General features: G+C 46.3%; 1 protein-coding gene across 1 annotated transcript; it reads left to right on the forward strand.

Moving 5' to 3' along the window:
* Positions 1 to 19,156: 19,156 nt before the first annotated feature.
* On the forward strand, positions 19,157 to 50,260 carry LOC111254700 (protein tiptop-like). Its single transcript, XM_022815820.2, has 2 exons — positions 19,157 to 19,562; positions 47,005 to 50,260. The coding sequence occupies exons 1-2, from the start codon at positions 19,157 to 19,159 to the stop codon at positions 49,680 to 49,682; spliced, it is 3,084 nt and encodes a 1,027-aa protein (XP_022671555.1). The 3' UTR covers positions 49,683 to 50,260.
* The last annotated feature ends 21,829 nt before the right edge of the window (positions 50,261 to 72,089 follow it).

Genomic DNA, 72,089 nt, shown 5'->3' on the forward strand with positions numbered 1-72,089 from the left:
TTAGAAGATCATTTTCGATCTCCTCAACGATACGTTGTTAGCCGAAATTTGGCCAGTAAATACTCCAGTCCTTCTAAAAAACTTCCAGGTAAAAACTGGTTGAGCTATCTCTAGGAGAAATGAGTTCAGAAGACAAAACATTTTTAAGTCTCAAAAATCAACGCTCAATGGTCAAGTTTTTATTTTCCGAAAGTCACAGCCCTGCAGGAAGTCATTGAAGATTAGTGAAGATATTACGCAAGGAGGCCTTAACCGAAAGCACAGTACATGAATGGTGCTAACGTTTCAAGATCGGGAACTGGAGTGAAGGCCAGCGAGGAGACGACCAGATGTGGGAGCCCGAAGGACAAAAACGCATTGCCGCAATCGAAAAAGGTTTTCACGAAAGCAGAGCTTCGAGTGTAACAACTCTGTCGACCAAAACATAGCATTTTACATGTAAGGTGTTACAGAATTATAAACCAAGTACTAAAAATTCGTACACTGAATAAAAAATCGGTCCCCTGTGAATAAACTCCAGACTAGCTGGAACGCGTGTGCTGTATTCCATGTAATCTGCTAAACTTCAATTAACAAAAACCCTTTGGAGCATACGGTCGCCATAGAAGAGGCCTGGTTCAATTTCTACCGCCAGCCAGAGAAGAACTAGGCGAGAGAATGGCGTCACCTTGGAGAGCAATCGAATTCGGTAACAGTGGCCAGTGAGTTCGAGCGCAAGGTGATGGCAGGACTTGCAATGGATATCAGAGGTATCTGCTATTATTAGATACTCATTGAAAATGGTATAGTGAACACAGTTCGCCGTCTCGAGTTTCTCTAGAGACTCATGGACCGTTGCTACGGTAATCGAAAGCACGCAGTCTAATTATTTGATGACAACATCAGATTTTATTGCCATGCCTCAATTACTTACTGGATTGAGCAAAGCAGTATCTACCGCTGGCTACAACCCGCTCGTTCTTCCAATTCAAATCTATACGATTGGGGAGCTTCTCAAGGGCAACTGGCCAACATGCATGTTCTACTATAGATTTGCTTCGAGAAGCAATAGATAGAGAGATTACGTATGGGAAAGCGAATGGTAGGTATATGGCTGTCTAGAAGCTCCAGGGCGCTAGAACAAGGGTTTAAAAAACTAAGGAGGGTATTTGCTACGCATATAAAAAAATGATCACTCTAGCCGACCTAGCTCAGAAGTTCATTCAATTTTAAAGTTCACCGGATTCGCTTCCAACAGCATAGTATATATATATATACACTATGCTGTATGCTATATATATATTATGGGGTTAGATATGTTTTAGATAGAAGTAGGCAGTCTACTCAATAGCAAAGCTAAAAATATCATACCATCTAAGTATACGGTAAAGGAAAGTAGCATAACATTGTTAGGTAAGTTCAATCAGCATCTAAATATCTTATTAAAGTGCTTAAGCTTGATTATAGAACAAGAGGTAATATAGCCAGATACTGCCATAAGCAACACGATGCTGCCGGTTTTGTTACATTCGACTTTTACCTATTAATGTATGTAGTATCAACACGAAGCGGCATTGACGGTCCTAATTTATACTGTTCCTGTCTGGACATCACGTAGACTTACTTCACTGTGAATACTTCACTATGCAATCGCTAGTAGCAGCAGAAGCTCCACTATTTGCATCAATGTCACCTCATGGCCATTGGCCCACTCTAACTAAATGGCTTACTTAAAATAGGAGCTTGAAGCGGGCCCAAAACAGTAGCAAAGCAGTGCATACTGATGCAAAAGAAAACCGCAAAGTAGCTTCTGAGAAGCAAAATGGAGCGGGTAGACGCGAAAGGGTTAAATAGACTCATGGGCCCATTCAGTGGCATCCGGCACTCACTGACTGATGGCAAAAACCAAACTGTACGCGGCGGACTTGAAGTTTTCAAGACTAGAGGAAGTCTTTTCACCCAGCATTTCGACGCGAGGACCTCGCGCGGACGGATCTCTAGGCGCCGTCAGTACGGAGGACACGATGAGGGGAATAGATTCCTGCAGAGGGGGGAGGGGTAGGCCGATGTTGCGAGGAGCCGAACACGAGGGGGAGAGGAAGAATACTGACTGACTACCTCACTTAGGCGTTTGACTGGCCACATGTCGAAATGCAGTCGCTAAAAAATGCGGCAAATACTGCTCCCACCGTCGATCGCTGCTTAGCTTCGTTTCGCAGCTGAATCTCAGATCTGATTTATGGGGCACGGTTAGCTCATTGTGGCTCACACACTCACTCCAATACAGACAGGCCGACTGATCGTTCGTCCACCCAGCGTTTGAGAGTGACAGGCTTCGATCCTCGTTCACTGGCAGGCCGATACTCGGCGCACACTCCACATTATGCCCCCGCTATAGGCTCGGAATAAGAAAGCTTTTAGCGGGAGAACCAGCGAGAGTCAGACCAGACCACGCCAGCGAGAGACGGAGTCAAAGGGTTGATAGGTTTCGGCGGCTTTCCGTGAAGTGCCTCAAAAAAACCACAACCAGCAACTTTACCGCAGACTCGAACAGAAACGTTTTAGTTCGTGTTCGTTTGACTCGCGATACAGCAGTAGAAGAGATTCTCCTGCTGCCCAATCAAAACTGGAAACAGCGGCTATATTTTTTGTTGAAAAGCACGAATGAAAACATGGCGCGCTAGCTAGGGCCTGCACCTGATGATAATAGGCGGCTAAGCTGAGAAGCATATCATTGCAACCTCCGTGATTCCGCATCGTATGCATCTTCAATTTCCATATGGGCACGGTACAGCCGGTGACTGTAAATGTACAGTTTATAAAAATGACAGCTAATAGTATCAACACGGATGGTCTGTTTCCGCTGGAACTGCTTCCCTGTATACGGCAGACAGTAACACATAGGTCATTTAGTGATGTTCCCAAACGAATTTGCTAATCGAGCTAGTAATCTTATTTGCGCAAGAAGCGGTTACGCAAACAGGGAACAACTGCAAGGTACCCCATTATAATGTAATTTGTACATTGTAATGGGGTGTTTCATTAAACGATCAAGAAATCATTTAATATATGGGGGTTGAATTATTGGCTAATGCAGATTTCACAGTCGACTAAAATAGCACGGTCTAGCGCCAAATTCTGAGAGAAATTTTCTTCAATATAGGAGTTCCATTATTCCGTGCCAGCTAGGAGTAGTCGACGTTGACCCTTACACGTGACAGAGATTATGGCGTGTTCTGAATAGGTATATATATACATAACTTTTTATATATGATTTATCAGCGTTGTATGAATCGGCCAAAACTATTTTCTACTAATATCTGTTGCTGGTTATGATATGAAATTGTTACAATTAATTCATTATGAAGTAGACTATTGGCGCGTACTGTATAAAGTTGCTAACCTTTGCAGGCTAGGAGCCTCGATCCGGCCAGAACCAGACCAGAAACGGCCGATATCTGTGATTGATAGTAGGGAATTCGCTGGCACAAATCTGACATATCTATCAGATTAAATGGAGGCACATTGTGGATACAATCCTCTGTGAATATTTCTATGTAATTTATGTTCCGAATGTTTTTCCGAACAATTTATATGTCGACAAATGTATATAGAATCGACCAGTCAAAAAATGGCGACGCTCATTTCCCTCACAGGTCGCGCTAGAATACGTAGGATTTAACAACGCCGTGCTGAGTATCTTCGTATCGAAAAATATGAGAAAGGCATCGATGTTTGTAGCTACAGAGCATGGGCATTTATGCGTTGCGACATCAAGAAAGAAAGGTATAAATGCAGAAATTAAAAAGTACCTACTGCGTTACGTAACCTGCCGCTTCTCTACAAGCGTATGCTGGCCACGATTCATCATTGATGAGAGTCTTGTATGGTCGCAAGACAACAGAAAGAAGAACGCGTGTAAGCGATTAAAGTAACAATATATCTTGGAAGAATTATAGTATCTTCAATACCGGTAGTATGATCGAGTATGACGATTTAACCGTCTGGCAACAACCTATTAAGTCTTAATTCTAGCTAATTTTCTGTATCATTTTCCGTTGATGAATATCATTGTTAGGCTGAAGAATACTTACACTAAATATGATCGTACACTGGGCTATAGAGAACTGTGAGAGTTCAACGGATCGCTGCGGAAGTCTGTGTCCATAACTTACATTTTTATTTCTTAGTTTATATCTTCATCCGAGGAATCTTCACTTGCGACGAGCAGTTGAATCATAATAAGAGAGAATTTTGCCAACAATGCTAATGAATTGATGTGTACGAATGCAATACTAGAAATTTCGGTTCGAGATTTGTTTATAATTGCTACCTAGGTCGATAAGCGAAAAGCGAAGGTAATAAAATGTCCAATGCTATTCCTGTTAGGGATTAGTAATCAAATGCTGGGAATATCATTATCGATCTTAAACAACTTTAATCTAACTATTATATCTATGGCACTATCTATTGATTGTAGCGTTTGTTAAACGCAATATGTACGCTTTTTTATTTAACAGACAAATTATTTTACGATAAAAGAGTGAATCTTGGTGTAAGCACAAACATTTTACTGTCCTAACTTAAGGTAGGTGACTTAACAGATCGAGAAACTTCAATAGATAAATGTTTTAATACATAACCTTAATGTGTCCAACCGCACATACAATCGTATATTTCTCTCCGTATATGGTTGCTGGTGGCTCGATGAGCAGCTTCCAAACAACTGCGGCCTGGGATAGATATCAAAGAAAAAAGTGAGTTTCCTATAAGCTAAATTACTACACCTCACTCGCTTTGCCAAGAAAGCAAAAAAATATTTTTCGCACGAAAATGTTATCCGTTTTTCTGGACTTTTTTTTGGCTCTAACCGCAGAAGCTGACTAATAATAGAACGAGCCGCGAAACAAATTACTCAGGGTTTAAGTTACTTCTAAAAAAAAGAATACTCTATTTTGAGCTTCTAAAAAATGGGTAGATGCGCATCAACTAAGTGAAATAAACAATTCGATTGTAAGTTGTTTACTGGCCGAACAAACTGTTAACTGCTGCATGAGTAATTAAAGTTAACATGAAAAATTAACAGCTCAAGGTGACCTGTTACCCAAAGCTAAAGGGTAGTCATGATATATCCAAGCTTTACTAAATGATTAAAGTTTCCGTTAAAATTCTACTGGTTTCTGCTATTATCTTCTAGCAAGATGTCGATAATAACTATTTCAAACACATTACATTCGGACCTTTTTAATAATACAACGAATATATGCGAAGAAAGGTCATAACGTTACATGGGCCATCTTCAACACGCTATGAAGGTCAGTATTTAAACTGAACCATCCCGCATGAGGGCCGCAAAGCGACTATACGTAAAATACAAATAAGCTGTTCGGTATTAGTGAGTTTGATTACCCCCTTTATTCGTAGCGGAAAATGTTAGAGACGATGGCAACCCACTTGTGCAAACGAACACCCAGTAAGCTTTGTTATAGAACTAGAGTGGCTAACTCCACCCTCAGTATAACCGACTGCATGAACTTAGTATATAGCTTGACTCGGAGCTTCCTATTCTCAACGAAAAGCTGAATACGACATACGAGACGCAGGAAAGTCGATCTGGATACTCAGAACTAACTGAGTAATTCCTGTTCCCTTCGTAGACGCATCAACATCTACTAACTTTCAATTCCTGCTAATGCGATCTTTCCTGCCTTCAACGTAACGCACCGATACGTGGTATGGTATTGATTTGGTGCTCTTGGAGCAGACGCTTTGGCCATTTCGCTACTCTAATCTACTCGTCCAGTGATCGCCTTATGGGGTAGTCTAGCTCGTTCGTACTCCTACGCAAGCGTAATAGTTATTTGCGAATAACTAACCGGGCTTTGCGATCCGTATAAAGAAGGTTGTAGGCCGAAAAATACTCCCTGTTGTCAATCGACACTGCACGGTACTTCTCGTGCATCCAATTCTCGCACTCTTGAAGAGTGTCCCTCATTTCCACTCAGCTCCAATTGCCCCGCACGCCTCGCGTTGCCCTTCACCGCTAGTTTGGCAATAATGCTTACTAGCGACGATGGTTTCCGACAGAAAAGCCGTCTGCAAAATTGGCTCACTGAGCCGTAACGTAACAAATGCAATTTGCTGAGCCAACGAGGGACGCAACATGGGCGAACTACGAAAAAATTCAACGAACTGCAGAATGGTAGGGGTATAACTCACGCTAGCAGGTAAACGAAGGGGGTACAAAATCTACTCACCGTTCTGTTAATGAAACGTGTTGACAACTGGGAGTTCGACATTTCTGGTCAGTTTCAGGTCAGAAAACAAGAACTCGGATCTTATTGTAGAATAACGAGCTTATCTGAGGCTTTGTGGACGCACGCTTCGAAAGCAGTGCTGCGCGAGATTTTGAACAAGATTTTGCGAGGCTAAATAAAATAAGGAATTGAGCTATACGCATTTTGTTCCCTCATAGGCCTTGCAGATAGGCGGTTCGCACAGTTTGGTTTGCAGAGCGATTTGCTTTGTCAGTGCGAAGCTTACGCCGAGCTATATAGGACTGGCTAGAATAAAATAGCCTTAATTAGCCTATCTTAACTCTAGCTAGAAAATGTTTTATTTCAGTAATAGCTCCTGGTCGTAGTAAGGATCGGTCCTACTTTTCATAATAATATATTTGCGCCTAAAATGTGAAATTACTTGATTATATTGTGTTGTTTTAGTCTACTTATTGAAATAATTGTTGTACTAGATTAAAACCGATTACCGCGCATGAGAAACGGTTCAGCTACTAAAAAAAAAGCTTTTTAATTGGAAACCCGATAGGAACGTCAATATTACATTTCCAATTGCATGACTTGAAAACTCCATGAACCGCACCTATATATATATATATATAAAGTTCAAATGACTCTGACTGTATAGATGAGCCGGTCTAGGCCTGGGCCTTCCTATAGCATCATTTAAGCTACACTCCGATCCTCAGTCTTGACGGCTAATACAAGATTTCAGTCACTATTACTATAGCCTGCTCGCCTATCGCGTACGAAACAGCCCAGTGAACTTCACGAGGCTGATTTCTAAATTTCGCTAAAAAGGCTAAATTTCGTCTAGCAAGAACGTCACACACACACACGCATCATTCTGATTTAATCAGTGCTCTCTCCTTTTTCTGCTGAACGTAAAGTTCTTAATTTTGTCTTTTTACGGATATGTTTCTAGCTTGTACAAATGGACATGTAGTAGAAGCCACAAAATGCTAAGTGTACAAAGGCCAAAGGTCAGAGAGTTCAGGTGTTTGCTTTGTAACATGCAAACGTTTTATAGGACCTTACTCAGTCTAGTATGTATATATATATATGTGATTGATCGAAACATAATGGCTTTTTTTACAGATCGTTTAACGAGCGGAAAGGTGTAATGAATTTTTACAGCAATGAATAACAAAATCACTGTCAGCCCATAACTATTTTAATCCGTTATTATATATTACGTTAGAAGTTTCTGCGCACAACTGATCCATGGTTCTTTTTGTTGTTGCGGCTCGCTGGCGGCGAATGGTCACGTACCTCTAGCGATCCTGTCATTCGCGGCCGTAGCCAAGAATATGAAAGAGCCAAAGATGCGACGCCTACTTCATATAGAGTAGAAAGCGTTGTTTTGGCTGCGCGTAAGCAAACAGAAGATCCGTATGACGAACTCGTCAGTATTTCTGAGCAGTTCTTAACCATCTGTAGCTTAACTATGACTACTACAGACGGGCTGTAAAGTTCCGCTCGAAACTACACAGCTCAGCGTATCCCCGTGAACTTTGAACACTGCTAACAATTTGTTTACTTTTCGTGCTTTTCATCGTTATGCCACTTTGCGAAAACGACCCAATCAGCAGTAGCACAAGATAAATAGAAGTCAGCTGTCGTCACTATCTGCCCCTGGCAATACGCTATGCACGCTTGCATAGGAACGAATCAGTCAACTACTACCCGATGACGCAATGCTGGCTTCTAGAATTGCGAATGCTGATTCTGTCACTGTCAACTTAATGAAGGTGGCAGACGGCAACAATTTCAAATCGACTGCCGTTCGTATCCACAACGATACAGAGATTCAATGATACGGCAACATGTACGCACATGCATAGAAAGCTGGCTGTGCTACCATGTGCGACAATGAAGAGCATCAGATGAACAGAGCGGACGAAGAAACAGACAGCGTGAGAGGGACGAAAAAAGAGATAGACAGGGCTATGTCAGGATACTACTAGCATGTAGTAGAATGTAGTTGTTGAAGCAGCAGCAGCAGCAGCAGCAGTGAACTGTAGCGCAAGACGGGGAATGGCTGTGGCGCCGCCTTTCGGGGCGGGACACCCGAGTCGGGCGGTTGAGCAGCAGCCCCAGCAAAAAGCAACTTGATGCTTGCTGGCTATGAGCATCTAGTGGTGACTAGATGCCATTAGGGAAGAGAACGCCGCCATCGTAGACACTATGGCCAGCCAGTGACGACTACGACACCAGCGACGGTGAGAGAGAAGGGTGAGGAGGTTGAAGTAAAATGGAAATAAAGAAGAGGTAATATAGCGGTCGTCACTGGCAATACAGATCAGTGACTAGTAGGTACCGTATATGCGCATAGTGCGCTCGCCCGTCGCTTGCAGTGCTCGCGAATGCTCATCGCTCAATTCAAGTCAGCACAAGCAACGAAACTCGTTGAGATAGTGTCCCAAGCAGAAGAACGACAGACGCAACTGACGGAGCTGCCGATTGGGGGAAACGCAACGCCATCAAGTGAAGCCACGAATATTTCGCCTATCGGATTTGCGTCGAGCATCGTCAACGGCGAAGATTGGCCTACCGGGTGGTCGCGAGAGCCAGCTCGCGAAAGGCACAGGGATACGCAGAGAAAGAGAACGAACGAATGTCAGATGCGTTCGTGCTGCTTCTGCAGCAACGGCGCAAGTGGCCGCTGCTGCGGGCGAATATGATTAAGTTTGGGCGGGGTATTGAAGCCGCGATGAGGCTACGAACTCGTATGAGGGTATACGCAAATGTTGCTGATGTTCGAATGAAAACAGCTGTACCTTACGAGAGGTCTTTCAATTAGGAAGAGTGCTGATGAGTTTCTAGATCGGAACAAATGATTAAGGGAGCAAAAGACGGATAAACGATGAATAGTAGAAATAGTTGAAAATAGAGGTAATTAGCTCAGACATGTAACAGTACCGTTAACAGATCGTAAAGTTTGTTTGCACTTTAATCAGAGCCGATTTTGGCAGTTACTATTAAGAACAAAACGGCGAAGTCTTTACAAGTACTAAAACATATCTGTGTAAGACAATACTTAGAATTATCCAATAATGGTTGATTTTGTTCAAAGCACCAGATGAAGCTTGATAATAGATAGCTGATGGCTGTCTAACTTAAAAGGCGCACCTTGTGTGTCCAGTAACTACACGCACTGCTCATATTCGAATTTTAAGACATTTCTTCACACAGTTGGGGGTATTAATTTAAGGTATTTACTTGTAGTTCATCCATTGCGCGCCTGCATAGCCAGGTACTTTGACAAACTAATCCTGCATGTGGCCATCTGAATGCGTCTACTTAAAAAAAGCTGAGTCTACTAAGTACGTAGTTGCTCATAGGTATTTGAAGACGATTTGTGCAGTAACAATAACACAGCTTCTAACTACTCGTTTTGCATAAATCACGGCTGCTCGAATAGAATTTCTGCCATAAAAAATTCCCTGCTTTTACTATTTCCACTCGTTTCTATGTTAAAATATAGGTACCTTCACAGACCTCGCGTGATGACCGTATGTTCGAATTATAAAATGATATGACATATGGCATACGACTCAAAAATTATCTAGACAATCAGAAAGGTCGTTTGGAGTGTTTGTTTGGTGGGCACCGGAATTACTACCAGGTTAAATGGAAACAATACGAATAGAAACCATAGTGACGCTTCACGTGTTGCCATGTGTAGCAGCTTAGCACAGAGCATGCCAGGTTGAGTGGGCTTAGATAAGTACTTACTTATCTCGAAGGCGGTCCTCGCATATGTTCCGAACCCAGCTCGAACCCGGATTACCTCACGAGCCGTCCCTTTGTGTAGTCGGCAAACGCGGTGACTGCTACAATCATAGCTATACTCAACGACTTACTTACTAATTTTTTTCTAATGGAAAATAAATGTTTGTTTAATTAATAAACATTTAGTTTATTCTAATAAACATTTTTGCTGTCTCAAGTTGAACGGGAAGGCGCCTCTATTGGTTTGAAGCGAACTCGTATCGACTGCTACAACGACATCATGCTAACAAATTTTAGCTATGCACACGTACCTTACAGGGTAGTGCATGAACTTGATGAACTCTTGTGAATAGGGATCTTCAAATACTGAAATAAGTAATAAAGGTTCAAGTCATCGAATCGTAAGGCAGAAACTGATTTACTTAAGGTAGAAACTGAATTGGGTTTTAGGAATGAAGTTTCTGGGTAGAAGGGTTAGTGAACTTTTGAGCAAGAAAGCTCTTGCTCTTCGATTTAAGAGGTATCGTTTGAAGAGGTCGTTTTATAGGATGCTGACAAATAACCTTAAAATAACTGGGCGGTGTTTAACTTGTGGCGTGGACTGCATATTGGATGGATATGAATAACGTTGCCACCACGTATTACGTATAGTTTTCACTCACGCAGATTATAGATTAATTAGGGTTATCTACCGTTAGTAAAAAACGAAATCCTAATAATAACCCGTCACGTACCAACGAGCTGATATCATGCGTGACGATCCTTTACGCTGGTTACCGAAAATACGATACTGCGCTAGATTTTCATCACCAGTTCCTGGTGCTATGACCACTGGCCAGCGCATCTTGCGCAGAAGTAACGTAAAAGCCTGTATCGTATATTTGCATTTACGTAGAGGATGACAAAGAAGAAATAATGTTGAAAAAATCCCACGTACTGCTAGATAAATCGTGACAAATACTGCTATGGGAGATATAAGAACTGTTCTCGTAGCTCATATAGTGAATGAGCTTTCTATATGTTTTCCTTACAATCTTTCTTTCCTTTTCTTTTCCGCTTTGCTGAATACATTTGGAAGCCGTTGGTTAGATCCCGTATCTATCACCTGAAGCTGAGACACTTTACATGCTCTGTTGTGAGTCTATTATTTTCACAGAAGGTCGTTAAAATCGTTTCGGGGTCTCCTGCGAGAGTTGGTATTTGGCTTCAGTGGCTGCAGCGGCAAAAACACAAGTGGTCTTTTCGGATGGCTGGATTGCGTAAAGCTACCCGTTGTACGACACAACTGCACGCGGGTAACAGTTGCCAGTTATTGTTAGAGATCCGTAGCTTTCCCTGTCAAATCCTGAGCTAGCGACGAGCTGAACGAAAATCATGCGTGTATGTATATAAACTCGAATGTGTACGACGTGCCAAATGCAATATACGAAAATTTCTTTCCTTCGACCGCATGGAGCCCGGCTTGTTCGACATAAATATATCTATTCTGTCTGTGTTACGGAACGTCGTGCGGAGAGCGTCACTGGCGAGGCAGCATTCTTTCATGCCGGCCAGGTTCGTCACCTGGCGATGACTTGGCAATAAATTACAATAACTACCATTTAGGCGAGGGAATTGCCAGCGAAACTGGCCCACCATCCAACTCATCAGAGAGTCTTCTAAGCCATTTGGTTGAACAATGGGTGAGACGTTGTCTGTTGAACAGAACTATTCCAAAGTATGTATTACAGTATGTACCGTTCAAGCAGACCGATTTCTAAAACAGATGAACGTTCATTCGCACAAAACGTTATTCAAAACATATGATCATTATCACAGTATTCTTAATGATTGCCTTTATCTCTTGTTAGATGTTAAATAGTTATACTTAGTGTAAAGACAATGTTTCATGATTCTATCCTCGTGATTTGAATATCTGTTTGGCAGTGTACGTAGATCAAAAGTAAACCATGCATCTACCCTCATTTCACAGCGACACATGATAAAGCTGAAAGTGCGGCTTAGAAGTACAACGCAGTTCGCTTGATAAAAGAAACACACCACTCAACCGTTATCCTTAGAGCCTTTTCTTAACATTACATTACGTTGACGCCTCTTGTGCTTGTCAGAGCTAATAGATACTCTAAGTATTCTCCCGACTACTTATGTATGACTTTGTTTGTTAACACATTGCTTTATTTCAGTGTCGTACGTATTTGCAGGCGTCGACTACCCTAATGCCTTCCACTAGCTTCCAACTGGATTCCAGTTTTGTCCTGGTTCTCCCCCAGTTTCGTTTACAGTTGCACTTCATAGCACAACCCATCCGTCCATTCTTTCAGACCACTGCTATGGCCATCCAACCAGTATTTCTTGTTCAAGTTGCGTAAAGCTTCCTCCTTTTTTTTACGAGTATGATACAACGACCGTGGCTGGATTTTCACCACCGCTACCAGTCGCCATCCAGGGCATCTTACGTCTCCAGCCGCAAGCCGGGGGACTGAACATCGAGACGGCCACCGAAAGCCCATAGGATCCATGGGAGCGACTGATGAAAACCTGAGCGGCCAGCAAGAGCAGTCGAGGCAGCAGCAGTAGCTCATCGCTGTCCCTTTCCCACGTACGCTCACTGTTGTCGGCCATGCGGCTCTCCGTTCGCTACCATCGTCGCTGCTTTCGGTAGTGAATCAAGGAGGCTAGCTAGCTCATTCGCTTGCTCCCCTGTTTGCCGTCTCTAGACGGACGGGTGTGTGTCATGCGCTGATACATTGGAGTGATAAGTTACGAGCGCGCGGAGCTCCTGTTCCAAGGCAGCGTCCTTTCGCCCCCTTGATCCCCCCGTCCCTGGCTCTCCCCTCGCTACCACCGTTTTCCTTTCCTTCTTCTCCCTTGGTCTGGTCGAACCTGGCCGAATCCGTAGCTCCTAGCCCTGTTCTTACAGCTTTCCTCGCTAAAGTTACGCCGCAAGCCCTATCGTCCCCATGCTGCTCTTCTATTCTTCGTTTTGCAGTCGGTCCCTCATGCCTCCCCGCTCAATACCATTTCTTAGGTTCTTCCGATAGCTGTCTCTCTTCCCAGCCCATCTTTTTCTGCTCCGCTCAGCTCTAGTCCCAGTGTCGCGTCCCGCTGCTCCTTCTTTCGTCCATCGGTCGCCCCTTCAATTCCTCACTTCTGACGACGACGCGTCCTTCTCCGATGTCCTCTCGACCGGCCAAAGGCCGGGGAGTCCTGGACTGGACCGCGTCGCCACTTCCAAAGCCATTCTCACAGATACTATGAACCGCTATGACCAGTGCTACTGGCCATTCGTCCGCATTACAGCATATACTCAAATACACACACAAACAGAAATGCACAGGCACACACACTCAGTGGTCAGCAGTGACAGCTAGTTGGCAGCCACAACGGCAGTCGCAAGGACTACGCAAAGGGAGGCAAATGGGAATTCTCAGGAAGAGCAGCATTCAGCGTTCCTTATATGCGAACAGTAGACACCAGTGCGCGACAATATAGGGGCACAAGACTGGCAGTTTTTCTAGCTGCCACTCTACGTAAAGCGGGGACTGAAGAAAACGGACGTTCGTGGTGGGTGCACCCACTAACAATCTTTTTCTCTCTCTACTTCTCTCTGATTTTTGCGTTCCTTTTCGTTCTTTTTTTCAGGTTCTCTCGTGTTCGTCTCTTTCTCTCTATTTATCTTCCTTTTTTTGTCCCTTTTGAAGCCTCAGGTGGCCTGAGATAGTAGCCTTAGGCGTTAGCAGCGCTGCATCCGGTCCAAAGGCGGTAGCAGCAGTAAGAACGATGGACGAGTAAGCAGTGGACGAATCTAAACACACCTGAACAACGCGTTGTTCAGGAAGCCGTCGCCAGGCGAAAAAGGACGCTGACTGATTGACTGACATGTTACCTGCCTCTTTCCTACTTACCCAACAGCCAGTTAGCCAAGCAGGGATGACCCCGGTGGTAGTAGCCTGCCTGCCCGCTCGCCTCTTCCTTTAGCCGTTGAGGAGCAACCTTGTCCCAAACTTCTGGTTCAGTTAGTCCAAATTCCTTACCGTTAGTTGTCCTTTCTCTGTTCTTCCGACACTTCGAACACCTCCGGCTAGAGAAAACCAGAGCGGGAAGGGATAGCTAAATCCAACGGCGGTAGTGGCGCCAGCAGCTTTTCCGTCAAGTGTCAGAGTCTGTGACATCCACTTCGAACGGAAAGCGTCGAGATGAGATGTGACACGTCTGGCGACCAACCACTAACCTACGGGAGACTGGTTGATGCAGCAAAGTCCTAGTGGCTTTAGTTGAAGTCGCCGGAGCATGGAGCATCTCTCAAGGAGCAAAAAGCTGAAAGAGAAATTGATAGAATGACCAAGTAAGCAAGCAGAAAGGGCTCTCAGAGACAAGCGACTGCCGCTGCTTAACTTCCGTAACTGAAGATGCACTCGAACCGATAGAAAAAGAAATCAGAGCTACTTAATGATAAGTGAAGTGAACGAAGATGGCCTGATGGCCAACAGTCGTAGCTTCTGCCATGGAATGTATAGCTAATGAGTGAGAAATTGTAGAGAGAGTAGCTTCCGTTTTCTTCTTCTTTAGCCTGCAACGTCTAGAACGGGGTACGGGCGGCAAATCATATGTCATCACCTCAAAGATGTAAGGACTGATGCTTACTGAAATGCATGTTGTGAAAAACAATGAAAACTACTTTTACTTTACGTGTTTATTTTTTTTTCATTTTTCGTTATTTCGTTACTACTATTTTTACTTTTTTTCTTTTTTATTTATACACTACTGTTTTCGTTTTCATGACGTGTCTCCACGAAAGAATTTTGAATCAGGTCAATTCGGTTAACTAAAGCTTCTTTGTACCTCTATAAACTATTTTCAATCAGCTTCTATACAACTTGAATAACTATCATATATAAACATCGAATGTGCGTTCTAATCTTTTTCTTTTATATCTATCTTATCTTCTTTTCTTCTTTCACCTATCAAAACATGCATTTATGTTTATACAATATCCTCTGATCAGTATTCCTTGTGTTGATACACGACTTCTTCGTGTACCGAGTATGTTTGGGCGCGCTTACTTGAAGGCAGGGACGACTCTAAGCTGTAGTCTTCGTGGCTAGCTTTCTTCAGCAATACCGCGCACGCTTGGCTCTGCTTGAGTCTGCCTGCCTTGTTTTCATGTCGGTCTGTCTGCTGCTTTGATGGAAGCCTGTCAGAGCGGAGTGACGACTCCCTTGCGCCCCTCGTGTGCGTCCACTCTGCCTAGGCCGCTCCTCACTGGCCCGTTACTTGCCGGGCCACTGCACAAGCGAACTTTTCCCGTGCCTTGGCTTGCGCGTTGCCGTCCCTGTTTCGCCGAAGCTACTACACCCTGGCTAGCGAGGGAAGCCCATCTGTACTCTTCCCTGGCCCGCCCGCTTCGATGCCACCCATCGCTTCTGCCAAGACATCATTCGCTATCCTTCTCTCTCCTCTCTCTCATACTGCACTGGCTTCTCTCTCTCTCTCTCTCTCTCTCTCTTTTTTTTTTTTTGTTCTCAGCGCTCTTCCCTTCGTAGCCGACTGGTCGCTGAATCTACGAGTCAGCAGAAGAGTAAACTGCATTGTACGTAGAAACCCTCCCGAAATAGAAGGAAAATATTGCTCGAAAACTTTTTGCCCTCGCTGACTCTGCTGTGAGCTAGTAAATAAACTTTTGCGAATAAAACAATTATCTGTTGAGCAAGCGCGAAAGATTAATTTAAAAAAAAAGCTAGCGTTAATCAGTTATACTATAAAAGTAATTTAGTTCTTATCGATCTATGGTTATCGTCGACTTAGTCGGGCTGCATGTCGTCATCTGTTTCGAATTCGGGATAGGTATCACAATTGAGTTAGTAAAACAAGGAAATAACCAGGTAAATAACTGGATAAATATCCCTTAGTATTCATTGTTAGAGTACATGTTTACCTGCTCAACGTAGACGTCATCAGTATGGGCAGTGACACGCTGGAGAACGTGGATTAACTTGTCCTAATAATTGCTACGATATTGATGCAATTCGAAAATCTGAGAAATCTTCTTAGAGCCTATTGTAATGTGCTTAATTATCTAGCGGTGGTATACAGATAAAAAATGGAACAGGTTTAAATCAAGACGACACTTAGTTTTTACCCTGGTTTATTCAGGTGCTTTTATGCATATTCTATTTCAATGGTCGTCTGCCTCGTCGCGATTCGCTGTTGTACGATTTCCTCTGCAGAAAGAAGCACAAAGGTAGGTCAACAATGACCCGATCTGTGCACCTTTACGTTCGACTCGTTCCACTCCTGATGAATTCGGCTCCATCCCACAACCGGCAAACGACCAAAAGTCTGCCGGTTCGGTGTGCTCCTTTACCTAGTTAGCTGAGTGTAACGCGACACGCCATTTCTGCTGCTGTTGATGAAAAGTAAGGAAAATGTGTACCATAGTGCCTGTAGTTGTTGCAATGACAGCAGCAGCTACGGCAACAGTGAAAATGCTGCTGAGAGGCGCAGCAGCTGGATAGCCAGCCAGCAGCAGCGGCCGAGCCACACAGGCGATTGACGAGGCCTGCCAACGCTGAGTGACAACTCCTGCGGGAGTCCCCTTCGCTGCTGCTACTGCTGCGGGTGTTGTTCCCTTCTGTCGCCGTTCCTCCCCCCATCCCCAGTCCTCCCACATGTCCAAGTTGTTCTTCCCCGAACACCAAGCAGCCGCCACCCCTTGTCCCTAGAGCCGCTGTTTGCCTTTCGCTTCTCACCACCCCCAGGGACGTTTTTTAGCCTATCGGAGACCCGGCCTGTTGGGGCACTACCGGGTAGGCTGGGAAGGGGGCAAAGTTAGGGAAATACCCGATACAGAGTTTTGATGTATGGCTCTCTGTCATGACAGGCAGGCTCCCTTCCATCTCGGGGCCCGCCGAATCAGCGGACCTCGCCAGGGCCTAGCACGAACAGGGAGCTGCCTAATGGCAGTGCGCCGATTCTGCGCCGCTGCTTTAGCGGACTTCGTTCGTGCTGCCCCCCGCCCCACTCCCCATACTCTCAAAGACCCACAGGCGAGCGCCACCGCCGCGGCCCCCTGGCTCAGCGCCCGTCCCGTTCAACGTCCGTCATATAATCACAAGCGAGCGATACACACGAGGCTCTCGCCTTTGAGGTACGGATGTCTGTCATGACAGCGCCGCTTGATGGGGGAAAGGGTCGGCCATCGCTGTCCGCTAACCCTAGCGGGCTATTCGCCATAACAAACACGGCGCGCAGGCAGCACTTAATGGCACTGAGCTGGGCCGGCCCGCTGTTTCAGCCAGGACGACCCTCTCCCACGGCGAGGGTCGACAGAGGAGAGGCGCTGTTGACAGCCGGAGCAACGTTGGATGGATCAGAGTGGACCGCTCAGAAGAGCACAACATATCGCCGAGTAGAGTCAGCGGCCAAGAGGGAGTAGTAGCCGCACATGTTGACTTGTCCCCATGTTGTCAATTGTGACGGCGGGGCAGTAGTCGAAGGCATAACAGTAGGAGTGAACTGCAGCAGCCCTAATCGAACCAGCAATACGCGTGTCGCATATAACACACGCTCGTTGTTTAAGTGCAAACTGCGATTGCGCGGGTTAAGTGCTATTACGACCACTGGCTACTACCTATAAGACTTCTGCAATTGGATCGTACCCATAAAATAATAACAAAGTATTATTAAATTGTAACCTTGCATTGCTACACTAACGGTACAGCCTGTCTTACGGCGATCATGCAATATCACGGTACTGCTATTCGTAATTAAATAAAGAAATAGTAGATAATTCGAATATCGACGCATCGTGTGAATTGCATCACCACGAAAGGAAAAGTGAACTTGTGAGAACTCGTGCCCTCTGGATTATACAACAACTGATTCATCACCAACTGCGACTCTGTACTTAACTACTTGTTTGCTCATCGACTGGAAAGTTTAGCCGACCTTCAACTACGTCGACAGGAAGGAAACGTAAATAGTTATTTAGAAGGAGTGGGGGCACAACGATAAGCTTGTGCCGCAGCAATACAGTAGAGGGAAGTTGTGTTCCGACCAAAAGAAGATTCAACATATTAGCAGCGTTACCAACAGCCTGGGTTTGTGAATTACTGGGTGTATGTGTGTGTGTCGATTCTCTATTCGATTATTATCTACCTCTGCCAGTGCGTGAGTGCGTGTGGTGGTCGTTTGTTACCAGCTTTGTCGTACTTCGTTCGATTATTATTATTATTAACTATTGTCTACGACTGCTACTTATCATTTCGAATTGTTGGCGTTGCTCAATAATTCGTCGTTTCGTCGTGCTACTGGCAACCATCGCTGAATTCAATGTACCGCTACTCCGAGTGTCAGAGGCGGGAATCATCTACAAGAGTTGACGGGCCTGAATTTATTCTACTTTGTCTCCTCATTTGCTGTCTGGTTGAGTGACTGACTGAGTGACTTTCCCGTCGGCATTCTTGGCCTGGGCCCTGTTTAGTGAGACAGTGCCTAGGTTCAACGGAGGTAGCAGGTTTCCGCCACCTGCTTTTTCCGGCACGTCTTTGGGAGCCTGTGCGCGAGCGCTGGCCGCGCCGCGCGACGAGCTGTTGGTCTGCTCGGAACGGGTTGTGGCTGATGCTTGCGCGCCTTCGCCCCTTGAGGCGACGGCGTCCCCAGACGGCGACACCCTGCCCGAGCCAAGTGACCCCCCCCAGCCGTTGTCCGGCCGCCCCCGCCTGCCGTCTGTCTCTTGTGCCGACGTCGACGCCGAGGCCGAAGTGAGCGCCGACGCCGAGACGTCGGACAACGATAATAGCGTCAGCGATATTAGCAGCAGCATTAAAGAAACAACGCAAAAGGAGTCGATTCCGACAGCATCAACATCACCAGCACTACAACAACCATCGATTAGCAATTTGCCGACCTCGAAAAACGCAACTGTTTCTCTTTGGGTCTCTTCTGCTGAAGAATTGTCTACCGTTACTAAGTCTACGGCGGCCGCTGCAACCGTTAAAGAGCCGCTACCGCAGCAGCGGCAGCAACAGTTAGAAAACGAAGAGCACAAAATCCAAAATCGAAGTCAACAGAATCTGGAAGCTCTGCAGAGTCAGAGTCAATCTCGGCCTCGGTCGCAATCACCATCACCGCAGCAACAACCAAAGATGGTCGTGCAACTTCAGGGGCTGCTGCCGGCCGAACAAAATCCAATTGTGCCGACAACACGCCGCAGGCCACGCAAGAGGCCGCCGCGCTCCTGTCGACTTGTCGTCGACGGCGAAGAAGACGAACAGCAGCAGTGTGCGGCGAGAAACAATAACAATACTAGCGCCAACAACAATAATACTAATACCAATGACTCCGTACAGAGTACCCACGCCGGTCTTGAGCATGAGACAGCGGGAAAACCCGCTGACGCCGAAGAAAGCGTTGAGGATCAGCAACTGCACCACGCCGGCGGAGTCGGGGGTGCAGCGGGTGGACACAATCAACCCCCCGTAGGAGGACATCATCAACATGGACAGCCTCTTTTCGTTGACGGAGCCGAAGTTTCACCTAAGAGAAACAAATGTAAGTTCGACTAAGCGTAAGGATAGCGTAGAAATGATACGATAGACGAAAAAACCTATCACAACGTTCTTTCTTGCCGTGCCCGTTATTTGCGTAAATATAATTATAGTGCGACGTATGCAATAGCAAATATATTCTTCCCGTATCGAGGCATTGGTGACAACAACAACAGCAACAACAACCGTTAATTGAGATTAGATGGACACTCCAAAGACATCAGAGGCAGAAATCGAAATTAGACCGCACAATGCCCTAAGTGGACTAGTTTCGCCATAAAAAAAATAACATTCGAAAATGTTTTACTTTTGCTAATAGTAATGATCGCACGTGATTTGTGGGTCTCCGCAAACCTCGATAACCCATTTTGTGGGTCAAGCGACATAGGAGGATGACATTCATAATGGGTTGGTAGTGTAATATATATACTATAAAAGCATATTTTTGATTTGATCGATGCGTTAATGTTCAAAGTACATGTTTTTAAGAACTGTGACAAATAGCATCTATCAATTGAAACTCTAGTACCTAAATGGGGCTTAGTGTCTCAGATCCTCGTCATTGACAATTCAAATTATCATAATTAGATCCTGGTATTCCTATTGCGACATAGGCCCATATATGTGGTTCACGTCAGCGTGTGGGTCGCCCATCACAAATTCTATTCTGATTGTGCAAGATTTCTATATTCACTGAACTTCGTAAACGTTACAAAAAATCCATGTATTTTTTTCATTTCAGCACACAAGTCGCCTTTGATATAGTGGCCGAATAAAAAGTGGATGGCTAGATACTTCCAACCCAATCATATCGCCCCTGACGGCACCCAGAATTTTTGTTCCTTTGAAACTTTTTAAAACTAATGGTATTCAAAAAAAGTAAGGAGAGCGCACGCTATGAAACTTTGTTCTCTTTTGTTTTCACTGCGTAATGTCGTCCTCTAACACATACATATCCACAAGTAAATGTACACAACGGGGTAGCACAGTATTTAACTCTTTTTGGGTGGTTTGTTTGCCGACTCATGTTATATTTATCGTGCGCTAGTATTGGCAAATGTCTGCGTAGTCTAGATATGTATATGACCGCTTAGAGTATGTGGCCGAATTTATGTCGTGGAGTTCGTCTATGTGACTGTCCCGTCGAGGGTGTCTCTTCCTTTGGGTACCGTTTAGTTCGACCATCTTTCTAGCTACGTGTACTGGCACCACTAGGGTACAGGCACAGGAACCATCTGTCTGCCACCGCTAGCGTTGGCCTGCCGAGTTGCCAGTAGCTCGGCTGGCTCAGCGCGTCACAACGATGAGTTTTCCCCTGCTGCTGCTCCTCGAACAGAGCGCGGCCGCTGCGACCGCACTGGCAGTCGTCGTGCCCACTTCGAGTCTTCGTTGTGGCGGCAACGCCGGTGGTTATGGCCGTGTACCTTCATCGTTCATTGGCTCGTTCGTTACTGCTGCTGTGTGCTGGCGAACTATGCCGATCTATGCGCGGCGTGTGCATGGGCCTGCGGCAGCGGTGCCATCACTCCAGCGTAAGCAGCTCTTTTTTGCCTTAGCTTCTACGAGTTATAACAGTTATATCTGTTCGCCTGGGTGCCTGACGGTCTGGCTGCTGCTGCAAGCAGCCTCTGTCTGTGCCATGCCACTATGTCGCTCAGTCGCCCAGCCGCCTAACTCAAGCCCAGCCAAGCAGTAGCAGGGCCATCCATCAATCATTCATTGGAGCCAATTTGACGTTGATGTATTCCTACAGCTTCGGCTGATCTTCTCTTCCCTGTTCTCTTCTCTCATAGCGGACGAAAAAGGGAGCTTAAAGAGAGAACGGGGGAGAGGGAGTGCGAAGCAAGCGCGCGGTTGCACCAACAGCAGTACCGCTCGGCGGTCGAGAATCGAAAGCTGCCCCGCTTTCTCCGTTGGCGTCGTCATCGGTCGCTCTCGTCGTTAAAAGCCCGTCGCTCCATTTTCGTCCCTTTCCTGCCAGAAAGATGGTGGCCCCCGTGGCCCACAAGGAAACAGCGGTCCGGGAAATGGCCTAGCCTCCCGGACCCGTTTAAACCGTTTATATCCGACTTGCAGCAGCGGCGGTGGTTCCATCCACCGTACACGGCCGTCGCGATCTTGGCACTGAGTCGTTGTTCAGAATGGCTTAGGAATGGAACCGCCGACTCAGGCGACGTTCGAATTTGCTGCGGTGGTAGCTACTGAAGTGCTTGAAGCGGAAACTGGCGAAGCTTGAGTACTGCCGGCAGCTACTTTTTACGAATAAAACCTAGTATGCTGTAGTAGTTACTGGTTCTAGCTTCTCTGCAGCTCGCTTCTTTCTACTAGCTTTATCTCGTATTCATGTACGGTGATGTACTTTGATGCGACAATGTAGACGATGTCGTCGCGAATGGCACCTAAGGACGACCACGGTGAAAAAAGCTAAAGGGTCCGAAAAAGGCCGCTCTGTGCTGTTTCTGCATTTTACGATGAATAATGTTAGGCAGCAGCAAAGCTATGGGGGCAAGGACTTTCTCTGTCCGACAGCGGTGCCAATAGTGACGCGTTGTAAGGTGATACAAGAGCCCTCCCTGATGGTGATGGTTAGCTCTTACCTTTAACCTAATGATGATGAAAGCGTACTGCAGATCAACCCTTTCCTCTCTTAGAGCTCGTTTTGTGATTCCGTCGTCTGATACGCATATGCGATATTTAGACATTTTTTCGACAGGATACCAAAATACAAAATTATACAGTATTACCATTATGTTTATAGGAAATATAAATTAGTTCTATAACGAAGCTAATTTAAAGTATGGTATTCGGCAAGCGTATTTATCGAAATGAAGTCACACATATTGTTTAGACAACGTACGCTCTACAGATTCCTACAGAATACATACAGGTAATGGCATTTTTTTTTCGTAGGTGTAAATTCAGTCGATAGGTTTGACACTTATTCACGAGCATTGCATCTACTGCTGCTAAAGCGTTGAATGTGTGCATCATACATACATACATACTTGTGAGTACAGTGATGCCGGTACCCCTGCAGGTTCGGCGGTATCAGTCCGCCGATCTGGGTTGTCGCACTTACCTCGTTCGTTCTTATAGAGAAGGAAAAACCGACCACCAGTTGTCACAGCCTGTATGTGTTATAAGCGTATCTTTTGTGGCTTCAGTTGCGGTTTTAGCTGCTGTTGTTGTCCGGCTAGCGCTCGTGCATGTGGTACAGCCGATGGGTTGCTGAGATGTCGTCGTGCCATATCGGCCGGGCAGCAGTACACCATTCACACACGCGGCCTTATACACAGACAAACAAACAGACAGCCACAGACGGAACGAATGAATCCCTTCACCGGCATCGACATGAGACGATGGCCATCTACTATACCATTGCCGCGCGATGGTCTTTCGTTCGCTGGGTTTTTCTCATCCTCTTTTTCACTATCGCCCTGCTTCCTCCATCTGCCTCTCTCATTCGTTTCATCCCTGTTCAGTGTATACTCTGTATCTATGTGTGTGCGTGAGTGTACGGTAACCATGTACAACAAGCATGTGGCATGTGGTGTGGTACTCTCACTGTTGCGAGATGCCGCTGCTGCGGTCTCTGTGTTCTATTTCTTCTCTTGATGGGCGGGTGACTATGTGTGGCCGTTCTACCACTGTTATATAGAGTTTGCTATCCCTACAGTTTGTGTATATCTGACGGCACCAACATCAGCAGCCCGGCTGGCTGGCTACCGCCTGCTGTTGCTGCCACCAGGCAGGTTTCTCGACCGACTACAAGCCATGCTCCGAGGCCGTTTGCCATCGAGTAGTCTTTTGCTTCGTTCTCTCTCTCTCTCTCTCCCCCATGCTCATTCCGGTTCTCTCACTCGCGCGCGCTTCGCCATCGGCAGGCCATCGGTGTCCATCAGTCATCTCGTGGCAGTGATGAATCCTCCTTCCAGCCGCTCACCACTCACTCAGACCCAGTCGCTGCTACTGCAGCTGCTGCCGCCGCCGGGTCCATTCCTCGTCGTCGCTCTTCTCCCCCTCCTCCTCGTCCGTATCTCTTTCTATTTTTGTTTCTCCCCCGATCACTCTCTCGCTCTCCTACTAGGATCTGCCTATTTCGTACCTCCTCCTACTACAACTACTACTTTTACTGCCTCCGATCTGGTCGCTGCTGCCGCCTAGGCACTACCGTATCAAGCGTCATCTCAGTATCAAAGCAGAGGCTACATCATGAGCACGACTCACTCACTCTGGCACTTCTCATCCGACGCAAATATCAAGCCTATATGCTGGTCACTCTCTGCGGCCAATACCGCAACATTGCCGACGATTCGGTACCGATTCGCCGTTGAGCAGTGAGTGCCGTTATTGTCACGATCACATTATCGAGAAGCATAATAACGTCGTCGGATAAGGGCAGAATGGCTGTTCTAAAAACGAATGGCCGGCCGCCATGACTGCGAGCGGCACAAATGGTTACAAACATCTTCGTGACAGCAGCCTGCATTTCCTTTATCAAGTCATAGCAAGCGGCATAAGCTTTTATGAATCAAAAGTACATATATATATATATCTCACACCCGTTGTTAATTTTCGGTAGACAATTGAACGCCATATATTTGCGAAGTGTCTACCTTTTGATTAATAGACTTCTGAAATCGTCTCCAGATTTTTATATCGAAAAACCCCTCTTTCTCGAAAATGGAAAATTTTTACGCCTAAGCTTCTCTAAAAATGCACAGTCGCTCAGAGTGTAGGCAGGCAAGAGTGTGGTGTTTGTTAAGTGATATACTAAAATCGGAGTGACCCCGTGATTTAAAGACTCGAGAATGACTTCCTAACTATTAGGGCACAATTTACATGTGTTGACCCTTGCTGTGTCCTGCGAATGGGAGTCCTGGGACATCAAAGGACTGAAACGGAATTGTATGTATCTTCGAAGCTTATTCGGTGGGAAAATTCGACGTCAAACCGTTTCCCCACAGCGGGGTTTGCCTCTCGCCCGCTCTTTTCCCTTCTTGCGATCCGTTAAACGGGTACACCCATCACACATCTTTCCCCAAGCCTTTCCACTTGTCTCTTTCGTCTTTTGGCCACTGGCCTCTGTTATCCAAAATCCGGTTGCTTTTCCTTCGTTAATGTTTTCCAGCCGGATCCTACAGGCTGCCTTGCTAGAGGAGATAACGGTGTTGAAAGGCCAGTCAGATTCGCAGCCTTTGCTGTGAGCAAAGGCTTTTACACTGACGAAATACGCTGGCTAGGGTGAAGACGAGGGACGGCGGCTGCGGCCGATGAAAACAGAAGGCAACACTGGAGAAAACCTGCGCGCATGGATTTTCTCATCACTGGGTATCTGAGGGGTCTCTTCAATTGAGACAGGGGCATACGTTTCTGTCAAGCGTTTAAAAAAGCCGTGATTGAAAAACGAAGTAGGCCTTCTGAAAGCTGGGTAAGTTTTGGGTCCTTCGTCTTTTACCACACGTCATTCTGAGTGAAGTTCATGATCGTCATGTTTGGTTTCTCTCTGCTTTTCGCGCACCAATCCTCTCAACGCAGCCGACACCGCCGCTCATTCTCTTCGGTACTCGTACCCCTAGTGGCATAGTCTCTGTTGGTTTCGTCGTCATCGTTAGAATGGAGAGTAATCAATCAGGGTGATCTGTGACGGCGATCGGTGATCAATTGTGATATTGACTCTCCATTCAGCGCTCCTCGCGGGCACTACTACCATTGCCAGCAGCAAACCCAACAGCAGCAGCAGCATCACCATGACTACAACGACTGCTCGTTCGTCCGCCTGTCTTAACTGACGGACGGATATCCACTATGCCTATCCATCCCTCGACCGAATAGGGTCCAATGTAGGTTGCCAGGCGTATCAATACGTGCGTTCGCTCAACAGACACCCGATCAACCTGCCCTATCGGCCCTATCTCACTGTTTAGCTGCTTTACCAAGCAAGTAAGTCTAACTACAGGCGGGCAAGCGGCTGGCTGTATGGGAAACAGGCGGACAAGCCGATCCGTGATGGCTATCTAGCAACAACAACAGCAGCAGCAGCAGCAGCAGCAGCAACAACAGCAACAATAGCGGCAGATCTAGAAAAAGTCCAGGAAGTAAGAATAACGATAGTAGCGCCAAAGGCTGTCGAGGCGTTAAGGCAAACAGGCCACCGCATAATATTTTTAGCCTAATCGTCGGCAGCTGCGACATATCTTAGTGGAGGACTAAAACAACAGGATCTTGTCCACACTCATAAGTGGCCTGAAGTGGAAACGGAAATAGAGCGATTTCTGTTTATAAAATCTAATATTGGAAAGTGGACGTCTATAAATGATGTAACAGTATCACGTATTGTTGTAGCAGTCATCAAAAATAGGGAAAGCGACAACTGCTACTGTAATAGATATGACGGGAAAGCAGCAAGCGGAAGATCGGTCTAGCATCGCCTTTGTCATCGTCGATGGATCGATCGATTGGCACTGGCGACTGTTTCTACCGATGCCGCCGCTGCTGCTCAACTTTACCCCCAAAACACGTCCATTCCCTTACACTTCCCCCCGTCTTTGTCATCGTCGTGGTTGTTACTGTTGCTACTGCTATCCACCCTCGCTCCCTCTCCATTGCTGCTGCTATTGTTGTCCTGTGTCCTGAGCATTCTTCCGATTGAAGCAATGCCGCGACGCATACCTAAAAGACCACTCCACTCACCTCCCTAACACCTCAAACTATTGATTTATACAATGGCGTAGAAAAGGCGTGCAGTACCGCGCACCTAATCGAGCAAGTTTGGCTAAACTGTTTTTTGTTTCAGTGGTATCTGTACTACCGATCATATAAATACGCTTCTACATATCAATATACATTTGTCCCCCTTCACGTGGAGCATGCCTTCGACGTTACATGTTCAGGATAGCTGACGCCCGATGGTTACCCCCAGCGGTCGCTGTTGCTGCCGTCGGGTTGTTCGAATGCCCCGGGTTTATTTGTTATCACCAGCACTTGTGTGCGTTGGCAACACTCGATACGGCATGCCACGTCACTATTGACAAGCGCCACCACAGCCACGGTGACGGCGTCAGCGACCAACAACGATCTAAACAGAGATCGAGTTCAATTCAATTCAAGCCAACTGAAGTCAACTCTCAAATCCCCGTCGCTTCCGTTGCTACAGAGCCTTAAATAACAAATGCATTGAGAAATTGCCCTTAGTTCCCCTTTTGGAAATCGCTAGCTGGCCAGCTCGCCACTAGCTTAGACAACCTACCTACTAGCAGCCTGGGGTTCGAGCGATCTAATATATATCTCTCCCTTGTCCCTCTCCTAGTCAGCCACTTCAATTTTGTAGTTTCTTGCTATTTGTCTCTCCCCCAAATTTTTGTCTGTCTGTTTTTATGGAGGTGAGCGAAAAGGATCCCCCTCTTTTAATCGTCATGTAGCAGCGTCCTGGCGTCCAATAAATCTATACCACACCGTTGGACTGTTCATGAACTATTTAATGATCTCATCGATTAGTTGAAGTGGTTTGACAATGTCACATTTATGCAAACGCGCGTGGGGCAGTAGACGTTTCATGCAGAGCTTAATTGATCTTCATCATTGATATTTTGCTGCTTCGTGTGCATTTGTTCAACCTTCATATACGAAGAATTAATAGATTATTATTCTTAACGGCTTTCGCCTTTGTATCATGTATAAATGCGTTTCAAAATACATTCCCATCATTCTATTGTAAATGGTAATATATGGCCCTAGCGGAATTCCAGCGACGCTTACTTACGGGTGAACGCTTGTCCCACTTAGGCTCTGGCCGTGATCAGAGTCGCTGGCCAATCAGTGCACCGACTATTGAACCAAAATCACAGTAATGTCGTCGTCTTTACCGTCCGGCTGGCGCTAGCGTATCGTGTTTTGTTGTTTTTGTCTATGTTACAGTAGTTCAGTATCTACGTTCCAGCGTACGCAGTAGCTGTGGTAATCATATGCTGCTATGGCATTCGACTTCGATGGCGGCCACATTTTGGCCAATTTTTGGCAGAATGCTTTATCAAAGCTAACAATATGTCCCTGTCTAAGCGATGACCGGGCAGCCGGCAGGGGACACGATTCATCAGTTGTAAGCGCTAGTGAAAGCCAGTTAGAGTCAGAGAAACGAACAAGCCCATATGGCTGCTCATATGAACGGAGCCTGCCGTGGTCTCACGGCTTTGTGAGAATGCTAACTACTGCCGGGCAGGGAGAAGGGGGGAGACTTTTGACGAATGGCTCTCGATTGCCGCTGCTGTTACTTTTCGCTACTTACCTACCTATCTATCCACTGCTTGTAATGTTACTGGTGCAGCGGTTTCCACTACTTCCACCGCTACGGTCTCTAACCTTTGTGAGGCCGCGCGCCTTACAACGGTATAGTTCGTGCGTACGTTCGTGCATGTGGATATATAGATACATATGCAATGTCGCACAGATTTATATTTTCTGAAGAATAGACCCTCAAACAGGAAGCAAAAAAGACGTGTTCGCAAATGATTGCACAAATAGCAGCAAATGTACATGATAGAGTATCTAGAGAAATGCAGAGATTAAAGACGGCAAATAGTTCTACCTGTCTGTTTCTGTCGAAGAAGGTTAATGGGCAAGCATCGCGATGCCACTTAATCAACTCATCGGGTGCTGTACTTTCGGAAGGGTTGAGGGCTGACGCTGTTATGTAGGTTTGTTCCCATCAAACTAACGAGGCCTGCGTGCTTTTGTGTGTGGCTATTATTGCGCTAACTGGCATTTCTGCTCACTCCTGCGCAAAAAAAAAACGCACTTTGGTCAACACGATTCTATCACTTAAACTCTCTCACTCTCGTCCTCTTTGTCCTGTTTATTTTCTCTCTTCCTGGCGAAGAAAGTCAAAATGCTCGCCGAAGTTTCTAACTCTTTCGTGCCTAGCACTTCGCATCCATACTTCTGGCACGGTTGAAGTTTGCATGCTAGCTTCGCCCTCGTAGTGTCCGTCCCTAATGAGTTCACTTGAATTACCCTACGCTAGCTAAATGAGACTACGCTTTCTTTGGTGGCCAGAAGAAACACCGCATGCTCCAGAACAGCCGTAGTTTCATTGTGACCGTCCTGGTTATTGCGAGACGCCAGCGTTTACGAGGGCGAGAGAGACGTTTGGTTAGGTGCAAAAGTTGTGGAAGGCACCGGTTCTCCAGACCAAGCCTACAAACCTCATCGGGCTGTCGGAAAAACGGACCACGTTAGGTTCTTCGTGCCGATATGTTAACATTATAGGAAAGACATGCAGTTTATGAGAGGTACTCCATCTTGACTCCCGCTGGCCGTGTGACAGAAATGAACCTCTTGGCTTCTAACGGGAACTTATACCGTCCGATTTATCTCGAAATAGACTGTTGAAAAACCAGTCGTCGTTGCTCAGCGATATTAACCCGATAGGATAGAACTCTTTGGCTATCCATTTCGATTTGATGTGCTCTCACTGTGACTGATTGTCTAATTGAGAAACAGAGCGCTCTGTCTGGACGAATCACATACTAGAAGATATATATACTGAACTTACGGCTATGTAGCATTTCGCTATTTCATTCATACAAGAAGAACTATTATTAAATGTACTTGTTAATGTACTTCTAATTAATACTGAGCTCGGCCAATTATTAGCTCATTGGCAGATAGATACAGCATTGTAGCAGATTTTTAAAAAACGGGCTCACTTATATCTTTAGTTAGCTCACTACTCGTCAACTTGCGCTAATTGTGGTCGTACTTCAGAGGTTTCGTTGAGAGTTGCATACAACCACAACGATGGCAGGCAGAGAATGAGAAAGCAGGGTGAGTGAGCCTCATGTCCTTCCTCTGTTTCGCGATAAGGCGATTAGGAAAAAGCGAAATTTACAACGAACTAGTAGTAACGAAAAACGAATTTCGAACAAGATAATGCAAATAAGCGGAAGCGAGCTTTAATGGGTCAAAATCCGTCGAACGCCACATAAGGGTTGTGACCCTGCTTAGCATCGGCCTCGTTGTATGGAAGATACACGCAGCCAAGCACAGTCAGACGCTAACATATGTGGATAGCGTCATTGCTGCAGGAGTGTCCATGCTCGCGTAAACATATCAACATAAAGGAAACAATTTATACTTTCTGACTTAGACGGATTTAGTGGATTGTGTAAAATTTATGATAGGAAAAACCTTGACAGGTGCCTTCTGGCAAGTGTTTTCATATATATATATATATATATATATATATATATATATATATATATATATATATATAATTAGGGAATAGCACGATCTGTTTCCGACTAGTGACAAACTTGAAAATCGTATGAAAACACTCTTCGTAGTAAGTTAGTCTTGTAAGCTGCAGGAGATGCTTGACTGGTGTAATTACTAGCTCCATGCAATACTATTTTTAGTATCCAGAAAGCTATTTATGTGAGTACCAGATGGACGGCTTTTTTAGCTAATGATCAGATGAAAATAACTTGATTTGCACTCTGCTACAGCTCGAACTTACCGAACATCCATATAAGTTCCTACAAAATGCACTGACTCGCGGTGACCCGTAACTTTGCGTATTCGCAGAGGCTATAATCTACGCAATTTGTATAACGGCCCCGTAACCGGCGGCCGTGGCTTGTGTGATTTCATTTGTAGAGTCCTATGAAACGAATTGTTCCTTTTGCTTGACGATCTATCTTGTCGTTAGGAAAAACTTAAGGGTTCTCACGGCTGCCTCGCTTAACCATCCATAGTGTTTATGCTCCTTCTGCGAACGTATGTGTGTGTGTTTAATATAACAAACCCTATCTGTTTGGCGTCTTCTGTGGTCTACCCTATCACCATCTATCGTGATAGTGGCGCTGTCGCACTGTTATCCATGCCGCTTCCTTCAGGCTGAAGACGCAATGATGTTCAGTGCTCCATAGAATAGCATTGGTATTTAACAGCAATGGCAACGACATTCAATCCGCATCTTTATCAAACGAGCCATACTGCAATCCATTCTTCTAGATGTTGCCAATTCAACCAGAAACTTCGTCGTCAAAATGAAGAGTCACTCAATCGCTTCGGAGGAGCGTCTTTTCCAGAGGTTGCTTTTTTTCGTCGAGCGAATTGTCGTTTGCATCAGTTCAGCGCCCAGTCTATTCTCTACGCTACTTGTATGGCTGGCTTTCTTATTTCCGTTGCGATTGCAGAAATACTTCCAGTGTCACATACTCGAATGGAGATGATGCCTGTATGATTTAGTATGAAGGCCGCCATGCTCAAATTGTTAGGATCTGAGCTGATTGATTTGTGTGACCATTGAGTCGACATCGTATAGTCAGCCGAAGGCAAGGCTTGGCTGACTTTCCGATTGAGTCGGCCGGCCGTTAGAAGTGCTGTTACCAATAGGACGCCGCCGTCGATGCTGCTCTGATGTGTTTGCCACGTAGCAGCAGTAGAACCATAGTCTTGTAGCAGTCCATGGTGGCGGTTCGCTGTATCGCCGTTTGACGTAGTTGTGGCTGTGAAGCCGCTGCTCATAATGGCAATGTTTGGTATACATCTAACTTTTCCGTTGGATGATGGGGCAGCCAGGCCAAGGGCAACAGTAGCAGCGGTAACAAAATTGAGCGAGTGGGCACAGTAATGCTTGTGATGTAAACGAGACGATCACTACACTTTCTCAAGTGCGTGAATATGTATCTGTCTATGTTTATGTTTTTGCGTCGACGTCCGTGACGTAAGACTAATATCGCTATTGCTGCTCCTGTATATCGCCACCGTTTTCACCTAACTACATTTAGCTTATCATGCTTCGTTAATCCGCTGGTCTGTTGGACCGTCAATGAATGCGGTTAACATCGGTCCCTGTCTTTCTGATTCCTTCGATTCAGCTTCACTGTATTAATAAGCAAATAATTATGAACGCCTTTAGGAACCTTATTCATCTCCTTTCACCAAAGAGTAATAGTCCTATACACATGAACAGGATACGTAAAAATTATTATTATCTAGCTTATTTAAGCATTATCATCGGCGCTGAGTTACGTATAGCGTACTGATGCAAGACATCTGATAGCGGTCCTAATAGTTACTCGGGCCTTGGCGGTGGAGAAATGAAGCGGATGAGCACAACGGTCACTTTAGCTACTCAGGTGCCTAATAGGGACGCAAAGTTCTGTCAACCTTTCTCCAATGTGTGTTGTGCCCTTCTCTAGCTACCTCTCCATTGCTTCGGTGATGCCCACAACCTAAGAGATTTCTTGAGCAGTCACACGTCGATCATTCATCACTAAGTTTTCTACTGCGTCGACATTTTCCTCACACACTCGCTGGCTGCTTCACTGTCACCACGCCATACTTGCAAGTTTCAGCAGCAGCAGCAACAGCAACGACGTTCACTGCGTTGATCGTCTTTTAAAGTTGTCTTCTTGAGCCATATATTAGAACCAAACGATCAAACCAAAATCAAACAAAATTGAAACGCACAAAGAGGTAGATTTTTTAGGAAAGAAGTTGACCAGTCATGAGATCAATGTAAATGTGGATCGACTCCATTGCTTCCCTGTACACTCCCTATATTTAACCTATGATTGTTTTCTTGCAATATAATTATGTAGATCTGATTGAGCAGCGATATCGACTACACCGCGAAGCTAAAGCCTTCCCTGGGACATTATATGTACGCGTGCATGTGTTTTGTTGTAACAAATTAATGCCTATACAGGAGTACGGCGCCAAATGGGAAAAGCTATAGGCCAATCTAGTACGTTACAAAGGGAAGATTGATTGATTTACGAAATTTCACAAAATTCTATGAGGCTATAGCGGGAACCTGTAGTAATTCGTAGTAGAGGACAAAGCTAAGATTTCAAAGGATCGGACGTTTCCTAGCTATAGAATGCGGTAGCCAAACAAAAGTTCTATACTAACTACTAAGTATATCTCTTGTAATGCTCTATTGACTATGCTTCTAGCAAAGTGGAACGTCGTCATCGTCGGAATCGATGTCAGAAGGACACAGACAGCGTTAGCTATACTACAAAGTAGTCCTGCTATATTTAACTACAAGCTGTTATTATGATGCCTTCTACCTTTCGAATTCGCCTCTTCTCCATAGAACAACGCGAGGCGCGGCTCCGCGTGTCATTTACGCAGCAATAGCAAGAAAAAAAAGAAATCATACTCATCGTTCGCTTAGCGGCGACAATGGCGGTAGCCGTAGCGAACACAACGGACGGGCAATTAATAGCGATAATGGTTTCGCTTTACTATTGTTTGCTTATTTCTGTTTCCACCCGAATCCGAGTAGACTATGCATCTACCTTCCTACCTGCCGACCTATTTGGGTAGTAGCTAGCTAGTTAACTGGTAGAGAATCAACGCGTTTCCTGAATATGCTGTTGAATACAGATTTCGATTAGATCTTAAGCTATACTGACCGGCTATACTGAATGCACCTACACGCTGGAGCAGGCTGTGACACGAACACGATCGACGACTGGAAATGGGGTGGTGTTTCGCAATAGTCCACCAGTCGCGCACAGTGTCCTACAGTTGTCAGGGTCCGAGTTGGGTTTGAAGTACGAACTACATTACACGTCTCTGAGCCTGTTCAATGGTTTCCCTCTCTCTCTCTTTCTCTCTCTCTCTCTCTCACTCTCTCTCTCTCCCTCTATCTATGAACTGTGAACATAAAGATAGGGTAGGCGAGAGGAAGATCGGTTGAACCATCAACTGCAGATCAGCAGCAAATGCTGACTTCTGTAGGCGGGCGAAAACAAACGGGAGGAGCCGTTTGTGCATCTCTACCGCATAGGTTGACTCGTGCATCCTGACCCTACTATATCCCTATACCAAGAGGAAGATGCGCAGAGGCGAAAGATGGCATCTTTCGCCTTCCACGCTATTTCCACTGCTGTTACAAGAAGTGACTGCCTTGTTCATTTGGCCATCTCTATCGACTCCCCCCCGTCTCCTTCCCTTTTCCTTCCCGTTCGTTTCTTTTCCTTTGAGACCTGCCACTCTTAAGGCCACCGCTGCTGCTGCTGCTTTTAGCTTGTCGATTTTGTCCGTCGGCGGTTCGGCCGATTCTGTTGTCGTCCCTAATGATGCTGATGCTGGGCACGATGGCGAGGCGATGCCGCCCATAGATGGCTGCGTTCTTTTGTGAGTTGTCGCTCGGCTTTGCGCTGGTGTTGCGCCAATCGCTGCGTCTGTAGGCCGAGAGCGTTCAAAAGGAAGGTGGAGAGTGTTGTTCATTGACTGTCACTACCTTTGAACGGTCGCCACTGTCTTCTCGCCTGCCTGCTCACGGTAGTAACTCCCTGTTGAGAATAAGTGCTCCGACCTATTTGTTGTTCATCGGTTCCCTCGCTTTCTTCGTTTGGGTTTTTTTCTTTGAAAACCAGCTCCACCTTCTAGCGAATAATGACCGAACGCACCGGTCTATTAAATGAATATGCGTCCGGTGGTTCTGATAGAAGCTATTTTGTCAGCGTCCTGCTCCTACTAGCGCTGTTGCTTCTTTGGCTGTTAGCGGTGACGAAGGCCGAATGTCGATGGTGGTGATGATGAGGGTGGAAAAATGTTGACTTTATAACAGCATCATCGATAGCAGCAGGCAGCAGACAAATGGCCGCTTCACTCATTATATGAAGGAACGAACGAACAGTTCCACCGAACTTCCATACGTTCATTGGCAAAGTTTATTCGATCAGTCTTGTAAATATAGGGGTAACAGTGCCCTCGTAACAATTACGAGCTTGACTATGTACAACCTACGCGATCCTTGCATAGAAACAGGCAGATCGATAGGTGGAAATCCTGTGCTTACGATGTGTTTTGTTTATATAATACGCGCATGCACCATTGTTACCGGAGTCGCAACAAATATGTCAGAAGTACGTTGTTGTGTGTATTGCTATGATTGTCAGCGCAAAAAGGCCGCGACGACGAACGCCAGCGACAAATAACGACTTCATTATTCGATTCTTGACCGCGTTCGGTATGATGTTGCTGCCGGTGGATTTTGCTGGCTCTCTCTTTTCGTTTGCTGTCAATAGTCAATGACAGAGGCAAGCGGTCGTCCACCACTTCATAAAAAGCTCCTAGTCGTTGCTGGGTGCCAAATACCGCCCGCGGTTCAGGATTTACTATCTGTCAAGGATGCACCGCCAGCCACATAGCCCAGTCGATCGTCCGAACGCTGTTACTGCAGCTGCACTAGCAGAAATAGTACCGTACGAGAAGTCAGTCTTGCCAGTCAAAACCAAATTGGGAAAGGGCTGTGCGTAAAAACCGACGTGCATCGACGGTGACGACGGCGGCGGCGGCGGCGGCGACGACGACGACGACGACTCGCGTACGTATGCGCCGCGAACCGAGCGGTTAGACACACGACAAAGTCACACAAGAAAAAAAGAGACAAGCTAAAATGAACATCATTATTAACATCATGAAACACTAACATCGCGCTCGAACACAGACGGATAGCGGCTACAAAGAAAAGAAGGAAGGGCGTTTTCGTTATAGTCTATCGCTCAGTTTGATTTGAATTGAAATATCTATTCAGCTTTATACGCATCCATGTATAAATAAACAGGAATTAATTCGAAAGAAGGGGAGAAGGATGCAGCCTAAAAAGATATATTTTGTTGGCGCTTAGAACCATTTGTGATTATGTTATGAATACAGTGCACGAGAGATCGAGCTCGACCTAACGCAAAACTGACCCGTGTTGACGCTAGAATGATAGTATTTGTTGTGTTTGACATAATATCTGCCGTTGGGTTGACGCGGCTGTTACGCGCTTATTCGCTTACTTTGTTCACCCGCATCGCTGCTCCGTTTCATTTGAGCTGAGCCTTGTCCTGACGCTGGCCGCAGTAGTCTATGGCCTAGTCGCGCCTACTAAAAGCTACTAACTTATGAGCTGATTGTGTGTCCTCCATGCGTGTTTGTGTGAGTATCTGTATGTGTTTGGATGATCGCTAAAGCTATCACTGCTCTGAGCGTTATGACGCTCTGAGAGATGCCAGCGGCAGTGACTCTCAGTGGCTACGAGTGTGATGGGCGTCATTGATGTATCGCTGCCCATCAGGAGACCTTCTAGCTGTTCGGTGATCTAGGCGGATTGGCGACAGAAGCACCACTGGCAGCGGCGTAGGGTGGAAGGGGTGGAGGAGAATAGAACAGACGAATATTTATGGCGTGTTTCATCTGGACTACGGCTGCCGCGGAGGCGGATGACTTTATAACTGGTGGAGACTAACTGCTTCTCTGGCCGTGGTGAAGCAATCGAGTCGCGGTGACGATTTAGAAGCATGGGGCGAATGGGAGGATAGCCATTGATACACACGGGCGAACAGCCTATGCAGGTCGGTTATGAACGGGCGATATGTTCTTATGGAGCGTTGCACGACTCTATGCTTTAGCATGGACGTTCGACTCTTCCACTGATCAATGCTTTGAGATCCCTCGGACACAGAAGAGGGCGACAGATGGATCTGAAGCGACCGGATGACTGGGAACGAGAGAGAAGTAATAGCGGAAGAGAAACACAAAAGGAGATCTCGAATTATCGACGGAAGCCCGCACGTCTAACGCCACGTTACTATGGCGCTAGCTGTGGGCTGACGTTGATCGCTTGATCTGTCGGTGGGCATCATCTCGCTCTTCGCTGCGCGTATTTCGTTTGCTTACTGTCGAGATTCATGTTGTCTTATATATATATATATATATATATATATATATATATATGCTAGATTATTGATGGTATAGCTACAGCAGTCGTAGGAGATCACCGTCTCGCTGTTGTCATGTTGGTCCACCTCATAGATACAGGCACAGTTGCTTGTCGCAGCACAGCATCCGTCGCACCAACTAAGTGTCAACCCATCGAACGTACATCAGATCCTGTCAAGGCAAACAAATAAATATAGAGGCTAGAAATGGCACCGACGGCCGTAGGGGTCGACTGCACGTTATCCAACGGAAGAGAAAAACGCGGCGAGATTCACGCCAGATGCTCGATAGATATATATATATATATATATATATATATCGAATTAATCTATAATATGTGTAACGCACAGCGAACTATGAGAGCAGCTTGCTTAAAGAACAGCGGCTACCGCGAAACCAAGACATATAAACTGTACCTATATACATATGCATTCTGACGTGAGGTTCACCGAAAGATATTGCAAGCTAACAGTTTTCTGCTACCTGAATTTCATTCAGAGAGCAACTGGATAATTCGGACAGTTTTCGCGTCCGGGTTAAAGCTATTACTAGTAGACTTGTATGGAGAAAGCAGCTTTCTGAACCACGGTTCGAATTTTGCCTCCGTTCCGGGTAGTGCGGGGGGCATCCGTCTGGGGGCGCCACCGACTGGAACGGCGTGCAGGAAACCACGTGTTGGCGGGGGGAGGGTCGCGATCTCGAAGAGGACCTCCCACCGACCGGGCCTTAGTAAGCCGACCCTCCTCTGCTCGGCACGAGGTCCCTCCTCACACGCTTGTCGACGTCCGAAAGGGGCGCACGTCAGCTCCACTCCTGACCCGGGATCCATGTGGCAAAAATACACGCCGTAGGTTAAATGCCGCACAGGTCCTTTTCGTTGACACTCTTGGTTGGCAAAAAAAACGAATCCCGCAACAAAAAAAAAACTTATGCAAAGGCTAAAATAACGTTCAAGCGAATGTTGTAAATGTTGACTTGGCTTTCCATATGTTCACGGGCTGTTGGTAATTATTATTGCTATGACTAAGGCTCAATGAAAGTCATAAAATAAGCTCAAAGAAGAAAGGCGAGGGATAGGGACAAATATTGAACGGATGAACAGCGAGGCAGACAATAGGGGAAATTTTAGCTCGGTCCTTTTTGTTCATGTTGGTTCCTTTAGGGCTCCAGATTTGACCTGAATCTTCGAGCTTCTGCTTTTATACCCTAGAACCTGCTCTATCGGGAAGCGGCAGTTGTCTCTCTATTGCTCTGCTTGCTCTCCTTCCAACTATTTGGCGTAAAGACTACATTTGTACTGACGTTGTTGTGTGCTTACGGTCGTGGAGAGCGTTCTCAGCTTCCTTTTTCGTGCTGCGCCCAGATTCTGGACGTTTTCGTCCATACTATCGGCATCTACATCTGTGCTTATATACTAATACTACTACGACGCATATCTATGTGTATATGTACAAACGTGTGTGCTGAATATGCATATCAGTCCATCCTTTACAACTTCCCTCCATGCCGTGTCGTTATATCAGTGAACAGAGTAGGTGGTAATCGTTGTTGTTGTCGTTGTTGTCGTTCGAACGGCGTTGTTCGGAAGGGTGGCTGCTGCCTAGAGCGTTAGTTGTTGTTGGAAGTGGCGGCCTCACCAATCCCACCGCGTCATCATCGAAATGAAGCGCCGCGTTGCTTCTTGTTGTCTTTGTTTTACTTGCTTTGGCTTCTCCCCTCACGAACAATCGACAGATCGACTCAAAATTGAATAAAGAGCTACAGTGTCTCCCGTTGTGTAGAATCTGCAGACTATATCCTGATTTGTAATAATCAAGGTGGCAGTAAATGAGCCTGAGCGTCGATATATATGACATTTTGTCGTCCAGCTTGTGCGTGGTCTCATACGTTCGTATGACGGTCATCTGTATATTGCCGCATAATACTAAGTGTTTTGGGTGTTTGCCTTGACTGAAGTAGCTCTCGGAACACAACGAATAGTTATAGTTGAAGTAGCAATATTTGTACTGGAAGTGTCAGTGGCAGCATACGCGAAGGTCGTCTCGGATTCGCGCTCTCGTTGTTTGTCTGTCTGTCTGTCTGTCTTTCTGCGAAGTTTCAGATCTCAATGAGCGCCACCAAGAGCTCCATTTGTTCGTCGTTGCCACCGTTTGAGGAACATCTCAATTAGACATGAACTATTAACGCACCCACAAGAACAATTCGGAGCAACAGCCGGCAAGGAAAACTAATGTCTTAAAAGGTTACTGTTGACGGTATTGTCGCGCTAATTCGAATGCTGCAACAGCCTCTGCCAGTGCCGTTACGCTCAGTGCGGACACCAACGGCACTAGATAAATCCTACCATCGCCGTCCTGACCGTTGGCAAGAGACAGAGTCTTGCGGTTTGTCATGCAACACCGTCGACAGTCACTTGACGAGCGGTCAGTTTTATCAAGACCGCAGGGTCAGGGAAATCATTCTGGCAGATTAGCAAGCGGCCGAACGATGAAGCAAGAATCGGCCAGGGAGGGTCTTCCTGGTAGCAAGCAAGCAAACTGTTATAGTAGTGGCAGTCATTCAATTGTCGCTGCTACTGCCGCTGTTGTTGTTGTTGTTGTTAGTAGCAGTGGTACCGCCTGTCGCCGTTGCCGCCGCGCGATTTCAAGCGGTAAAAGACTCGGAGGAGCCTCGAGCACCAGTCAAATAGGCACTGGCAACGAAAGATGGGGCCCCCACCGGCCTGACGTAGCTGGCTGGCTGGCTGGCTGGCTGGCTGGCTGGCTAGCTGACTGACTGACTGACTGACTGACTGAATGAAGCAACGCGCTCTGGTTGTTGATGATTCCACTGCCGTTACTCGTTGCCTGGCGCTATCCGAACGCGCGCTTGTGATGATAGTGGTACCGGCGTTGGCTTGCGGCGGCGATCGGTCGTCGCCTGTTTTTGGCCGCCGGCAGCAGCAGCAGCAACAACAAAAGCACTCGCTGATCGCAGGCAACTCTTGGCCAGCAGGCTCACTGGCCGCTCTTCGCCGCTGCTGCTGGCCAGCAGGCCGGCCGCCGGCCTGCTGGCCCGTTCATTCTGCTGCCAGTCGGTTGGACTTATGTCTGTGCTCTGACGAATGGCTCTGACTGACTCTGATTTATGATCATCGGACGAATGTGCGGAGGCCGTGAGCGAGCGAGCGAATGTGAACCAAGCCACGGCCGCGGGATGAGATAGATACCGCTGCTGCTTCCTATAGTCTGTGCCGCCTGCCTGCCTCTTTGCTTGCTAGCTGGGTCGTTTGCTTACGTTTAGTTGCTGCCGCTGCTGTTGTTGCTGTCGCCTCTGCAGTTGCCGTCTATCCATACCCAGCTCGCTCCCTGCCATTTCCATTGGTGTAGAAGCAGTATTAGCTAGAAGCAATGGTTGTTGACGACACAGTTGTTGTTGTTGTTGGTGCAGTCGTGATCGCAGCGGCAGCAGCACTACGAGGATGACGTACTGGCGCTGCTGCGGGGATGATCTTCAAGCGATACGCGAATGAAACGGAATGAGCAATAACAGTGATAACCAACAATTATCTTATGTACAATTCAATAGCCAAATGACATTTACTGGGTTTCTGCTGGTTATGGCGACTCGATGATGCCAGCAACGCGGTCCTAACTCATGACTACCGAGCACGCCTCTGACGGCAGCAATGGCGGCGGCGGCGGCGGCAGCCGTAACAACAATACGTTGACAACGGCAAACGATATGCAATAAAATTCGTATAATATCTAAAATAATGTTAACTGTGAAGAACGGAGTAGCTGACGTCTGTGAAATGCGTCGTACCCAATAAGCCTAACATACGAACCGCTGTCTTCGAATGTGAAGAATAGAAGGGAAACTTAAATTCGAGGTATTACGGCACGATAGTTCTGATAGCGTAATGGGCGATATCATTTTGTAAGAAGAATAGAAGAGGTTTTTTACTTGAAGCCATAACACGGCAACAACTTAACCGCCCCATGGTACATATATACAGAATTGTCGACGTAATGAAAGTAGAATAAATGGTCGATCGACTGATCCGTAAATGGTAGGCGTCGATTGGATGAGTGGGTGGGTGGGGATGCAGACGAGAACAGATGGCTACATGTGCTGAGTTAACAAAGCGACACAAAATTATAAAATATGGCTTATTTATATGGGCAAACAGATATGCCTGCTACTCAATTATACCTCCCTGTATGTAGAGACAAGGAAACCTTTGCGAGCGATTTACCCCTTCGAACGACGGATCGACACGATCCGAAGCATGGCATCAGGTTGAACGGTCCTACTGTTGCGTAGCCTTTCATCACGACCGGCAAGCTAAGGCCGAAACCACCTCACATGCGAAAAATAATGGGCGAAAATTCTCGCATCGTCGTCAATCCGTTGGGTCCAAATGAATCAAGGTTGGACAGATAATTTGACATCCTTCGACGCACCGCTGGTATGATCGTATAGTTTTGAATAGCCATGTTGTGCGTTTAGATAAATATTTCCATAGACATGATAGTGCTCTGATCAAATTGAAGTGACATTAATTTTGAATGGGTGTGACAGACTCATGCTGAAGCCAGAGCACTTATCCGGTCGGCGTTTAGCTATACGCCACTCGACTCAAACAGTACAAGAGTTCGAGATGAACGCTCCATATACGACTCTAGAATCCCAGCATAGGTCGAGCGAACTAGCTAGAAGCTCATTTCAATTGTTTCTTTCATACTCGTGCTCTTCACGAACGACGCAACACGATCTACTGCTACTAGCTGTAATGGTGTTGATAATGTATTGTTGGTGATGATATCGGTGCTGGTAGTCACTTATTTCGTCTTCTTCTTTCTCTTCGTCGGTTGTTACTCCCGCCGTCCAGCACCACCAATGCCGACCCGCTGCTACGCCTCCCCCTTTTGCGTGAACTAGAGCTGTTAACATTGCCGCCGTTGTTGTATGGCGGAGTTGTTGTTTTGTCAGCACGACCATTATTACGGCTGCATCACCACTATAGGAGAGAAACGACAGTCGCTGTAGTAGCAGAATTATATCCGAGGATTACGATAACGCCGCCCTTCGGCTGCTTTGGCCGAGCGGTCCGGCCTGGAGAAGACACCGACGCCGCCGCCGCCGACAACGACCACTCTACTAATAAACGTTGGCAGCTACTGTGACGCTGTGGCAGTTGCGAACAAGCGAACTGTCGACGCGACAGATAAAGCAAAGGATCACCATCGTTAATGAAGAACGATGAGGAACACTGAGCAATTAAACATGGGACAGAAAAACACATTAGATGTTGCGAAGGCACAAGCAAGGGTCACAGGTCTCAAGCCTGAATGAATAGAATCGAAAGAAAAGTTCATGAGCGAGAGAGGACGGGATGGGGCGCGGAGTGAACGGAAAAGAGCTGAATTGAAGAAGGAGAGGACGATTACTTTTCATAATCGTCATTCTAATGATGACAGAATACGCCGAAGCAAAGGCCCGCGGAGCGGTTCTGCTGGTAGAAGAACCAAAATTGGATGACGCTGTCCGATAGCGCGAGCGAGCGAGCGTGCGTGTGTCGCACATTACTACGGTTTATAGCCTATGTGATGACGGTACGATACAGGTAGAGGTTGCGCACAGTAGAAAAGGCCAGCAGCCACCGGCGCAGATCGGTGAGATACGAGAGAGAAAGGGGAGGGCGGGTGAATATGGGACTACGTAGACACCGTTTGCCAGCGTAAATGTTTATTGTTGTTGTTTGTGTTTGTTTTTGGCGTTTGGTATGCATCGTCCTGGTCCCAGTTCTGATTTGGCTACTGAAAACCGGTAATAGTCGAAGTTGTTGTTGTTGCCGCCGCCGCCGCCACAGATACCGATGACGATCTCGGTGGGGTGCTGTTAGTGCTTGTTGTAACGATCGATAAAACGTTGTTGATGTATAAAACAAATGAAAGCTCATAAATAAACAATACTTCTATTGCTATCGGCGTCGGTGAGCCGGGAAATGTATCTACCCTCAGCAAAAAATATATGTAGATAATTCATTCCGTCTATGAGCGTTGTCAGTTCATGCTTAGTTAAGAATGGCTGTTTAGCCATATAATGCGGTGCGCATACGGGAAAGCATTTTTTTGGGTTCTGCAGTTGTTAAATCGTCGTCGACATAATTGCTTTCGTTGCTCTCCCTACATTTCAAAATTGAGGTCGGGAGAGATACAGTCACAGTGTTCTTGATAAAAACTGTTTGTTGACATTATCGGACATAATAAGAGCTAAAGTTTACTCTGGGGAAAAGAGTCAAGCTATTATAGCAAGCATCAAGATCAGCTATCTTAATATTTTCCTTATTATGAGCATGCTACACCCTGTTCGCTCGTGTAGTTAGCTTTTTACGTTGTCGTCCGCTTGTGTGTTCGTTCATTTGCCTTTGATGGAATTAAGGAAAGTGCGAAAAAGTCACTTTACTATAAGCTATTGTAGGCAGCAAACAAACGAGCATAAAATTGACCAAGAACCGCTGGCGCACCTCGATGCTTCTTTACAATTCTGTTCAATTTCGTCGTTAATTTTCGTAGCAGACGAAAGCCATCAGCCTCGAATGCAAAACGGGCGAAAATGTACATTTCAGCTGTTTAATTGTGCTGGTCAGCTATAGACGAGCTAGTCCCGTTACATCATTGCTAATGTCTCAGAGCATAACCACCGTCATCGAACTATTTCTGCTGCTGCTAAGGCAGTTGCAACTGCCAGCGCTCCCCATGGTCACCCCTGACAAAAGGACGTCTTTATTTGTTCATCAAGTTCTCTATAATTGCTCGGCATGAAGCGGCCAATCGGACACGGTCGTAGCGTTGACAGCTTGGCAATGCGCTGGACGTTTTTTTTCCGATTTCAGCCGAGGATTCTATTTATTTTCGTCTGAATGTCTACAACACGTTTAGTCTTCTCATAATAACTCTTTTTTTTTTTGGGGGGGGGGGGGAGAGGACCAGATACAACGAGGTTTACTTTGAAGATCGCGCCAACCGCTCCATATCAGTTTTTCCAGCCAGACTCGTTATGCCATTTAAGGTTAAATTTAAAATACATATATATTTAGTTATGGCAGCCGTTGACCGGTCGGATATTCAATGTATATCTGTTCTATTCTATTCTCCACCTCATTGCGCTTTTGACCCCGCTTTTTTCTTCTGTTTCTGGGAATTGGTATGACGTGATCACGATTGCTGTCAGCACTTACGACCGAGAAAAGAGGATGATGGTGTTAAATGGCGGTGCCAATGGGCGATGTCGCTTGACGGTTTTCTTGTGAAGTAGATGGGTTCTCCTATAAGAAGAGTAGTGACGAAAAGACCGGGTCGAGGAAGCTGCGTGGGGACGCGCGAACCCGAGAGAAAGATCTCGCCATTGTTGTTGTTGTTGGCGGCGGCTATAATCAGAGCAGCGACACTAGCGGTATCAGAGTCGAATAAGAATAGAGAGCAGCATTGCGACAACGACAGCAGTGTATTCCTCGTCATCACCGCCATCATCGCTATTGTTGCTGTTGTTGCCGCTGTTACTTTTCCTCATCTTGTTCTTTTCACATTTGATTTATGGATTCCCCTGCAGCTACCGTCCCGATGAGGCGTAGCTTGCTGCTACTGATGATGATGCTGCTGCGCTGCCGCTACCGCTGAATCATCAATCGCTTCCTCGTCAGCATCATCCTCAACACGATCATTGTCCTCTGTGTGTTTGTCTCTTTTTCTTCAACTAATGCCGCCCCCCTCGCGTTATTTTCATCTTTCATTTCGTTTTCATCATATTTTTTCTTGTATTACCATCAGCAGCAGCAGCAGCAGCAGCGGCGACATCGTCGTGGCCATCATCCTCACCGCCATTATCGGTCGTTGCCGTCGTCTTCATCATTTCAATAATCATCATCATCACCACCACCACCACCACCACCGTGAAGATTATTGCTTCTACACGGTCACTGGTAAGGAATAGGGAGAACGAACGATGCCTCCTATGCCATAGCCTCTACCGCTGTTGTGACCAGTTCTGAAAGCGATGTCCACGATGTTATGGGCACGATGACGATGACGATGACGATGATGATGGTGACGACGACGATGATAATTATCACGCAGTGATGGTCAGTTCGTCCTCCTGCGTTTTTTTCGTAATTAATTTTTAGTCTTCCTGATTTTCTTTCGTCATCTTCCATCTACAGCATAGTTGGAGTGGCCCTGCTGCTGTTTCCGCAGCAGTCGCCGGAATTAAGCGCCTATGTCGTCGTCGTCGCCATCCGCAAGCGCCAAGCCGTATCACCATTATCGAGTAAGTAAAGAACAACTAGACACCCCCAAGTGTTTGATGCGCATTCCGGCTGCGCGATTGATGGACCTGCTATTCTACCCAACAGAAAAGTCAAGAGAACGGAAAAAATAAAGAGAAGGATAAGGAGCAGCGCGTAGGCAGTGACTGAACTTAGCGACGCGTCGTCCCTTCAAACGCATCATTTATTATCATCCTAGCAGGGAAACAGGCGGGCAGCTGAGCAGGCCACCTTCGTTCGCTCGTTCGTTCGTCCTTTTGCTCGTTCGACCAACGAAACCTTGGAGCGATAGTCCTGGCCGTAGTACTGGTGGAACTGGAGTAATGATTCTATTTGCGGCACTTGTTGTTGTTAGCGTAACGCAACCACAGTCATCACTGTCTCTATGATTCGCCTAATCGCGTTAGACGCGTGAACCGTCACTTTCAGTTGTCGCCGCTGGATCGTCGATTCGATTTGCCAAATGGTACCGTCAAACTTGTACGTATTACACGTATCGAGAGGGAATGACCAAAGGCCGGTAGGACAAACGTAATCTGAGCATATTTAAATGAGGTAAAAAATGAGAACAGTCGCAACATTCGTAGCAAGACAGCAGCAACCTTCAGCCGAAGCAGCATCGCCTCTGAAAGAGCTAACACCATAGAATACGTTACTCACGTTCGGTGTCCAGCGCGGTCCTCGATGAAGATGTCCTTATGGAAATAATGGTATGAAATATATATATATATATTTACAGACATGTTCGCATATGAGCCATAGTGATGATTGACACAACTGCTTAACAATACAAGAGGTAATTTCAGCGGTTTGATAAATTCACGAAAACAACAAATGGCCGAGATTATTGCTCGTCTTTGCATTGGTTTCCTTCGCACCCGTGCCAGGTGGTATTGTCAATATATATGCGCATATATAACAGAAACTCGGAACAAACTATCTTATAAACACGCTGAGACGCCAGCACGGACCGTCACAATTGCATCACAACTTCACCGTTCATTCTGTCATCGGATGCAACATGTTCGGAGGGTCGCTGTGTGTTCTGATGATCTTTACGGCTCTCTCCCAGTGACAAACTGCAGCAAATATGAAGCAGCAGTCGATGACGACGACGACGACGACGACGATGATCCTTACACAACGGATTGCCGGCTGTCTGTGCCAGCCGATAATAATGATACTATTAACAACAACAAAAACCATAGTAATACCTATTACTGTTAAATGAAGGGCTCGCTCACGGGGTTTTCTCTCCCTACCTCGCCTTCCCCCTTCCAATGGCTTGCTACAGCTTCGGCTATGGGGAGGGAACGTTCTTACCTGGCCGCATGGCCGGACAGGCTTGGGTTTCATTGCTCGGCATAGAACTAGCACTGGCATTGGAACAGACTACGATTGGCGCTGCCAGCAGAGGACCATATACAGAAGCTAACAGTAAGCAGTGTGGCGAGAATAGCTTCCACGATGAAATATGTCCACCGTGCTTTGGTGATTAATCGTTTGCGCGAAGACATTCGAACAGAGATGCACGCGGCGCGAAATGAACACCGAGGGGGGAACAGCGACCGCCGCTGCTAGTAGATGCTGCTACACGAGTCGCAGGATAGCTGAGAAACGGGGAGGCAATAGGACGAACAACCAGTCAGTCGAATAGACATCGTCGTTCCATTGACTCGCCTCATGCTTCGTTCAGCTCAGCCACGATTGTCCGCGTTCTTTTTCTCTGCTGTCGTTGTATGGCCTGGTCTAGTGGATTGGTTTGGCGGTTAATCGTTCGCTCGGCCTTTTGGTGGGCCGATCCGTGGCGGGCTGGCAGCGTGCTGCTTGTTCATTCTCTTACCAGCCAGCCAGCCAGCCAGCCAGCCTCACCTGCTAGCTTACCTGCGATCAGCGGTGATTATTTTCCGTCTTCATCGCCATCAACGACAATGCGCTTTTCGATTCTTCAGATAATTTGCAAGTGCATGTAAATGCCACTTTCGTAAACAGTCACGCATATTATCAATTTGGTCCTATGAAAGACAACGGTGAGATGGCTGGGAACTGGAGCAGGGGAGCAGTAGAAACGCTGTTGTGCACTCTTTCAACGTTTAAGGTCGGACATTACTATAGTAATCCAACTGACCGTTGTCGTTAAGTTTAGACAAACAGAGAAAGGAAGAGAGAGAGATGTTGCGTTATTTCTCCTTTGACGACCGCACTCGATTTGCTCCAGCTGCTATTGCTCGTGCTAATGTTCTGCAGAATGATAGGGCACAAGCTCCTGAGGAACAGTAGTTTACGTAGCTGTTATTTTATTGATGCGTCCTATTTATCTCTGAGTTAAGTACACACAAGGATTCACTTTCTACGTTATTAACGTCGTGTGTCGTATGACTGTTTGTTTTTCTTTTTGGTCTCTTAGGTGACGACGACGACGGTGACAATAATGACGAGTCGCAGCAACAACATGGCGAGCTTAAGCCGGATCTCAACGACAACAATGTCGTTAAACAACCGTCCCCCCCAAGTCCGGAGCCAATTGTCGTCGCTGCAAACCCTTTGGATTTCAGCGTGCGGCGTTCGGACGATGAAGAGGACAGTGACAGTGCTGCTGCGTTAGCACGAGCTACACCCAGCCCACAGGGTAGCACGACGGACGCAGTAGATATGTCCGCTCCTGACGCCCCTCTTGATCTCTCGAAAAAGCCTTCCGGGGGCAATAATAGGATGACATCTTCCACAAGAGTAGCACCGTTAGCTCCTAATTCACGGCATCAGCAACAGCAACCACAGCAGCAACAGCAATCGAATTTGCCGGCACTCACTCTGTCAGCCGCAGCCGCTATATCGCCTCTGGCCAGCCTCGCGTCAAAAATAGAGGCTGCGCAGTGGACACCATCATTGAAAACTTCGCTCGTATCAACGGCACCCACCCGGATGGACTGGAAGCCAGCGCCTCCAGCCAAACAGCCGAAGCTTGATGCACACGGCCTCAAGACGCGCGACTCGTTTCGGCCATCGAACCGACAGAACCCGTGGCAATCACAATGGATCAGCAGGTCGGGTGAGCAGACAAAGGATGTGTTTACATGCGTCTGGTGCAAGGAACAGTTCCAGTCGTTAGAACACATGACTGTGCATATGAAGAACTCGCCTCGCTGCGGAATGGCTGGCATGCATGCGGCTGCCTCGACATCGGCCACGCCCGCGTCGACTGCCGCGCCTGCGTCTGCCGTTCCGGCAGCCAAGGCTCAGCATACCCCGCAGCAGGTGCAGGCCACTCAGCATCAGGCGAACGCTCCGCACACCCCCCACGCGCAGCAGCAGCAGCCACCTCAGCAGCCGACAACGAAAGACGGCGTGCCTCTGCCGCGAAAGCTTGTGCGCGGACAGGACGTATGGCTGGGCAAGGGTGCCGAACAGACGCGTCAAATTCTCAAATGCATGTGGTGCGGTCAGTCGTTCAAGAGTCTTGCTGACATGACTCAACACATGAAGGTTACTCAGCACTACACGAATATCATTAGCCAAGAACAGATCGTGTCGTGGAAATCGCCAGAAGAGAAAGCGCAAAACCAAAGTCAGGTAAATGCCGTACTCACGTGCAAGGTTTGCGACCAGGCGTTCAGCTCGCTTAAGGAGCTCAGCTATCACATGGTGAAGAACAACCACTACAAGGATAACCTTTTACGATCGATCGGCGACATTCCGGCGATGGCAGCCGCTGCAGCTGTCACTGCCGCAGCAACAACGGCAGTCCCTCCCACACAACAGCAACCGCAGCCCAAGCGTACACCAGTTAGAGGTGACCGCGGAAAGAAGTCTCTGCCCGTTAGGAAGCTTCTGGAGCTCGAAAGGCAAGCTTGTAGTCCCGAGCAGCAGCAGCAACAGCAGCAGCAGGCGCTAGCCATGGGCCGTATCAATTGTGAAGAATGCGGCGAAAAGGTTGAGGCCAAAGATTTCGTGGCACACGTGAAACAATGTTCGCGGCTGTTTGGTGGTAGCGGAGGTATGGGGGGACGTGAGGATGACGACGACTCGGAAAGCCACCGGTCGGCTACTCCGAAGTCAGTAGACTCTGTCAAAGAACACAATGAGTCATTTGGCCCTTCTGCGTCCTCCTCCGCTCCTGGGAGCTCGGTCCTTGCGTCGCTCGAGAAACTTGTTGAAAAGTCATTCGATGGCAAGGGCAAGCGGCAGGCGAGTTCTGGAATCTTGCAGCGGCTAGGTATTGACGAGGAAGTCTATCCCCCTTGGCATCCGGCTGGATCGCCAAGAAATTTCAATAGTGCAATAGCGGCAGCTCAGATGCTCAAAAGTCCGGGCTCATCGGAGGGGCCCGACCACCCCAGCAGGGGCTCGACGCCCAGTGGTTTTGGGAGGGCGCAGTACGGCGGCAGCTCGCCTGACAGGCAGTCCAGCCGTTCCGCACCATCCCCGGCTGGTGCAGGGGCGCACGTGCGGGCCTCCCCGGCACCGTCCGAATCGTCGACCAGGGCGTCTAGCCCGGGCGTTCCCGACAACCTCGTCATTGCTGACGACAAAAGTGCCGCAAGACAGCTATTGACGCGTTCGCCAGGTGGTGAAAGTGCTGCGTCGCTGCAAGAAGATCGCCTGCCGCTCGCCAAGACCGGTCCCGTAACCACCCCGCAGAAAGGCAAGAAAAAAGACAATCCACTCCGAGAGCTCGAGAAGCTTCTAGACAAAACAGAGACGCAACGCGTATCGAATGCTGCATCAGCTCAACCCGGTATCCCAGGCCTGCCTGGAGCTGCCGGATCGATATTAGCGTTCTCATGGGCCTGTGGCGAGGGTGCTACCGCTTCACCTGAAGGCACATCGATCAAGTGCGCCTTTTGCGATACACACTTTGTTTCGAAGGGCGCTTACCGACACCATTTGTCAAAAATGCACTTCATTAAGTCAGATAATAACTCCGACACCGACAAAAATTCGGAGCGGGGATCGGTGTCACCTGCTCCGTCGCAGCCACCGTCCGTGGCGTCCGATGGCGGTGCGTCTTCAACCAACGAGTCCCCTCATTCTAAGTTCCTCAAGTATGCAGAACTAGCCAAGCAGCTCTCATCGAAGTACGTATAGGTTTCTTTTGTTTTTCCTGTTTCGGGCGAGCTATCAAAAAGTGAACGTGTTCGACTTCACCAGATTCGACATACGACGCGCTATGGGAAATGGTCGCCACGCAACCTTTACGAGGCATGGACAGATGATTGATGGCTAGACATATCATGTGACGTATGTTTGACATAACCACAAGCCCGCCCAATTTCGTGAACGGTGGTAATGATAACGGCGATGATGACGATGATAACAGTGATGCTAGAGATGGTGGTGGTAGAGGTGATGATGACCAACTCACACGTACTCCTTTCTGTTCGTGGTAAGGGACTGATGGCGGCATCATATCAAGTACTGCTATGACTTTTGTTTCCAGTCAGGGGTTAACGAACGTCACTACGGAGTAACTAGATATGTCGTCGATGACGACAGCGACCGAGACGCAGAGGTCATCTGGAACTTGATCGTCGGCCGTAAACACCGTTGTACAGATATCGACTGGACGAATCTCAGTTTATCAAAAAGGAAGGACAGACAATTTAAGAAGGGAAATTAACCAAACATACTGAACATAGATATACAAACGTACACGCCACTCATATTCACACATAAAAATGGTAAATGACACACAAAGCAAATACAAGCAGCTCACTACTACTCGATATGCTTTGAATTTGTTTCCCATCCGCTTTTTACTCCCTTCTTTTCCCCGCCGAGCCAAATGTAACCCCAATCTACTCCGTACTGCCCCATTTTTCTACACGTCCACTCTTGAAGCTCTTTGATTCCTTATCAAGGTCCCTGCGATGATCGGCGAGTGCCGGGTGCCGAAAGATGCTCAACGTGCGCTCTCGAGAATCCCGGACCAGCCCGGCAATAAGCTCGATATATATATATATATATATGCATATACATATCTGTCTCTCTGTAAGTGTATCTGTTGTGCTCGTCTTTAGGAGTTAATCTATACCAGTTCAAGAGACCCTTGAGTCTGGACACCGACGATCCTTTACTTTCCCCACTTCTCTGACGTGATTATTATCCTACATAATAATGATAAGGACAACGACAAGAGAGTCGATTGGCGGCATCAGATTAGATATCGATGACGAGGACTTCGCATCAGCGTTTTCTCGAACTGCCACGCTCTTAAACTGCATTCCAAGCTAAGTCATCGCCGCGCGCCGCCCCGACTGCGCAGCACTATTACAAGAAAATGTTAATTAATAACAATAACACTAATATGACAAAGCAACACGAAGTGGATGACTGGGCAAGCCGATAGTGATGATGATAATGAGGCTATTTGATCTCCGGCGCGTGGCGACTGCTCCATTTCGCCAGCCAGGGCAGCGTCTCCTGGGATGGACGGGCAAGATGTTGTGGACGAGTAACCCTGAGATGGTGCCAGCAGGTCCGGAATGGGGCATAGCAAATACATAGTAGTTAAATATGAAGATAATGATGATGATGATGATGACGACGAGCAACAAGAAGAAGACTCACTTTTCAGGCGCGAGTGCGCGGGCGCCGTGTCGGCAACATTTGTGCGAATCATGTTTGGGAGCTGACTTGTGGTGTGTACTTAACCGGTTTTGTGATTTCGTATGTACTAGTTGCAGCAACTCTCCATAAGACGACATTAATCAATAGGGACGCTATATATAAATCTCTCCTTATAGATATATATGAACATGCAGATGTTGACGAACGTCGTCGTAGGTGATGAACTTAAGCGAGTATATATAAATAGAGAAAATGGCGGACGCAGGATGCGACGGCGCAGCAGGCAGGGAGACGCAGACGGCGCTGAAACATGCAAATAATAACAACAAAGATAATAAAGCTAATAAAATACGGCGAGATTAAAAGATGAATATATATACAGATATATATATATATATATATATATATATATATATATATATATGCGATGATGATTATAACGCGCAACTGACAGCACAGATGGCGATGATGGTCATCATCATCATCACCACCCTACAAAAAAAAAGTAAAGGTGTTGGCAAGACACAAAAATACGTAGCGTCATCGACACATCGGTCGACACTGACGACAAAGAAAATTGTACCACACTCGACACATAAACAAAAAGGCACTCTGGTTGGTTGCTGCCTCGTACTGTCCGTGAAGGTAGGCAAAGTTAAGAAAGAAAGAGGAAAAGGCGAAAGCGTCACGCTCCTGTACTCATTATACGTATATATATATATATATATATATGCAATGCAAGTTTCTGTAAATACTGATGATGGATATTATTTATTAATGGCGAAGGTAAGGAAGATGACGACGCGATAGAGTGTCGTTACGTGAGGACGAGTAGTGATCTGATGGTCGAAGATGAACCCTGATGGAAATAATGAACTAGAGCGAAGACAATATGGCGATGATAATAAGGATTGAGCAAGTGACAAAACCAGGCCTTACCGACCATGGAAATAGAATGGCAAAAAGATAAAAGAAGAAAAACGGGGAAACGATCATTGAGGGAAAGCTAGATGACAAAAGAAATGATAATGGAAAATAATGGGAAGAGAGCTAAAAAGTGAAGAGACCTATGAAGGAAAAGTGAAAATGAAAAATAAAAGAAAAGAAGATTTCTAAAATCAAAAATAAATTTGTTTTCTTTTCTTTCGGACACAAATGTAGTTAGGTTATAATCTATGAGGGTTCGTTCTCCTGTTATGCTGTTAGGGCACCCCGTTGACCGTTTAGTGTTAGTCACTTAGAACAGAGCAACATTTTGCGAAATTTTATTTGTTATATTAAATGAGAGCTTATCTTTGGAAAAAGCGATTGGAGGACATATAGTACTCAACGTAAAACATAGTTTATCTTTCAGAGCTCTTTCCAGCCATTGTGTACATTATAATCATTATTTTTAGAAATTTGCTGATTTAGTTGATCATGGCGATGCTGTTATGAGTGCAAGATTCGCCTGACCTTACTGGTGCTAAGCCCTTATCAGGCAGGGACCTTTACAATTGAGTTATTTAAATATACATGACCGTCGTCAATTGCTCTACCTAATTGTCCTTAATTAATTCGTTAAGTAGGCTCTTCTCGTTGCGAGAGTAATTAATAGGGGGCGACGGACTATCATCATAAGATCAAGCAATTTCAGACTCTGAGATTTGCATGACGATACTGAACGGTAGACCTGTCATCGCTTGAAGCTATCGGCAGTCGATACGGCTACATTGCAAAATATGAGACAGTTCAATAGAGTAACACACCAATCAAACTAACAATACGCAGACGATGCGCTGCTTCACCTATGAATTTGCTAGAAGAGTTTTTACCATAGAAGTAATTGTCATCTTTTATATTACTTTAGTTCATAAACAAGGTATTTCGGTGAGTTATCAGGGCAACACGCCTTGGCAGAGCTTACCGCAGAATCGTACACGGTCGCATCTATTGTTTACTGGTCATCCGTCACACATTGTCCCGGACTGGGCGTAAATTTACTCTTCGAAACGAGCTGGGTTGAAAGGATTCCAGGATGAGCCAACTAGCTTTGCTGACGTGTTTTTGCATGGTGTGCATTTTTCTCTAAAATAACCCCTCTCCCACCTCATCCTCCTTTTAGAAGAAATGCGTGTATATTTCACAAACGAAAATAAAAATGAAAAATTAATGAGCCTCCCTCGGATGACAATAAAAGCTTCAGACCGTCGTTACCGAGTCTACGAGCTCTTGGGCCTGTGGTGCCCAACGAATTGCCATTTAATGCAAAAAGATGCCACATGGAAGAGACGAGGATAAATGGCGTATCTGATCAACGTCAACGGTGGCGCAGTAAATCTAACGGTTGGGGTTATGAGCTATGCAAATTTTGGCAGGCAATATAAACTGCCTTACACTATAGCAATATGAATGTATATGCATGTTCGTTTACTACAGTACCGTTTCGACCAGCGAACGGCTTGACTATCTCTTTTCAGCATGCTACCATTTCTCTGATTGTCTAATTTTTTTTTTTCTTTGTTCGTTACTTTTCTTCCGTCCGGGCTCTGTATCTGCTTTAGCTTTAGTGAGAGTACAGGGCCGAGCAAGATATCCTAGCAGCAGAAAAGGAGCAGGTTTGGAGCCATCTTGATCTTGTTGTCCCCGTTTCCCCTTCAGGTGTCCTACGTATTATGTAACTAGGTCTTCCGCTAGCATCCTCTCGGGCGGCAGTCAGTCTGGCGTATTGCAACGGCTGTAAATGCGAGGCTTTTCACGAGTATGAGTAGCATCAGTAGAGCTGGCGCAAGGAGAACGACCCGGAATGGAGCGGTGAGGTGAGGGGACAATGGGCGTAAGATACTCGTGGTGTTTTTACAGCAGCCACCGATTCCTACGTTCTCGCGCGATGTTGCTTGTAGCTATAGAAATAGCAGTAGTAGCCGTGGTGCAGTGGCAGCGATGGCGATACTTGTGCTGAAAAATGAAAAACGCGCTTAAATCTCTTCTTGTCGCATCGCTTTCGTGCATATGGGCTGCTCCCCATATGTGGGCGCTCGCTGTTCGGGGTGGCAACGAACCACTGGAAACAGAGCGAACGAAAGACAGGAGAGTGGAAGATAGAGACCAAAACAGAGACAGAGATAGAGTGGGGGCGACTGGAAGAGGCACTTGTGCTGGCATCGCAAGGGCGAACTAGCCCCTACCACAGTGTCCCGCACCCCTACCCCCACATGAGACCCCGCCAAGATGAAAACCTCTTTGGGACTGGCGAAGAAGACGCGACGTCGGAAGCGAGAGCACATGGCGAGGCGAATCCTTGTAGTCACTGGTGATAGCTCTCACCTAAATGAAAATGTATACCTGCAACATTGCTCGCGCCAGATGAGAAGGTCGGCGATAGTCGGTAGCTGTAGGCTGCTGTCGCGAGTATCCAGGTAGCCGCTACCGGGTGTTTCCTACATTTGCGGATGCTGTATGCCGTTACGTTCCGTCTTTGTTAGGGTCAGATGGCCCGGAGAGCTGGAAACAAAGAGATGACATACGTCGTAGTTGTTCTTTCGGTCTTGATGAAGTAGTGGAACTATGTGTTGGTAGTTCGCCCCGCACGCATCTAGCCAACGCTGCGTTCCGTCTCTTTTCCCCGTAGCAGCGCGCATGCTGGGGCACCGAAGGGGCAGAGAAGGGCCACCACGAGCTGGTCGGACGCTCGCAAGCAAGCTACTAGCAGCAGTTCGTAGGGCAAGCTGCTGCCATTGGCGTATCCGCGGTGTCGTCGGATGAACGTCAGTGTTACTACTGCAGTGAACTAACGCACAGACAGCTGCATCGCTTCGTCGCCAACTTGCCTCCCGGCCTACCTGTCCTCATGTTCTTTACGCGGTTTCCTTGATCGCACGCTGGATCACAGCCGGTCTTGCTGCTGCCGCTTCAGTCGCACAGTCTGACCTGGTTGCGGGAAGCAAGGCCTTACTCCACGGTGAATACATGACTAGAGTGATTTTTCTGGCTGACGGTACAAACCGCCGCCACCCCCGCTCCCTTCACGTGAACAGAGAGGCTACCTGCTACAAGCGGGTGGTGTAAATTGTATTTTATATAGCGGTATATTATCATGGTCTCACTTCATTTCGACAAAAAACAGCGATCCCTCAAGGATTTCTCTGCTGTCTTCTGACAACAATGAACCAGGTCGGTTCGCCGGCTGCCTGCCCCCGTGGCAAGGCGGATTCCTGCACCTGCTCCATTGCCGCTTCATCCAATTCCTCACATACTCGTACAGGCAGACCATGGCTTTATGTAGTAGTCTCATGTGCGGCAGCAATCTCATGCATCACGCATTATATCTTCTCGAGACGGACCATGTCACCACGCATGGTCCTCTAAAGCTTATCCCTGCCAGACGATGACGGTGGATACGCTGGCCTGTTAGGGTTTGTCGGTTGAGAGTCCACCGTAAATAAGCTGATTTAATATAATTGCCTTAAGGATATATATAGGATCGGGCAACACAGTGGCAAGCATGCCTGGCACAAGGGAGTACCGAGAAACTAGCTAAGGAGCGCCCAGGAGAGCCATAACACGCAGGCGGTAATGCAAAGCCTCGTATGTATACGCGCACACACAGCCTGCCTAAACGGGACGCTAGATGTGTGGCTCAGGCCGCAGCAGGACTCAGCTCAGCCTATGTCGATCGGGATACGGTCCCTTTCTGCTGAAGCAAAGCGGGAGCGCACTTCATCAGAGTGGACGTGATGAAGTAGTCATCGAAGCCTTCTCCCCAGACTCCGATATACCAGCATTCGAGATCGAACTCCATAAGCTGCCGACGATCCGCCGTCGCTGTTACTAGCTGACTGGGTCACTCATAGACACCGATTGGGTCGCTCACTAGACTCTTGCCTCCTAGTTTCCTCCAATCCTCTGTATGTTTCAATGTCATTAATAGGAGCCGTATGGTCTAGTACCGGCTGAAAGCCATTTTTAAGAACAAGCATATACTGAGATGAAGAAAGGAGAGAGAGGTGACGTGTAATATATATATTACGAATACGTGACATAAGGGTTAGGATGTCATCATTAATGTATATGCCGATAAAACGATGCTGCTGCGAGGTCGTAAAGTAATAGCAAACCAAGAGGAATCAAGCCAACTGCGACTTCAGCATTGGGGTTGTGGTCTGAGTTAGGCATGAATCAGACGCTAGCACAACCATCATTTGCTCGATTACCTTTCTTCTTTTATATATATGTATGAGGTTCTTCAATAAATATGTGTCCGGCTTATATTTAAGTTTCTTTGCTAATATAATAACTAGTACAATATTAAATAAATGTGTGTTAGTTTTACCTTCTTCGCGCAGGCATTTCTTCCATATACAAAACCTTAGGCTGCTCCATGTCACCGACTTATATGGTTTGCTTCATCATAAATACGTACATATCTTTTCGATTTCCCTAAATCATCAACTTTTATCATTACGAGTTACGATAACGTTTAAACGCTAACGCTCCTTTGAATGCGTTCACAGAATATATTTGGGTGTATATAGTCGATGTTAAGCATAAAGATGTTCGTTAATGTTATGCCTCAGATAAGGTACATATCCGCGTGGAGTATTTTACAACTCATGAAGTAGGCAAAATGTATATCTATCAGTTAATACATTTTCCAATAGGAAGCAATGAAAGTAAGTAGAGCAAACAACCGACAATGGCAGGCAACCGTAGATGGTCGAGTCGAGGTGGGCCTTGCGAAGATTTACCGGCGTCACTCGGCATCTTTTCGCTGTCGTCTTTGACTTTGCCATCTTAAGGTATTCAACGTTTCGGCGGGCCGTGATCGCTCGTGCGGCGGCGGCAGCCGCGGCGTCGTTGTCCGGAGAACCCAGAAGAACACGCATTCATACAGCGGTTTCGGAAGCAATGACGACGTTAAAAATGAAGATTTACATTCGAGTTGGCGGCAACTGCCTATTCGCTTGGACTGGCGGCTGGCCTACCACTATTTAGGTTAGAGAAGGGCAAAGTAGGCGAGAAGACCTTACCGTTCTCTTCTTTTTGATAAGAGAAATGGCTTCGGTCTCTGCCTCTCTTTCTTCCTCCCCATGCAGCCTCCTTTGCCATTGTAGAAGGGGGATCTGCTGGCTACTGTGCTGCCCTGGGTGGGAAGGGACTCGGCAGAGGCTCCGACGGGGGAGTTCGTTCTTGGTGCTGTTCTTTATTTCGGTTGTTACTCTGGTTTGTTGGCAGGATATTTCGCTGCTGTTCTACGGCCACAGAAATCACGAGGCCACTCTGCCGTTGTCGCACGACTTTGTAATTCTCTCGTTTTCGCGTTGTCGTCGCCGACGTCGTCGTCGTTCTTGATCCTACGACCGCTGCTGTTGGTCGCAATGGCAGTTGGGTTTGTTGCTGTTGTCGTCGCTCTTCTTTCTGCAATTGCTACTGTTGTTGTTGGTAGGGCTGTGCGATGTCGTCCGCTTTGTGGCTGAGTTGTGTTGTTGTTGTTAATGCTGATGTGGTCGTTATTGGTTTGTTGGCTGCTCTACGAAAAAGAGATGTCGCAAATGCATTGTAGTAGCGACGGCTGCGGCAGCGACAGTAGCTTCTGCTACGCGTACGTGCCATGAGTATGAATAAGAACAAAAAAGAGAGACATATTTGCCCATTTGGTGCATAATTCTCCCACATGCTGTTGCTGTTTGAGCAACCCTTGTAGCAAGCAGCCACTTTAGTAGCACTAGTGTCCTGTTCTCTATCCCTCTGATTCACTCGCGCTTCTACTAACTTCTGCATCGGGAGCAGCATCAGCGCTGTGGCAGCTTACATTTAGCAGGCGATGCCGTATGGTCGCTTGCGGGCTTTTCTTCGCGTTGTCTCATATGGCAACAGCCGGATTTCATACTTACGCCGGCCGATTCGCCCGAAGAATTCGACTAGCCAGTTAGCCAAAAAAAGACAGCTATTGGAATTGGTTCTCTGCGCATACCGTTATGCCTTAACATGGCGACGCATCTAAGCCCTCAGTTTCTGCGGAACGGTCATGTCGCGCGATGTGGGTGAGCGCTCCGTTCAAGTATAGCTGCCGCTTTCATGGTACGCGTATCTTTGATGACGAACGATGCGACAGGCACGTAGCTATTGCGGCCGGACCTGCCGCTGCCGTCGCAACGGCAGCCGCCATTCTCGACCTCTTCCTCCTGCCGTTCTTCTTCTCCCCCATGCTTCTGCGTTATAATTTACTAAAATTGCTCCATTGCATTGAATGTGAGATGTGACAGTAGCTCGAGGAAGAGCTGTGGGCAAAGCAAAGCGGTGGAAAGGGCGGAAGCAAAACGGGGGATGGCTGTCGTGCGAGAGTTGAGGGGTTAGGGTTTTCGGCGTCGTCATCGCCGACGACGACCTGTTCTGCACCTGCTGCTTTGCCTCGCTGTGCCTGCGATAGCAGCAAGCCATCCGTAAAGCCAACAAGCACCAGTAGCGACTGATGAAGCAGGTCGTCGTCTGAATGTTCTTCGTAATAACATTGTAAGATCGCAAAGGCAGGAGATGCAGAGAATGGAATATTTCACTAGAGGGACATCTTTTCGGGATGGGACTTTGTCTTTATGTATGTGCCGCTGTGTGTGTGTCTGTGCGCGTGTGTGTGTGTGTGTGTGTGTGTGTCCGTGAAAGAGAAACTGTGCTCTCAAAGCAGTGGTCGCAAAGCTGTGCTGGCGATAGCAGTCGTACTGCCGGCTGTAGTCGTCGTAGTGGTTTTGATAGTAGCTGAAGATGTGGACCGGACGAACGCTGCTAAGCCCATTGGCAATTGCGCTTAGACCCAACAGTGGCATCCGAGACGGCGGCGACGACGACGGTGCCGATGGTGGGGCTGTGAGCTGGTGCATGCATTTGCCCGATGTAGGAAGAAAAAGGCGGCGAGAAACAGGGGCACTAACGGTGGCTCAGTAGGTCGGTACCATTACCGTTACCAGCAAGAAAAAAGAGCCCAGCTGGCTGGCCAGTGAGTAGGGCGATAGTCTGCACTGAGATTGGAGTAAGAGAAAGAAGCTCGGATCCTTGTATTCAAGCGGGAACTGATCTCATCTGGCCACCTTGCCCGAGAAAGCAGTGCCTGCAGTTCCCTACTGTGACTCCAATCTGATGCCAAAAACTCCACAGGGAGCTAACCATCGTCAAGAGGATCACAACGAAACGGGATCAGGACAACGTATGCAAACATTCGAGGTCTTCTCCACTCATAACATTATCTAGCCTGATTCCTACATATTGCTAAGAGTGTCTTCACCTTCCGTATGTGGAAACCTATTTACCTAGGCGTATTGTGTAAACTAGCTTGAAACCGTCTGACATAAAGTGAACTTAGTGGCGGAGCGTTCTGGACACAAATAAGTGAACTCTGTACAAGAGATAAACCTGTATCAACTTTTGTTCAACCGGCGCAAATACTTTAGATATGCATTCAAATGTTACATCAATAGCAAGTATTAAGGTCGGTCGTCCTTAGCGCCGCTTAGGAATAAGTCCTTTTCAGAGATATTAGCTCTCTAAGGTTTTCGAGCTGGCACAAAGACACCTCTGCAGAAAGAGGGTTCGGGAAATTTACAAGTAAAGAAGGCCTTAATGTCTAAAATTACAGTGCCTCTGAAAGATATCCGATCAATTCAACTGAAAAAGCGACCAGAAAGATAATGAACTCAAGCAACAGGTACATTTTTCGAGCCGACATTTATCATATACTGCTATTCTGTAACACTAATATAGCATCAGTATTTTTTAAAAATACACGACAAATAGAATACTTACGTTTTCTGCGATATATAGATGGGATTCACACAAGCATATACATACCAGCTGTTAGTGCCGCACCTGGGGAAAAAACGAAAAAAATTGACGGAAACTTAACTCGGGAAGTTAATCTTGTTGCTGTATGATGATGATGACAATTGTAAACTAAATATTTTCGACAGTGCGGTTAGTCATCCACAGATTATTTATAAACTAGCGGTAAAATAGGCCACGCCACGTGATCTATAAAGTTATCAGAAATTAAAAGTGTTTGCTCTACGGATTGATACGCCACTGTATAACAGAGCGAAACCCAAAAGTGAGAACTAGCTAATCTATGTGATTTTGCGAAAACCCCACTTATGAACCACGGTTGATTCTTATGGCAGCATCATTATATCATGCATAAGGAATATTAGAATCGACATCTTGATCAATGAACGGATACGTTGAAATTTTTAAAAAAAAATTATATTTTCAAGTACACTGTTTATCTTAAACCCATACCCTTGTCGATTTAATTTTTGTAAACTTTTAACATATAATAATTGCTTATTCGATGAACTTCTGTAATGTTATTCAGGAAAATTCTACTGAAATAACAAAGTTAGCAAGTGAACTTCTGAACTACGGTATCTATCCAATGTACGATGTATCTACTCACATATTGATTTTCCGCGAAAAAAGCTTTTTGTTAGCTTCTAAATATTGAATTCCTTTCAACTTGAAGACCTTACAACTACCATCTGGGAGGAAGTAGAAGCTTCTAAAAAATAAAAAGTACCATTGAAAAGGCAACGATCAATTTGAAAAAAGGCAAATTTCCTTTGCTTTAAATGAATCCTTCTCCTACTGGAAACTTGAAGCTGTTCTGGCGTTCACTTTGTGTCTGTGTAGATCTGTAACGTTCACCTGAACATAACGGCTTTACAACGAGTTAAGTGTACAAATTTACTCATTTTTCGGCTTTACAAAACGTGTCTCTTTTCATTTCTTCTATGTCTTCGATCTACGTAGCCGCCAGCTAGTTGGCTTCGTACTTGAACACTCTGGCTCAATTGGCAACGCTGATATCTTGGAAAAAGCTTGCCATGTGGCGTGTATCAATTTTACGTTTATTACTATGGTCAATAGAACTTTTATGAATTGCTTATTATCTACTTAAGAAGTGATCACTACAGGAATATATCGATCACTCCTAAAACAGGTCGCCTGTGATAAATTTAAAAAGAAACTCGACGTTGCAAGCAATCTTGACATATATATATTAAAATTAGATTAACAGCGTTTATCGTACCCGTCATCAAGGTGAGGGAAGCGGCCAGGTCGACACCGACAGAAGGGCTGACCTATAGGTTGGGGGCGGTAAAGGAACTCAACTGCTGAATGCGCAAAGCATCTAGGAGTCGAAGCGCAAGCCTGTAAGCTATCGGGCTGCCAGTACCAGTATTGACTATAGAAAGAGCACCTTCAGCAGCTCTGTGACTTGTCGTCGCCGTTGCACCACAACAGCATCAGCAGCGCCAACGGTAGTAACAAGAGGTAACCTAAGCGTACTGAAGTAATAGTAGAAGCCATAGTACTATCTAGTGTAGTCGTTTCATCTTTCGCGATCACGTAGGCGCACTTCAACAATTGCGCTCTTCGTGCTGTTTCGGGATAGCAGTTCTGCTGCCGCCGCCGTCATCCCCGTTACCCCCCTCCCCCCTGTCGAAGGCTCTGCGGCTGCAACGAAAGGTATATCCGCTGTCCCCGGTTAGAGAACCATCGGAGCAAAGCAATGTCGGCCATCCCAAGAAAAACCGAAGTTCCTCTTATTTTTTCCTCCTCTAGAGTAGTGTCCGTTTGTGGATGTGTACATGTAAGAGTATCTGTGCGTGTTTGTGTACGCACTTTCCACCATCACTGAGAGTGCTAGCTGTAGACTGCTGAGTCTCAGCAGCCTGCCCTACAATGTAGAACTACTGCTGGACACTCGAGCCGATCTCTGTTCGTGCGTGTGTGTGCGTGTATACAGTGTAGTCTTCCTGAGTTGCGGCGGCAGCAGTCTGCGCTGTCCTTGCCGAGGGCAACAATGAGGATTTATGTTGCCGCGCGTCCTCTCACAGACTCTTCTCGACGCGCTCAATTAGTGGATGACTGAGCTGCGGGAGCATCAGCACCGACCAGCAGACGCATCGGCTATAGTGAGACTCGAGGGGTGATGAAGGGGATGCCAAGGCGTTGGGCTTTAGGGAAAGCAGAAACAGTAGGAATGATACGAAGACTAAGAACGATAGGCAAGGAGAAAACGAGAAAGACGACTGGGTATACTTCACGCTTCTCTAGGCCGGCAGTGATTGTAGTAAGGCAGAACAGGCAACGTTGCGACTGCCGCTGGAACCGATGGCGCGCTCCTGTTGGTTCGTCCTAAATCTAAAAACCATTCGCACGTCCGCGCCACTCCTCTTTGTTCACGCCAACGAGGTAGAGTCATGAGACAGCAGCAGCCCTAACCGCCGCGTCGAAAAAAAAGCAGCCACGACTTCCAGTTTGGCCTCTTCGCCCCGTATTTCTCTTCGACTTTTTCTTCTGTGTCGTCACCCCCGCCCACCTTCCATTCCGTCCTGCTTTTCAGTGGCTAGGTAGGCGTGTGGTCCTTTCCGATTCTGCTCGGAGGGAGATATCGTGTTGTTATTTTTACTGTTAGCATGTGTCTGCGTGTGTCTGCAGAGAAAGGATCTGGTCACGCCACATAAAGGTCTGAACGCGGAGACGGATCTGATCCGACTTAATCAGAAAAGAAATCAGGAGTGCGTTGGATCTTTTTCTTTTTAATGCTTACCATCCTCGTTCTTCTGGCTTCTCTCCATTATTCTCTTTCGCTTGCAGTGGTTCGAGCAGACTGAAGCCCTTGGAAGCCTAAACCACCCATGGTTCATGGTGGTTCGTCCAACAGCTATCATTGAATCCAGTTAGCCCTTTATTTGGCAAAGAAGCCAAGGAGAAAAAGAATGACAATTCGACACAAACGAGCTTTTGCAAGTGGCTGGCAAACACAGAAACTAGCTATAAATCTGAGTTAGTTCTCTTTAGGGCTGTACACAGACAAATGCGAGGGATGTTGTGATCGGATTCCTCGATTGTCGGCGGGGCATTCTCGATGGCCATGGAAACATCATAGGATAAATATCCGGCATCATTGCTTCGATGGGTAGCCGCTTCCGTCGGCTGCTGCTTCATGCCGTACTCTCTCTCTCTCCCTCATTTCCCCTATATCTCTTTAAAGGTTTTGATATGGAGATCTAGAGGACGTCTTCGTCTGAATGCTCCTCGGCCATATTTCCGCTACCTCTTCGTTACAATAGGGCATTCGTTGTCCCTATTCCACCTTTTCATTGTATTCTTCTATTCTTTCCCCCTCTCAGACTAGCGCACTCATCTTCCCACTTTTCTCCATCTTTTATCTCTCGATTTGGCTCCTTCGTATATTTGGTTCTTCTTGCACCTCGAAGCTGTACCGCTTGTTTCGTCGTCGATCCTCCATCTGTACTCACGATTTCTGCTGCTCAACTCGAAACTTTTCCGAACTATAGATCACACTCAGATCTTTTTGCAGCCCGCGCAAGACTCCCAGCTCCCTCTCCCGTCCACTTACTTTTCTCCCTTTACTCAAGTAGGTCCTTAATGCTACTGTGGCTGATGTGTGTATATGTGTGTTCGTGGGCGTGCGTGTAGATCTGTCCGCGCTGTGTGGGTTAGAGGACAGGAAAAACGCCGCTGGAGAGGTTCTCCTTCCATTGTCCTTTACATTGTTGACGGTAGCGGCGGCGGCTTTTTCGGCTCTTTGTTACCGACGAAAAAGAAGGCTCCAAGTCAACGGTTATGGCGGTACGTGTCAGACGTGAGACGCGGCATCGATGGCCTCTTTATTGTCTTACAATTGCCCCCCGTCCCACTTGGCCTTCCCTTGCGGCCCTTTCCTTTATTTCTCTTAGGGCTCTTCTTTGTCTCTTTCCCAGTACAAGTTGGTTTTTCTGTTTCGTTGTGTTTTGGGTTCGAGTCGCTCAGAGGAGAATCAGCAGCATTAAGACATCGGTGAGTACTGCACCAACTACAGGATCGCTGCAGATCGCTGAGGCGGTACTGGCACGAACGGCACCAAGTAACGGGGCCGCAGTACTAACCAAGGCAGCAATAGCAGGTGCATTAATAAGACGTTCCATGGAACTACACCATACATGAAACGACAAAAAGAGAGGGCGACGGTCCAAGAGCAAGACCCGTTGGATCAGGGCTAGCAAAAAGGAGAACAGCATTAGGAAACAACAAACACTAAACAAGAAGTAATCACGGTAAATAGGTACTTATCTACAATAAATAGATAAACAAGATCGGTCGTCACTATCTTAATCCCGATGCTCTTTGTTGTTACCTTACCACAGTGAAACTAAAAATCTGAGGCTATCAAGGAAGCCATTAGCTTTTTCGAACTTATTTTTAGAATCAATGCCGCATCATACCCAGCTTGTTCATCTTTGGCGCTAGGGCGTATTTAGGTTCGGTGCGTATTGGATTTTGCAGATGTACAAACTTTGTATTACTTACCAATGAGAATATTGCTTGAGAATACAAGAGATTACGATAGAGCCACGTAAGGACTGCCTTTTACCGGTGGCGTTTTTTGTATGAAGACCTCTATGTTCATGAATACAACTTACGCATGGCGTATCGTTACCATTCTTGTGAAGCAGTACCTCCCCCTCCGAAGGTAAACATGCATATTTGCCCCTTTTTACGCACCTTATGCAATGACCTACCGAACTATATTGGATTTTGCAACAAAAAATCTGTCGAAAATAGGATGGTCTCGGATGGCTAAAGTCCTGTTTTCTCAAAATAAGTATTTGTGAACGTGGTTCCCTTTGTTAATCAGTTCCCTAAACGTATCATTCAGGTTACTGATGAGATACGTTCACTACGTACAATATTTGCTCGAGAACGCTCGGCGAATAATTCACAAGCGTCCTTTATACAAAAATAAGCAACATTGCCATCATGAAATAGAACGCTCATTGTCCCTTGTTGTAACTGCTAAGCCTCAGCTATTTTAGCTACTTGTAAGCTATCGTTGAATGTCAAAGAACTCTACCCTCTGCTATATAGACTATTAAGCCACTGGAATCGCGTTCGTCTTACTTCAGCTATGAGAGACCGATGCGCAGAGTATGCACGTAGGTTTATTGCACGTGTCTACGCTTCTTGAAGTTTGTATAATAGAAGGACAAATAATCAGTTTTGAGAGAAAAGATCCACGACAACGGTTAGGCTGCAGTGTGGCAGTGCGCGTCTATCAGTCGCTAGGGCACTCTGTGTCCTGTCACCTATCACATGTGTTAGTGAGTTTGAAAATCCGTATAGACGCCTATTAGCAATGCGTGTAACGTTCCAGAGTATCATCTGTAGATGATAGCAAATGTCTAAGCCGCGAGTTCAGCCTCCAAGTAACCATCTGAAGGGATTTATGACACGAGCAGAGTACTGAGCAGATCTAGAAATCTGGGCTCACTTCTGAACAGATCATTTGAAGTAATACTATCAACATACGAAGAATGCAACATACTAAGGAGACGTCGCCCCTTATATCTGGACAATAAAATTTGTACCAAGCGTTGGGTACCCTTCATCTAGAGCGTCTCATCTTTGAGCAACAACTCCTTTACAATCGTTTTAAGATCTCATTTTCTAAAAATGTTTTGGACTGAAGTATTACATCGGATACACCGCAACTCTGATGTGATGCCACCTAGTTAATACAGTTATATTTCTTTTGAGCTCTTCACAAAATACGTAATAACGTGCATGAGTATGTAAATTGCTACGTAAAAAATCGTACGGCAACGAGTTGACATATGTCATTAGCATAACGTATACAGTATTACTGTATCATGTCCAGATATATATATATATATATATATATATATACGTACCTTAACTAGTTCGAGTCATCGGCAATGAATTAGCGGATCATCTGTTGTTTTTTCAGCTAAATTCTGTATAGTGCCGCCTGTTGATGCGTCGTTTGTCGTCAACCATCGGCGAGTTAGCACAAATAAGAGCAGTAATGCTTCATTTCGAAGCCAACGTTTTACGGACAAATGCTGTTTGGGCAATGTATGCTTGTAAGAGCCGATCGAGGATAGCTAGAATGGCAGTAACCAGAAACAGCAGTAACAGTGGCAAAGCACGACGGCAAGATATCGCATGCATTATGTCGCGTTGCTGCGTCGCCAATCAAGGGAAGCTAGTCAGCTAATTATCTGGGTGGACGGAAAACATAAGTAAATAGATAGTAAAGGAATGACGAGCACCAAAGGCTTGCAGGACAGGTCGGTCAAACCTTCTCATCTAGGACGACGCGATCGAATGGGGCTAACCGGGGGACAGAACACTGAGATGATCACGGCCACTGCTGATGTTTTGCTCTGTGATGCTATGACTCGCTCACAATTGTCCTTTCCCTGTCACTCGGCATCGGCTAATGCTCAAAAAGAGTAAAAAAGGGAACGATTTCTGTAACACGGAAAGCCGACAATAGTAATATGGAGCAAAAAAAAAAGGAGAATAACTATGGGAGTAAGCAGCATCAAGAAAGGAAGAGACGGGCCGAAAAGGGAAGGTGAAGCTGGGGAAAAAAAGAAAGAAAAAGATGTGATGCTCGCAAAGAATTGGAGAAGAGTTTCTGTTCCCAGTGGTGTTGCTACTGCTCTACTGTGGAGGATGCAGGATCGAAGATGGAAGAGATCGCAATACAAGTCGGATCCTGGCTTTTGCGGACGGTGGAGTGCTTGTACCAAGATATCAGGATGATGTGCTCTCTTACACGCACGGACCCTCACTCTCTCTCACCGTCTTTCTTTGGCGTTCGGTTATCTAAGAGCCAAGTAGCCGAGCAGTAGGCAAAAAGGGAATTGAGGGGAAGCAGGCAAACGGGCTAGTGAATGGGAGAGAAAATGCGCCAGCCCCGCAATAAACTGTTGTGTGATCGCGAGTTATGACCAGTCGCAGCAGACGCCGCCACTACACTCCCTCTAGTGTTGCCGTCGCACCCCAATTGCAGCCCGATTTGCCCTTACCAATGCCTTTCTCCGCCTTTGGCAAGTCCTGAAACCTTTCTTTTAGCGTACCATACTAGTCTAGCTGTTGGTGGCGCCCGTGGAACCAGTTTCCACCTTGAAGCACAAGTTATGCTCACTTGTAAGTCTGACAGGGGACAACCTTACCCCTCAAAGAGTACAACATTGGTTGGCTCTGCGTTTCAGCCCCCCTCCCCCCGTCCGTCATTCCCACCTCTTTGCCCGACCCTCGATAGCAATACGGTTTGGAGCCACCCAACGGCCACCAGCGCGCGAGGCCAGAAACGAAGCGAAACAACTGACTCAGTTTAAGTTTGCTTCCGTTTTTATGCGGTATGTGTCCTTTCGCTTCGCAATACTCCCAACGTTCCTCGTAGCAACTAACTCACTCCGGGTGTTTCGTCCGTATTAGGTCCCGTTTTATAAGTATATTTCTCGACTGGCCGGATTGCATATATGTAGAGCATTTAATGTGTTTTTTTTTATTAGATATAATAACATCAATGAAACACGTCCAACGTGGGAGTCGGAAAGAATACTTCACTTTAGGTAAAGTGGGGTAGTTCGGTTAAGTGACCAACATCGATTTGGAACGAAATGCTACGAGCTGGCTTTGGTTTCCATCAGGTAAATAATAATAATAATAACAATCATCAGCAGCATGATTATAATGAAAACACTCGGTGCTGGCCTTTGAAATTGGGCTCGGCTCATCGCTTTTACTATATGCATCAGGATCAAAGACTAGCATATTGATCCATTATGATACAGTGCAACATTATTCTCGTGCCAATTAGTGCCAGCGTCGATAATAAGATATTTAGAGTTATATGCCGTCATGTCAACTGTTCTATGGATTTATAGGTAATGCCACCGACGAATGATAGATTGAGACACAGATGCTTTAATTCGTTATCGGAAAAACAAGGAGAACTGAGTACCTTGACGGTGAATGGCCGGAACAGTCAGTAGAATTGATTCATTTTGCGGCGACCCCTGCTGATGCCAAAGGCAGACAGGACCGCAAAAGATCTTTCGATATCCTTATTAAGCCTGTTAACTGAAACGAGCGTAGCTTACTTTATTCCCCATTTTTCTCGTTGTGCCCCCCTTGAAATATTCCATACGAAATACGTAGCAATCTCAAGTTAAGGCGGGCAAGGATTTTAAATTTGGCTATATAGAAACCCGTATATCGTTACTACGAAGATTCCAAACCTGGGATCATTTCAACTCACATCTCAATCATATATCGATGATTTTAACTCCTCTAACGTTCTACTTTGATTAACCTTGTTGCCACTCAATCGACCTTCATCCTCCTTCTTCTCACCTGAATCTTCACCGACTGGCCAGCGAGGTGACGATTTGTGATGCTTTTCTGTTTTTTTTTTTTCAGTAGAAAAAAATCGGCAACCAGACCAGCAACTGGAGTAGTCGCTCTAGCAGTAGCCACCCAGAGAAGATATTCGCGGCGGCGGCGGCGGTGCTAGTGGTAGCAGCAACCGGCCCAGCAACAAACAGACTCAGTACACAGAAATAGTCAAAATCTCTCCCAGAATAGGTCTAGTAACGGGCATGTTTGTTTCGTCTTCTCGATGTTTCAAGTTCCTGCTTAGTCAGTTAAAGCTGCGAGAGCAAGTCGGCGGCCAATGAGCCGGCAGATTACCGTCCTTTTCTCCGCCTTAAGAAGTATCGGGAGGGCAGCAGCTTAAGAATTCCTTATGAGCCTTGCTTTTAGTAGCGGCAACAGCTTAAGCAGTTAAACGGTAAAAACTAAATCGTCCAGGTCCGCTAGAGAGTAACCAGAATCATCATCATCATCGTTGTCATCGTCGACATCGTCACCGTTGTCGCAAACGTTTTGTCCGACGTTTTTGTGTACATATATGGACACTGGCGATGATACGCTCCTACAATAGTGTCTGTGCTCGGCTGTCTGTCGATCGGTGTGCACCAGCAGACACGTAGAGAGAAATGTTTCGTACCTTTTTGACTAACATGTCATAGCAGCTCGCGTAAGTGGTGAGCAAAGCACTATTACGTAAACTTACTCAAGAGAGGTTGATGGCAATAACAGCGACAGCAGCGCCTCAGGTGACAAGCGGAATCGCCGCGCGGCCGCAAAACGATATATTATATAATGAGAAGGAAACCTTTTGTGGATAATTGCCCTTCATCTTAGGGGACTGCGGTCTTCACGGAGATGATCCGTGGAATGCCCGTTACGTCAGAAGACAGCGACAGAGAGAGATAGGGGGTGAGTGGGGGGCAGTTAAACTGCAGCTAGGAACAGAGAGCAGAACCTCTTAACAGAAGAGAACTATAGGAAATGTTCTTTCTCAACGGTTAATTCTGCTGTCTAGTGCGATCAGTCGAGGTTCTTAGTACATCGGTGTCAGGCAAGAGAATGTACGACCGTTTGCCCTTTTAAACGTCTTGCGGTAAAGCTCGTCGCCAGAATCGCATCTCCTATAGAACAAACTGATAGAAGCGTCCGTGCATATAAAGTGGGTCGCTCTGTGCCAAACAATCAGACTACTCAAAGAGATTGCGATTATGTACTTGAACTTGCATATTCAATTATTTATATGTTATATGTTGAGTACCTAGCCCAGAGAAATACCTGCTCAAGATCTTGGGGGATCATCGTATCAATTACCCTGACAACAATTCAGCGGCTAGAACTTCGCTGCTCATCCCAACAGGTTGAAATAGCACAATTACTGTTTATTTGCTTCCTCAGGCTTAAACGTTTACCTGACAAAGACAGTAATAGAATAAAAACTAAGTGTTATACGCCTATCGTTAAGGACAATCTTCCGACAGCAGCCCAATACTAAAATATTGATATTCTTTATCGACAATGGTGCGGCGATGACTGCGTTTGTTTGCTTAACTTAGGGACCCGTAGAATAGCCTAGGTTCGAGACCGCGCTTTGGCAAAGGAGTAGGCGCCTGCGAGGCCCGATCAGAGGTCAGTTGTGCATAAGTGCTATTTTTGAATCTAAAGATCCGCGTGCAATTTTTTTGAAGAAATTCTTTTTCAGAAAAAAAACATCTTCACAGGTCAGAAATTCGCTAACATTCGGATAGCATGAACTTGCACCTCACATTTTCAGTGCTAAAGTGTAAGATACTTTAAAGCCAGATGCTATGGGTCACCCTAAGCCGAGGGATGGCCAAAATCAAAAGTAATTAGGTTTGATATCGGGCGTAAATATATAAATTTATTTTATGCTGAATGTCAGCCGTCTACATAAAGCAGTGCTTAACGGCAGTACGGAATGTATCACTCGAAATACTTGTTTAATGGGGGGGGGGGGGGTTAAACACCATTAATCGTTTACGTGTGCAAAATTCTATTATAAAAGACCTGTGATGACGGTGTGCACGTGGTTAATTAAGCCCACATATGATGCGTGTGCATGAGTGAGTGGGTGCGCGTCATCAATAAGTGTCTGTTATTGGACCCCTGGCAAACCAAGGTCAGCGTGCCTTTTACAGACAAAAGTTAGTTACAATATCTAAGCAATAACATAAAAAATAACGTAATTTGTGTGTTATTGTGTTTTATGTCATATTAGTGTACAATGACTCCTGAAGGACGTTTAGTATTATTTTCGTTTCCACTGATTATACTAGATAAATCGATTAGTTGTTCTTAAAATAAATCGGGCCAGGAAGGTTTTTAGCACTAGCGGTACTACTACTACTACTACTCTTAAAGCCCTTTTCGTCGTCATGGTTTACTCTGCTAGATCAACTTTGATTGTTATTTTTTGTAATTGTTTAGCGTTACGTCAATTTAAGTGGCAGCATCGACTAAATCGATCGTTAACAATGCACTGCCGTCTACCATCATCCCCGGTAGAGGATATGTTTGCCCCGTTAGATCGATCCCTGTCGCTCTCTCTTTCGCATTTATCTTCCTCTCGGGCATAAATGGCAGTGGACGAAAATTAGATATATTCGTCGCCGGAGTCGACGACTTAACCTACGCCAGTAGTGAGTTCTCATAGAGTCTGCTGCCGCTCGAGGCGGCAGCGTGGTGCTTGCTCGCAACGCTGCCAACGGAAACGTTATACTAATTCATAACATTCGACACGCTAGCGTATAGACGGACCATCGAGATTTGAAATCGAAAAGGAAGATGAGAGCGGAATTACTTGGAAACAGACAGACGAATCTACTGCCGCCATCGCCAAGAAAAAGAAGTGATTGTTTATCCAAACAGATAGTTGCACTGAGGGAAGCGCATAAAGGAGAGGACGAGAAAAGATCTTTCTGTTTGTCTCGCCGTTCCAGTAGCTTTCATCTGATTGTCGGGACCATAGCAGCGGCGATGAAAAATTATGAACGACCATATCTCCGTATTTCCGAATAGGCAGCCGGCACCGTCGTGAGCAGCAGGGAGCGTGAGGGGTCTGGATAACGAACAGTAAAGACATACTTTGGCGGCGCCAAGAAGACACTCATCCGCTCTCAGCACAGTAGTTGAGGAACAGTTCCAGCGAATCAAGGGTCTAAGAACAAGTACTACCAGAGTCACTAATTCGACTACCCGTAATAGCAACTGGGTTTGGTTGTTGCCGCAGCCGCCTAAAGGTTTGCTGCTGCTTGACACCCTTCGGCGATGAGAGATGGTAAGCGAGATTGGACGTAATGCAGCCCAAGCGACTGCTAAAAGTACGCGATTTGCTATGGAGGGAGAGGCACAAGAGGATGAAGATGACGAGTAAAAGTATGTGCGGTTTCATAAGAATAGGCTAACCAGAGATCAGACGATGGCCAATAGTTATTGTTCAGACGAGTTACCGTATCCGATGCAGAGTCGAATGATAAATTTACGTCAGCAGAGATAAAAAGACTAAACGAATATGACTTTGAGCGAAGAGCAGTAGCTGGAAAATGAACGAGAATAAGAAGCGCGCGCGGGGTCACAAAGTTGGGAAAAATATAAAGAAGGACGGGAGTCGCGAACACAAAAAATAAACAACGGATCATCCAAGAAGAGGAAGCAAACATAAAGTGCTTAATATCGTCTATTTCTTTA

Source organism: Varroa destructor, unplaced genomic scaffold (assembly GCF_002443255.2).
Source record: "Varroa destructor unplaced genomic scaffold, Vdes_3.0 BEIS01000001.1, whole genome shotgun sequence".
NCBI classification, from domain to species: domain Eukaryota; kingdom Metazoa; phylum Arthropoda; class Arachnida; order Mesostigmata; family Varroidae; genus Varroa; species Varroa destructor.

Excerpts from the sequence above, each read along its gene's own strand:
- LOC111254700 (XM_022815820.2), top strand. The coding sequence starts at position 19,157 with ATGGTCGTGCAACTTCAGGGGCTGCTGCCGGCCGAACAAAATCCAATT. Across the intron at positions 19,563-47,004 it reads TTCACCTAAGAGAAACAAAT|GTGACGACGACGACGGTGAC; the intron begins GTAAGTTCGACT and ends TTGGTCTCTTAG.